The 60,948-nt window shown below is 40.8% G+C and overlaps 1 protein-coding gene and 1 long non-coding RNA gene across 2 annotated transcripts; one reads left to right on the forward strand and one right to left on the reverse strand.

Annotated features, from left to right (window-relative positions):
* Positions 1-15,448: 15,448 nt before the first annotated feature.
* On the forward strand, positions 15,449-17,242 carry LOC112871912 (cornifin-A). Its single transcript, XM_025935007.2, has 2 exons — positions 15,449-15,581; positions 16,650-17,242. Exon 2 carries the CDS (start codon positions 16,669-16,671, stop codon positions 16,936-16,938), a length of 270 nt encoding a protein of 89 aa, XP_025790792.1. The 5' UTR covers positions 15,449-15,581; positions 16,650-16,668; the 3' UTR covers positions 16,939-17,242.
* A 31,815-nt stretch (positions 17,243-49,057) lies between these two features.
* On the reverse strand, positions 49,058-50,463 carry LOC147578371 (uncharacterized). The gene is made up of 2 exons (XR_015255132.1): positions 50,403-50,463; positions 49,058-49,676 (listed from the first exon to the last, which is right to left on the reverse strand). It is a non-coding gene; the product is annotated as an uncharacterized LOC147578371 (long non-coding RNA).
* Positions 50,464-60,948: the final 10,485 nt, after the last annotated feature.

Here is a 60,948-nt window from a genome sequence, read left to right on the forward strand (position 1 = left end):
ATTTGTACAAACTCCTGAGGAGAGAGGCCCTGGAGAAGATACCATATTGGCACTTAGAACTGTTAAGACCAGGAGCAAATATAATCTGTTATAGAAGTCAGAATAGTGGTTATCCTTGGTGAACACACTCACCAGAAGGCACATGATGTAGCTTTCCGGATTTCTGGAAATGTTCTGTCCCATGCATAGTAGTAACATGGGTGCATAGGTATATAAAAAATTCACCGATCTGTACTTAAGATTTTTGCTTTTTCTTGACTTCAATAAAAACAGGGACAAACATTTCACAATATGTACATGTATTAAATCACCACATTGTGCACCTTAAACTTACACAATGTTATATGACAATTGTATCTCAATAAAACTAGGGGAACAAAGAAATCAAAAGAATAGCACCAATTACCTTAACTAAATTTAGTGAACAATATATGAAACCTTTATACTAAAAGTATAAAACATTACAGAAACTAAAGAAGAGCTAACAAATGAAGATGTATGTCATGTTCACGTATTGAAAGATTCTGTTAGACTCTAATACAGTCACACAGACACAATTATCTGACTCATTACCCCATCCTCCCCCCCCCAAATGGCATTACAAACAAATGCAAAAAGACCGTTTTTTCAATAATGGCAATGAGTCAAATGGGCTTTCATAAGAAACAGATACATCTTAACTCTCACCTTGGGCATCCACAAAAATAATTCCTGACAAATTATAGATCTGAATTTAAAAAGTAAAACAACATAAAATTTTAGAAGAAAGCACAAAAGTAAGTCTTACTGACCTTGGAGCAGGCAAAGATTTCCTAAATAGCACAAAAGTGCTATGTACAAAAAAAATTAATACGTTTGACTACATAAAAGTAATAATTCTGTTCAACAAAAGATACTATTAAAATACACAAAGACACAGGCTGGGAGAATTTTACACAAACACACACACATGTATGTATATGCGTGTGTGAATATGTATATAAATACATATGTGTGATATGTACACGCTAGAGATAAAGTATTTTATTCAGAATACATAAAGGACTCCTAAAATTGATAAAAACTACAGACAACATACTGGGAAAATGGGCAAAGGTTTGCACAGGTGCTTCATGAAAGAGAATGTCAACATAAACAATAAACATAAAAAGTTGCTGAGATATTCAGATTAGAATGAAAGTGTGATGCCACTGTGCAAGCCAAAATCCTGGCAAAAATTAAGGACACAGAAAATTCCAGGTGTAGAAGAGGGGGCAGATAAATAGGATCTCTCCTGCACTGCTGATGGTGGAAGAAGTTGGACAGCCACTCTGGAAAACTATCAGATAGTATTTGCATCAGAGTTGCACCTCTATCCCAGAAAGTTCACTCTTTAATGTATATACAAAACAAATATATACATATATTGTAAAACACATAGATGAAGATGTTCATTATAGCAGGACTTATGATAACCTCAAGCTGAAACTATCCTAAATATTCATTAACATAAGTATGGATAAGTTAACCATGGTATGTTCATACAATGAGACACTACATAGCAATGAAATTGGACACGCTACACTACAGAACATGGATAAACTTTATAAATACATCCCTGAGGGAAAGGAAGCAGATAGTATGAAAACATATCGAATGACCCCATTTATGTGGACACACATGCATACAGACATGCATGCACAGAGCAGAAAAAAGGAAACACACACTCCACAGGAGGAAGTTTCATCTGATTTCTGGTGAAAGAAGAGGAATTAGCAGGAATTAGTATGCACAGTTTTAGTCCATACATCCTAAGAATCTTTGAGGCATCATTTCATTTCATCTTAGGCTTTTCTGATACCTGAGGACACATCCTGATAAAGGATGCACAAGCTAAGTGGAAACAAACCACAGATGTTCAGACACAGTTGTGAAAGAATTTCAATTTCCTACAAGAATTTACCTCAAGAAAATTATGGAATGTTCTGAGTCACTGAAGATGAGTTTCCAATAATCGATGTACTTCTGACCCTGGCTGCTGGCTCCTTCGATGCTAAGTGATGTTCCCGGGGAACGAGCTTGGTGGGGATGCTCTTACTGTTAAGAGTGTATGCTGCCTCTATAGGGGCTCACTGCAAAACAGCTTAGCACTATTTCCACAAGAGTATGACAATACTTTTTCGGTTAGCAAAAAATGGAGACTAATGTAAGTCTTTGGTTTAAAAAAATAAGGGGGGCGCCTGGGTGGCACAGTCGGTTAAGCGTCCGACTTCAGCCAGGTCACGATCTCGCGGTCCATGAGTTCGAGCCCCGCGTCGGGCTCTGGGCTGATGGCTCAGAGCCTGGAGCCTGTTTCCGATTCTGTGTCTCCCTCTCTCTGCCCCTCCCCCATTCATGCTCTGTCTCTCTCTGTCCCAAAAATAAATAAACGTTGAAAAAAAATAAATAAAAAAATAAGGTATAATGTGAACTTTTCAAAAATGGGGGATACCTGTAAAGTTCTGCCTCCCCCTCTCCACCTGCCTACACCAGCAAAACATCTCCATACCATGTGCATGATGTTGTCCAGGCAGGTGACACAGGACAATCTACTGGCTCCAAGCCATTGGCTCCAGGACATGCCTGGCCAAGACAACCAGAGCCTGTCTTTTGATGATTCTTTGCAGGGAGGGCTGGATTCAAGGGTGTGTGGAAGTATTTAGCCTTCCTTGGAGGAGACATCATTGCTTCCCAAGGCTCCCAGTGTCCTCAGGTTAAATACTTACATCCACCAGCATCTTGTTGCATCAACATCAATATGTGTCCAGCACCCACCTCACCTCCTTTCCACAGGGAGGAGTTCAGGGCACTGGGGCTGTCTGAGTTCAGGGAATAGGAGTTTAGCCATTCTGTTAGAGCAGTGATTTTCAACCATGATGGTAGCTGAGGACTTGTTAAAAATTAACTGGTTAGAACTAAAGTGTAACCCAGGGGTGCCTGGGTGGCTCAGTCGGTTAAGCATCCAACTTTAGCTCAGGTCATGATCTCATGGTTTGTGAGTTCAGGCCCGCATTGGACTCTGTGCTGACAGCTCGGGGCCTGGAGCCTGCTTCTGATTCTGTGTCTCCTTCCCCTCAGTTCTCCCCTGCTCACACTCTGTCTCTCTCAAAAATAAATAAAGATTTAAAAAATTTTAAAGAAAAGAAGTGTAACCCAGATAGGGATATTTTTTAAAAGATACCAGATGATGTCCATTGCAATCAAGAAAGAAAAGCCATTGGGTTTAGAACCTAATGTTTACTTATTTTATCATAAGAACCACCTGATAAACACTTTAGAAATACAGACTCCCAGGCCTCCCCTAGCTATTTCTATGTCATTAGGATAAAGAAGTTGTAGCTGTACTTTTATTTTAACAAGCATCCCAAGTGATTCTTACGCTTAAGACAGTTGGGGAAACACCCTTCACCAGTGGGTATTGGGTCCCAGAAGCTCACAGAAGGCTGACTATTCTTCCACCAGACTTCATTAAGGCTGGAACTTCATGCTTGACATTTGGTTGTTATTCAGCAAATATGTGTTAAATAAATGATTAATTGACTATTTCACAAATCAAGAACATTATACAATGTTCTGAGTCACTGAAGATGAGTTTCCAATAACTCCAATAACCCTAAGGAGAAAAAAGTCATGTGATATCCAGTATCCATTACTATGCTCTAGTCACTATAGTAGTTGCTTTGCGTATGTAATCTCATTTAATAATAGCCCTGGAAGCAAATATTATCATTCCTAACTTATAGATAAGATCAACTGAGATTCCTACGCCTCAGTGCTGGATTTGTATCTTGTCCCTGCCACTTATTCGCCATGTAAACTTGTGCAGGTGAGGGGCTCCTGTGTGGGTCGGTTAAGTGTCTGACTTCAGCTCAGTTCATGATCTCATGGTCTATGAGTTCGAGCCCTGCATCGGGCTCTGTGCTCTCAGTTCAGAGCCTGGAGCTTGCTTCAGATTCCATCTCCCTCTCTTTCTGCCCCTGCCCCGCTCACTCTCAGTCTCTATCAAAAAATGAATAAATGGTAAAAAAAAAAAATATATTAAACTTGTGCAGGTAACTATTCTTTGTGCTTTGGCTTCTATATCTATAGAATGGGTTAAATGACCTGTTTGGAGCAATACTGTCATGAGTATTAGTGTCAAGTGCCCAAAACAAAATTTTGTAGGTGCCAATCAAATGGCAGATATTATTATTAAGAAATCTTCTGAATATCATCCACGCACAACTAGTAAGGAGCAGGGTAGGAATTTGAACCTAGAACTTTATGTTTTCAAACTTGTAATCTGTAGGTATAATTTTTTTTTTTTTATGTATACTTTGCACACTGAGGGTACCTGCTTTCACAAATGGATAGGGGACAATGCAGACACAGCTGAAGAAACAAAAGAAGGGAGAGGCAACTACAAACAGTGGTCAGGGGCCTTCCCGGCTGGTCGGCTGGAGAAGCCTGTGCTGGGACTGCAGCGACCACCCCCAACAGCCCGAGCTTCTGTGGGTTTCCCCAAGAGCTTTCCGCCATGGGTCGGGCTTTGAAAGCGCTGTAGGAAGCGGTAAAGCATTAATATGAACTTAAAGTGATATCACACTCGCTTCACTGAAATTTTAAGTGGAAACTGAGCTCAGCGTGTTTGTGGTGAAAAAAAGGACTTTGGAATCAGATCCAAAATTTAATAAGCATCGCATTTCCTGAGCCCTCATTAAGTGCTAGGGACTGAGCTTCCAGCTAAGATCGAACACGGCTATCATTCATCACATAGAAAAACCAACTACAGATAAAAGGAAGCAAATAATTTTTGACCTACTACTTGTCAGGAAGATGGCGGCGTAGGAAGAGGCTGGGCTCACTGAGCGTCCTGCTGATCACTTAAATTCGACCTACACCTGCCTAAATAACCCAGAAAACCGCCAGAGGATTAGCAGAACGGAGTCGCCGGAGCCAAGCGCAGACGAGAGGCCCACGGAAGAGGGTAGGAAGGGCAGCGAGGCGGTGCGTGCTCCACAGACTGGCGGGAGGGAGCCGGGGCGGAGGGGCGGCTCGCGGGCCAAGCAGAGCCCCGGAGTCTGGCTTGCAAAAAGCGGAGGGGCCTGACGGACTGTGTTCCGACAGCAAGCGCGACTTAGCGTCTGGGAGGTCATAAGTTAACAGCTCTGCTCAGAAAGCGGGAAGGCTGGAGGACAAAGGGAAGGAGAGCTGCTGAGCCCCCAGACGACAGAGCTCAGTTTGGTGGGGAACAAAGGCGCTCGCAGCGCCATCTCCCCCGCCCATCCCCCAGCCAAAATCCCAAAGAGAACCAGTTCCTGCCAGGGAACTTGCTCGCTCCGCGCAAACACCCAACTCTGCGCTTCTGCGGAGCCAAACCTCCGGCAGCGGATCTGACTCCCTCCTGCTGCCACAGGGCCCCTCCTGAAGTGGATCACCTAAGGAGAAGCAAGCTAAGCCTGCCCCTCCTGCCCCCGTGCACCTTGCCTACCCACCCCAGCTAAGACGCCAGATCCCCAGCATCACAAGCCTGGCAGTGTGCAAGTAGCCCAGACAGGCCACCCCACCCCACAGTGAATCCCGCCCCTAGGAGAGGGGAAGAGAAGGCACGCACCAGTCTGACTGTGGACACAGCGGTGGGCTGGGGGCAGACATCAGGTCTGACTGCGGCTCCGCCTACCAACTCCAGTTATACACCACAGCACAGGGGAAGTGCCCTGCAGGTCCTCACCATGCCAGGGACTATCCAAAATGACCAAGCGGAAGAATTCCCCTCAGAAGAATCTCCAGGAAATAACAACAGCTAATGAGCTGATCAAAAAGGATTTAAATAATATAACAGAAAGTGAATTTAGAATAATAGTCATAAAATTAATCGCTGGGCTTGAAAACAGTATAGCTGACAGCAGAGAATCTCTTGCTACAGAGATCAAGGGACTAAGGAACAGTCAAGAGGAGCTGAAAAACGCTTTAAACGAAATGCATAACAAAATGGAAACCACCACGGCTCGGATTGAAGAGGCAGAGGAGAGAATAGGTGAACTAGAAGATAAAGTTATGGAAAAAGAGGAAGCTGAGAAAAAGAGAGATAAAAAAATCCAGGAGTATGAGGGGAAAATTAGAGAACTAACTGATACACTAAAAAGAAATAATATACGCATCATTGGTATCCCAGAGGAGGAAGAGAGAGGGAAAGGTGCTGAAGGGGTACTTGAAGAAATAATAACTGAGAACTTCCCTGAACTGGGGAAGGAAAAAGGCATTGAAATCCAAGAGGCACAGAGAACTCCCTTCAGACGTAACTTGAATCGATCTTCTGCACGACATATCATAGTGAAACTGGCAAAATACAAGGATAAAGAGAAAATTCTGAAAGCAGCAAGGGGTAAACGTGCCCTCACATATAAAGGGAGACCTATAAGACTCGTGACTGATCTCTCTTTTGAAACTTGGCAGGCCAGAAAGAATTGGCACGAGATTTTCAGTGTGCTAGACAGAAAAAATATGCAGCCGAGAATCCTTTATCCAGCAAGTCTGTCATTTAGAATAGAAGGAGAGATAAAGGTCTTCCCAAACAAACAAAAACTGAAGGAATTTGTCACCACTAAACCAGCCCTACAAGAGATCCTAAGGGGGACCCTGTGAGACAAAGTACCAGAGACATCACTACAAGCATAAAACATACAGACATCACAATGACTCTAAACCCATATCTTTCTATAATAACACTGAATGTAAATGGATTAAATGCGCCAACCAAAAGACATAGGGTATCAGAATGGATAAAAAAACAAGACCCATCTATTTGCTGTCTACAAGAGACTCATTTTAGACCTGAGGACACCTTTAGATTGAGAGTGAGGGGATGGAGAACTATTTATCATGCTACTGGAAGCCAAAAGAAAGCTGGAGTAGCCATCCTTATATCAGACAAACTAGACTTTAAATTAAAGGCTGTAACAAGAGATGAAGAAGGACATTATATAATAGTGACAGGGTCTATCCATCAGGAAGAGCTAACAATTATAAATGTCTATGCGCCGAATACCGGAGCGCCCAAATATATAAAACAATTACTCATAAACATAAGCAACCTTATTGATAAGAATGTGGTAATTGCAGGGGACTTTAACACCCCACTTACAGAAATGGATAGATCATCTAGACACACGGTCAATAAAGAAACAAGGGCCCTGAATGATACATTGGATCAGATGGACTTGACAGATATATTTAGAACTCTGCATCCCAAAGCAACAGAATATACTTTCTTCTCGAGTGCACATGGAACATTCTCCAAGATAGATCATATACTCGGTCACAAAACAGCCCTTCATAAGTTTACAAGAATTGAAATCATACCATGCATACTTTCAGACCACAATGCTCTGAAGCTTGAAATCAACCACAGAAAAAAGTCTGGAAAACCTCCAAAAGCATGGAGGTTAAAGAATACCCTACTAACGAATGAGTGGGTCAACCAGGCAATTAGAGAAGAAATTTAAAAATATATGGAAACAAACGAAAATGAAAATACAACAATCCAAACGCTTTGGGACGCAGCGAAGGCAGTCCTGAGAGGAAAATACATCGCAATCCAGGCCTATCTCAAGAAACAAGAAAAATCCCAAATACAAAATCTAACAGCACACCTAAAGGAAATAGAAGCAGAACAGCAAAGGCAGCCTAAACCCAGCAGAAGAAGAGAAATAATAAAGAGCAGAGCAGAAATAAACAACATAGAATCTAAAAAAACTGTAGAGCAGATAAACGAAACCAAGAGTTGGTTTTTTGAAAAAATAAAATTGACAAACCTCTAGCCAGGCCTCTCAAAAAGAAAAGGGAGATGACCCAAATAGATAAAATCATGAATGAAAATGGAATTATCACAACCAATCCCTCAGAGATACAAACAATTATCAGGGAATACTATGAAAAATTATATGCCAACACATTGGACAACCTGGAAGAAATGGACAAATTCCTGAACACCCACACTCTTCCAAAACTCAATCAGGAGGAAATAGAAAGCTTGAACAGACCCATCACCAGAGAAGAAATTGAATCAGTCATCAAAAATCTCCCAACAAATAAGAGTCCAGGACCAGATGGCTTCCCAGGGGAGTTCTACCAGACGTTTAAAGCAGAGATAATACCTATCCTTCTCAAGCTATTCCAAGAAATAGAAAGGGAAGGAAAACTTCCAGACTCATTCTATGAAGCCAGTATTACTTTGATTCCTAAGCCAGACAGAGACCCAGTAAAAAAAGAGAACTACAGGCCAATATCCCTGATGAATATGGATTCAAAAATTCTCAATAAGATACTAGCGAATCGAATTCAACGGCATATAAAAAGAATTATTCACCATGATCAAGTGGGATTCATTCCTGGGATGCAGGGCTCGTTCAACATTTGCAAATCAATCAACGTGATACATCACATTAACAAAAAAAAAGAGAAAAACCATATGATCCTGTCAATCGATGCAGAAAAGGCCTTTGACAAAATCCAGCACCCTTTCTTAATAAAAACCCTTGAGAAAGTCGGGATAGAAGGAACATACTTAAAGATCATAAAAGCCATTTATGAAAAGCCCACAGCTAACATCATCCTCAACGGGGAAAAACTGAGAGCTTTTTCCCTGAGATCAGGAACACGACAGGGATGCCCACTCTCACCGCTGTTGTTTAACATAGTGCTGGAAGTTCTAGCATCAGCAATCAGACAACAAAAGGAAATCAAAGGCATCAAAATTGGCAAAGATGAAGTCAAGCTTTCGCTTTTTGCAGATGACATGATATTATACTTGGAAAATCCGATAGACTCCACCAAAAGTCTGCTAGAACTGATACATGAATTCAGCAAAGTTGCAAGATACAAAATCAATGTACAGAAATCAGTTGCATTCTTATACACTAACAACGAAGCAACAGAAAGACAAATAAAGAAACTGATCCCATTCACAATTGCACCAAGAAGCATAAAATACCTAGGAATAAATCTAACCAAAGATGTAAAGGATCTGTATGCTGAAAACTATAGAAAGCTTATGAAGGTAATTGAAGAAGATTTAAAGAAATGGAAAGACATTCCCTGCTCATGGATTGGAAGAATAAATATTGTCAAAATGTCAATACTACCCAAAGCTATCTGCACATTCAATGCAATCCCAATCAAAATTGCACCAGCATTCTTCTCGAAACTAGAACAAGCAATCCTAAAATTCATATGGAACCACAAAAGGCCCCGAATAACCAAAGTAATTTTGAAGAAGAAGACCAAAGCAGGAGGCATCACAATCCCAGACTTTAGCCTCTACTACAAAGCTGTCATCATCAAGACAGCATGGTATTGGCACAAAAACAGACACATAGACCAATGGAATAGAATAGAAACCCCAGAACTAGACCCACAAACGTATGGCCAACTCATCTTTGACAAAGCAGGAAAGAACATCCAATGGAAAAAAGACAGTCTCTTTAACAAATGGTGCTGGGAGAACTGGACAGCAACATGCAGAAGGTTGAAACTAGACCACTTTCTCACACCATTCACAAAAAGAAACTCAAAATGGATAAAGGACCTGAATGTGAGACAGGAAACCATCAAAACCTTAGAGGAGAAAGCAGGAAAAGACCTCTCTGACCTCAGCCGTAGCAATCTCTTACTCGACACATCCCCAAAGGCAAGGGAATTAAAAGCAAAAGTGAATTACTGGGACCTTATGAAGATAAAAAGCTTCTGCACTGCAAAGGAAACAACCAACAAAACTAAAAGGCAACCAACGGAATGGGAAAAGATATTTGCAAATGACATATCGGACAAAGGGCTAGTATCCAAAATCTATAAAGAGCTCACCAAACTCCACACCCAAAAAGCAAATAACCCAGTGAAGAAATGGGCATAAAACATGAATAGACACTTCTCTAAAGAAGACATCCGGATGGCCAACAGGCACATGAAAAGATGTTCAGAGTCGCTCCTCATCAGGGAAATACAAATCAAAACCACACTCAGGTATCACCTCACGCCAGTCAGAGTGGCCAAAATGAACAAATCAGGAGACTATAGATGCTGGAGAGGATGTGGAGAAACGGGAACCCTCTTGCACTGTTGGTGGGAATGCAAATTGGTGCAAACGCTCTGGAAAGTAGTGTGGAGGTTCCTCAGAAAATTAAAAATAGACCTACCCTATGACCCAGCAATAGCACTGCTAAGAATTTATCCAAGGGACACAGGAGTACTGATGCATAGGGGCACTTGTACCCCAATGTTCATAGCAGCACTCTCAACAATAGCCAAATTATGGAAAGAACCTAAATGTCCATCAACTGATGAATGGATAAAGAAATTGTGGTTTATATACACAATGGAATACTAAGTGGCAATGAGAAAAAATGAAATATGGCCTTTTGTAGCAACGTGGATGGAACTGGAGAGTGTGATGCTAAGTGAAATAAGCCATACAGAGAAAGACAGATACCATATGGTTTCACTCTTATGTGGATCCTGAGAAACTTAACAGGAACCCATGGGGGAGGGGAAGGAAAAAAAAAAAAAAGAGGTTAGAGTGGGAGAGAGCCAAAGCATAAGAGACTGTTGAGAACTGAGAACAAACTCAGTTTTGTTGGGTTGATGGGGGGTGGGAGGGAGAAGAGGGTGGGTGATGGGTATTGAGGAGGGCACCTTTTGGGATGAGCACTGGGTGTTGTATGGAAACCAATTTGACAATAAATTTCATATATAAATAAAAAAAAACAAACAGTGGTCACTTCCAATGGGGTTTTGGACTGTGTGTGGAAAATGTTTAGCCATGAGGCTGTCACTCTGCCCTTCGACAACCCAAGGGGCAATGAGTGGTGGGTGGGCAGCACACCTAAGACATTCATCTGAACCACCTGAGATTTCATTTTAAAACTCGATACCCTCAACAAGAAAATATCTGTGTCTTTGATCATCCATACCCAGAGAAACTCTATCTTAAATAGACAATAGAGAGGAATTGATAAGTTTAGCTGTGGGAGAATATCAGGACCCAGCCAGTGTTTGTCCTGAGCATAGCCCTCCAGCTAGTGTTGAGAAACAATATGGCAGTGTTGTTAAGGGACTGTATCCTGGAACCTCCTACCTTTTGACTTCTGGGAGTGTTCCTTAATGTTTTTCTGCCAACTTTCCTTACCTAGGGCATGCCTAGGTCATTGCAAGATCTCCAACCCTTTTATCCACCCCCTGCACCCCAGCTCATATAATGTCTGAATTGGGCAATCTGACAAAATGTCTACCTAAAAGTTTAGTGGAAAAAAACAGCAGAGATAAAGCAATTGGAAAGCCCAAGCATTGTGCTCCATGGGTAAGAGGTTCCTGGAGCCTGGGTCCTCACACACACATAGAGACACACATGCACACACACATGCATGCACAGAGCAGAAAAAGGAAACACACACTCCACAGGAGGAAGTTTCATCTGATTTCTAGTGGAAGAAGAGGAATTAGCAGGAATTAGTATGCACATTTTTAGTTCATTCATCCTAAGAATGTTTGAAGCATCATTTAATTTAATCTTTACAACACTCTTGTGAAATACACCTTAATGTCCCCATTTTAAAGATGGCAACATCAAAGGGCAGAAAGTTTAGGTAACATGCTTAAGCTCATAACTGCTACGAAGGGGTAACAAGGCCTTGGAACATCTGGACCAGTACTAAGCCTGGATCCTTACTTTTCTATCTGCCTCAAGGAAGAGAATCCAGAATTAACTTTTTTATCTTTCCCTTGAGGGACTGAGAGTGGAAGAGAGGGAGGCTGGGAGAGGGGGTTGTGCTCTGTTTTCAGAGCAACAGTGAGGTAGAGAGACAATCAGGCATCCCAGGTTCTGGTCTGATTCTCCTACTAAACCAGCTGCGAGGCCTGGAATGGGTCCCCTCCCTCCCCATTCATCTCTTCCCCTCTCCTGGACCAGGACTAGGACCAGGGTGGAGGCTCTCCAGGGCTAGGACTCCTGTCCCTCTCTACTTGGCATCATCCCTGCAAACTTCATGTCTTCTACCTGCTGGACCAAGGTGTTTAAGAGGTTTCTAAATGCCTGGGACATGGTGTCTCTTCCTCTGTTTCCTTCTTTTTTTCCAAATGGAGGACTCCGTAGGCTATGGAGACTTCTTTAAAACCATCATGGCCTGAAATGGTGTCCCTAGCTCTTCAAGGTGACAGGGGGAAGGTTTCTTACTACCGCTTTTTTCCAGATGTTAGCGTGTCTTAAATATGGCACCCATGGTAAAATGACTAGAATTGGAATTCTGCATGACATTCTCTGCATGCTCTGGGTCTTGGGGAAGCACAGGAGAAGGGAGTGACATAAGCAGAAAAAGGCCTGATCACTGACAAGGCTCAGCACTACCACCTTCCCTGCTCTGCAAATGCATGATGAAACTGAGGCATGCTCAGAGCTAAAGGACCTTCTGGCAGCTGGTCCAGATGGGAGCCAGGTTTTGATGTGTGAACAGCAGCAGCCTTCGGTGTCCTCAGGATGGTGTCCTGTGAAATAATGGGAGATGTACTTCTCATTGGAAGCCACTGTTATCCCCCTTTAATTATGTGGGACATTTGTGGGGCCAGATTCACCCGCTAACCCCACACCGGTAGTAAAATGGAGCTTCTCTGAAAGGGAGAACAGACTCAGCACCAACTGCTGAGTGAGCCTCAGATAGGCAAACAGGAAGAATACTGTTGGGGGTCACAGGAAGTTCCAGAGGCCAGAGCCAGAGCAGTGTTGGATGGAGTGAAGGGAACACAAGCCAAGGTAGGTAGGAGAGTCCAGCCAGGGCAGGGTATTGGGTGACAGCAAAATTCCTTGGCATCCAGGGCCAAGGCCCAGGGAGGGTACATGGTATTCCAGCTGCAGAGCTCTATTCAGATCCTCCAGAGCCTGGGACAAGCTGGGTGACCCTACAGGACTGAGGAGTAGGAAACAGAACCCTCTGGCTAAGGATACTACCAGGTAGAGCAGCAGGTTCTGCCTGGAGCTCCTCCTGTTAGGGTCTCCCTAGAGTGGGTTTGGGTGAAGGGAGGGACCTAGTCCAAGCCTGGAAGAGAGCGAGAGTCAGATGAGAGGCTTGGAGCTCAGCTGTGGTCATGGTGCCAGCACCAGCTCAGAGGGAGGTGAGGAGCTGACAATGAGCAGCTACCTGAGGAAGGCAGTGGCAGTGCTGTCTGTCCTTTGCTGAGCCCTTCCTCCTCCCAGCTCACCCCCCAAAGACAAGGAACTTCCCAGTAGTCTCTGGGCCTTTCTTCATAAATAATGCTATTTGTTAGTCAGTCAGTCAGTCTTTCTATAATCGCCAGCTTGCTGAGCAGCTACTACATAACAGGCACCTTGTGAGGAGGGAGGTGCACTAATGGCCATGAAGAGACAGTGAGAGGCTGACCCAGGACTCAAGTTCACCCAGCTGGAACCAGCAGATGCTCCACAAACATTTAGGTGTCTGGGGGCAGGGAAGGGGAATGAGGAAGAGGAGCTGTCCACACACCTGGGTTCTAAGGGTGATTTGGATTTTCCAAAGGCCACGCCTAGTAACAGATGTGTTTTGAGGACAGAGCTGAACCAGTGACTTCAGTTTCATGTTATGTTGATCACAGGAAGTTGCTGGTGTATAGACGTTGGGAATCCCTGTTCTTATGTTCCCAGAAAAGAGAAGCCCTGTGGCAAGGAGACTCGAGGATCTGACTATCATGGAGGGAAGGCATACCTTCCTCAGGAGCTCAGAAGCTACTCACGTACTGCCAACCTCAGTCTCATTACTAGTTAGGGTACTTGGATTCTGTCACTACACCCTCCTGGTGTCTTCTCCAAAGTGAAAGCAATTCTGGGTCAAAACAGGCATTTTAGCTTTTCCCTTCCTCTTTCAGACCCTGGTCCACTGAGTGATATGTTGAAGGAGTCCCTTACTTCCACCTATGCTAATTCACACCCCTTCTATTTTCAGCAGAGATAGAAATACTACTGTTAATCCCAGGGGCACTTCAAACATTAAGCAGCCTTATTTCTACCTAAGAGTATTCATTTTAGCAAATATTAAAGATTTACCCCAAAAGGCAAGGCTCTTTTTTCTTATTACGTTGCCTGTCACATAAAGCTCTCCCAGGACTGAGTGGATCCAGCTGCAAGCCAGGAAATCTGAGTTCTCCTTCCCACCTGTACTCATTTTCCTGCTTGGGTTTAATTTCCTGTATAGGCATTAGGAGTAGGGAGGGGCTCAAACAAAGAAGAACATAGGATTTCAATGTAGAATTAATTTTCTCATGGGGCTTGTTATTTGACTTTGGGAGAGTTATTTAACCTCTTGTAATGTCAAATACCCCAAACATCACTTAAAGAGTATAGACTGAAGCTCTCTGAGATCCATTAAATTAGTGGCTCTGAAGTAGGATGTGTTTCTGGTGCTAGGAATTTCCCAGTCTGTTGAGAGGAAGTGGCCTTCACACTTGGATAGTTCCCAGAATGAGACATGCTTGGCATATACTAGCATCTCCATTAATATTTGTTAAATGATTGTGGAAACAAATATCACCATGGGAGAGCTGTTGTTTGAAGCAGGCACAGCTTTGATGCTGGGAGAGCCCCCAGGTGATACAGAGCCATGAGAAGGAAAGCATTGCAGCCAGCAAGACCTCCAGGTGTCAAAGCTGGGACTGAAAGTGGCAAAGAAGGAGTGGGAATGGGCTCTTAGGAGCTAAGGTAGTTAGAAGAGGCTTCCAGGTTTTTGGTGGGCGGTGGGTGGTTTGCAGCTGGGTTAGAAAGGAAGGACCAGGGCCAGAAGGCTGGGTGGAGTGGAGGGAAAAGGTTATCCCAGAAGAGGAATTAGCCCTTGAAAATCTCTGAAGTAGGAGAGGGGTGAAGGTGTGGTTGGTGAAGGCAAAGCAGGTTCACCCAGATTAGCAACCAGTCAGGAAGGGGTGGGGTTGGGGGTAATAATTAAGTAATCTGAATGTGGGTGATTCAATGGGGTTAGGGGAAAGATGGGAAAACGTTCTGGACCCCAGACAAGAAGTCTGTCCTAAGTCAGTCGATGACCTCTAGCATCTACCTTTACAAGACAGACAATTGGTGCCCACCTCAGCTCCTCCACACCCCTCTCCCACTTTTTCATGTGCCCAAATGTATTCTGTCCCACAGAATAGAAGAGACAGCAAGAAGGTAGCAAGGCCACAAAAAGGACTCAGATCTTCCTCCAGGGTTAACTCATGAAACCCTCTAGGAAGTCTGTGGCTCCCCCCTCCCCCCACACAAACCCTGTGCCTGGGTCTAAGGGAGAGGGTGGCACTGGGAATCAGGCACCAGTGACATCATTGTCACATAGCCAGTGCCAAAAAAATATCAAGTGGGTGGTTTTCATCACAAAAGCTGAGCCAATTGGTAATTGAGGGGAGTAGGGTGAATCATATTTGACAGGTAAGGAATGAAAACACAGGGGGCCTGGGGTGATTCTGTTTCCTTGAGGCAGGGCACATTATCCTATAAAAGGCCAGCTGGCCGCTGACTTCACATCAGACCAGAGCAACCAGACAACCTGTTTGCTGCGTACCAGGTGAGTCTCTGTTTGGGACCAATTTGAAATTCATGTTTATTTTTTTATTATTGGAAACTGGACAAAGGCAAATATGTTTAAGAGAGCTGATGGGGGTATTAATTAGAGAGAGTACTGGGGTATCTGTATTTTAGAGTAAGGCATAGTTTGGGTGTGAAGGGAATTTAGGGGCAGGTAAGACTTCTACTTCAATGGATCACTATGGGACTGGGGGCCAGGGAAGGGACAGGTCTGTGTAAGTACCCATAGTAAGTTAACACCAGGATGTGACTAGAACTCAGACCCAGGTACTCTCAGCAACACCACTATTTTCTCTGTTTATGACTCATAAAAATGTTAATTCATGAGATGGACCTCTACTGTGTGTTTGCTATATTTCAGGCACCATGCCTGTTACACTTTGTGTAAATCAGGCTGTTATGCAACTTAGCAAGCTCACAGCCTAGCAAGGAAGATAGTGCATGCATGTACAAAGATGAAATGCAAAGCAGATAGTGATTGGTAGGGGAACAGAGGGACAGGGAAGGGCTTTGGCAGTTTGGGAGAGCCTATTCAAGATCTCCTGGTGATGGCACATGAGGGCTACAATGGAGGTGTATTTGGACGAACAGAGATGGGAAGAACATTTCAGAGCAGACTATATAAGCAAAGGCAAAGCGAGGTCACAGGAGCTAAGACCCACAGAGGCATTCTGTAAGTCACAGGTGTGCTACATGTTTGTAGGGGTGGGTAGACTGCAGTTGTTTCTACAATGTCACTTTCAAAAAGACTTCAGTGTGGTCCTGGGCACTTGTCAATGAGGGATTCGACATGTCTGGGGAAGAAATGTTGCTGGGGAATGAACCCACTGAAATGGAGCAGAACAAATTGTCTTTTAGCTCCTTCTCTTGAAATGGCCCAGAAATTATCAAAGCATACTTTACTTTCAAGTGTTCGGGGAGACAGCCAGGGGAAATGAAGGCTGTTTGATTTAAAGGAGACTGAAAAGAAACCTATTTGACATTGAACATGGTTTCTAACCTAGTTAATCCCTGTTTAAATCATCTGACCTGTCTGTTCTGTCTGTAGGGTCAGCCTCCTGTGAAGCATGAGTTCTCATCAGCAGAAGCAGCCTTGCACCCCTCCCCCTCAGCCTCAGCAGCAGCAGGTGAAACAGCCCTGCCAGCCACCACCCCAGGAATCATGTGTCCCCAAAACCAATGAGCCATGCCACCCCAAGGCTCCAGAGCCCTGCCACCCCAAGGCTCCAGAGCCTTGCCATCCCAAAGCACCAGAATCCTGCCACCCCAAGGTTCCTGAGCCATGTCCCTCAACAGTCACTCCAGCACCAGCTCAGCAGAAGACCAAGCAGAAGTAATGGGGTCTACAGCCAAGCAAGCCCTTGGGGAGCTGACCACCGGATGCTGAATCCCCTCTCACATTCTGCTTCTATGCCTTCCTTACAATTAGCATGCTGCCACTCTGAGTCATAACCCTCCCTCTTTGCACCCTCTACGAAGATTTCCCTCACACTGCTCTGGAGGGCTCCGAGCCTCTAAATGACGCTGAGAGTCTCACTGGCTGAGCTACTTTTCTAACTTCTCAGGGCTCATCTAAAGAGAGGTTTGGGGGATCAAGTGGATCTTTCCTGCCCTGCCCCCATTAAATCACTTTTAACTCCACAGTTGGCTGTGGGTGTCATTTGCTGACTCCACTTTCTTAATTGTTTTTTCAACATAAAGCAGCAAAGGGTCTGGCACAGGCACTGAGTGTGTGTGTGTGTGTGTGTGTGTGTGTGTGTGCGCGCGCGCGCATGTGTGTGTGTGTGTCAGGTCGTTCGTGGGCTGGCAATGGGTCAAGACCACCCAGAGTCTGTTACTTTGGACACCTTTACCTAGAGCAGGGCTTCTTCTGCACCTGAGTGAGTCCCACCTGAGTGTAGATGGTGCCTGTTTCAAGCTGTCTGTGACTTAGTCCTGGTTCCCAAGTTGCCCTTTTTCTGTTTGGTTTATTCCTTTATTGTTCTTCTTCTTTGAAAGAAGTAGTGCTTATATGGATTTCATCATGATTCTTTATACATCCTCCCTTGCTTGATGCCCCAATACATGGAGCCAAGCCCTGAAACACTCCTCCAGACCCACACACAGATGAATTCCTACACACACTGACTCCCCCCCCCAAATCACACACACACACACACACACACACACGCTGACTTGATCACTGAGACCTCTATGCTGTAACAGGATGGAGAGTAGAATCCACAGTGCCTGCCTAGGAGAAGCCTAAGAGGGTAATATCCACCCCTTTCCCATGTAAATATACACTCATGCAAATACTCACTGATACCAGAGCACACATGCACCTTCCTCTGCTCACAGGTACATGCTCTCTCTCCCCCTGCCCTCCCCACTCCATATACACATCTATTCTCTATGAAGAGAATAAAAGCAAATGCACCGAAGAAGAAAATGGAAGTTTAGGCAGGCTTCAGAAGGAAGACTGGTTAATGCAGATAAGACAAAACCTCAGCCTGGAATTGAGGGAGAGCAGGTCACCATGGGCAAATATTAGGGTGAAAAGATACCTGAAAGCCACCAGCGAGCCTATTCAGCTTCCAGATAAACAAACTGATGTCCTTCCCCAGAAAGGGGAAGATAATTCATCAAGACCACCAAGAAGTCATGTTTTTGAATCATACCTAGAGCCCAGCTCTTCAGATTCCGACCCTTTGCTCTCTTCCTGAAGCCGTGTCTTCTTGACTTTGCTGGTGACAAGCAAAACATCTAGGGACTGAGAGACCAGCAGAATTTCTAGACAGGCTGCAGTGGTCACTGGGGAATGAACCCCATTTTTAAAATAACATCAAGCAGGTATGAAGCAGACAACAGATGTCAGATGACAGGTGTGTTGCTTATCACCTGCCTCACACCTGCATGATGCAAAAGCGCTCCAGATATGTTTGAAAAGAACTCCAGAGAAATTTGGAGACTGTAAGGCAAAAATTATCCAGCAAAGCTTTGCAAGTTGGCAAGTAATCATCAGATTGGGAGGAGACAATGATGTCACCTGAGTCTGCAAGGTTTGTGCATGTTCAGGGGATTTAAAATTGCTGCTTGTTGGCATGATAATGTCCTTGACTCTCCACCAAGCTGCTTCTCCTCCTGTCTTTTTTCTACTGTGTGCTCAACACTCCCACCCCAGACATGCCACATTTCTGCAAAACCAGGTGTCCACCAAGTAGTAGGAGCTTATATGATGTCTGCTGGGATGTTGAGTAGTCTGTACCTTCTTCAGAAGATGCTGTTGATTTGAGGGTAATTCTGAACCTCTCTCTGTAAATGTTCAGAGCCTCTGTCATTCAAACTGCCAGGGGAAAAGGGCCTCCAGTCTGTCCCATCCTGTTAGGACTTTCACAGGGCTTATGTATTACCCCAGCGGCTCCACTGCTCACTCCACTTCTCGATGACAGGGGCTGCCTGACCCTAAAACTGGCCCTTCCTCATAATTGCCACTCTTTTAAAATTTTATTCTTAACCTGTAGTAGAGAATTGGGTGAGTTGGAATTCTTGATATTCACGAATTTTTTTTCAAGAAAAAACGTGACAGAAATCAGGGTATGATATCTTGCAAAAATATGGGCATGGTTTTCTAAAAACCCTTAGTTTCATGGTATATAACAATGCTAATTTATTCTGAATACAATTTAGAATTTGAACCCTGGAGTTATTTGATGAATTCAACCAATATTTGCTATTTCGGAAAAAAGTTTTTTTCTTTGACTTATGACATAAGAATGGAAGATCTTTATAATATAGAACAAATTTCTAAAAAGGAAAAAAATGCTAAATAGTAAGGCAGCTACTCATTATAATCATAGATTTAGGTGATTAAAGAATACCCTCACAGATTAGACGTGGAATTTCCCAGCTCATTATATGAGCATTGGTTTCTCTCACCTTCGCTAATACCTTCACTTGCTTCCTTTGAACTTCCCTGAGTTCAAAGAAAAGCAGATGCTGTGCAGACTTATCCCAACCATGTGTCCTTGCCATGCCCCCTCTACTACATAGAAACAGGGACCTCAAAATACCCAGTACCTTACCTACACCCACAGAGTTCATCTTGCCATAGTTGCCATTTATTTTTTCAGTGTCTACTTATCCAGCGCTCAACACCTCCCCAGTGTCCACCCACACAGTGCCCACCTTAGCATTAGCCATGTCCACAATGTCAGCCAACGTGTTTTTCTCTGAATCTGCCTCCATCCATCTAGCTACAGTGCCCCCCCCCCCAGCCCCCACAAAAACAGAAAAGCATGAAGGCTTGCAGGACTAAAACACAACAAACATAAATGGTTCTTTTTTTGGGAGGATTTCCATCACATTTGTTGCAAACCCTCTTCTTTTTCGTGAGATGGCATGGTCAATAGGTTTCACTCATAATCTCCTTGGAGTGATGAGAAATGACTTTTTTCTTGAATTTGTTATCATGTACCATTCCAGGAACTAGCTGAGAAAGCATCATTCTTAGCCCTGCCATACCTGCAGATTCCAGTGCCATCCTATAAAACTTTCTGTAGACACGGAAACATTCTCTATCTGTGTGGTCCAGTACAGTGGCCACCAGCCACATATGATTATTGAGAACATGAAATGTAGTTGGCATGACTGAAGAGCTAAACTTTTAATCAGATTTAAGTTTAATTAAATTTATGTGTTAAGTCTTCAAATATTTATTAATTCATTAAAAACAGCAAATGTAAATCCACAGCATGTTCATATAAAAACAACTATATTTTCCCAAACAAAATAATTAGTTATAAGAGTAGCTCTGTTTAAAAAATACCTTTAATGTCTTTGTGAGTGGAATGTAGTTGGTTTCTCACATCCACTTCTGCATTCAGTCTGTTGTGATATGCTGTTTTGGTTGAAGGATACAAAAAAATCCAGCTTCACAGAGATATGTAGTTGGGAAATAGAGGAGTGTTTTAGTAACTTTAATATAAGTATGGATATCCTTTGACACTACACCCAACTCAGCAAATAGTAGCTTCCTAAAGATTAGTTGTGGAGAGAAGGAAAAACTCTTCTTTACTCTCAAGGTCTTCCAACTAGACTAAAAATTAAATTTAGATGAAACAGATTAACAGGAGAAAAAGTCAAAAGTTTTATTACATGTGCATGGAAGTCCAGTAATGAAATTGAGACCCAAGGAAGTAACCAAGGCAGGAAATTGTTATACATTTTAGACAGAGACAATAAATCTGTGAGGAATTGGCAGGACAAAGAAAACTTAACTTTGGGAGCTTCAATTAGTAAGGGATTCTAAACAGATTTTGGACTGGGGTAGTACATTAGTAAAAAGTAACAAAGGTTGTTATACCACCTCCTCTGCTCTAAATTTCCCACTTCTGGTGATAAGGGTGTCTTTTTACCTCCTTCTACAGGGAGGGTACCTTTCACATGGGAGGTTTTCCTCCCTTGCTTTTAGGGGGGTGGAGGAGGGCCTGAGTATCCTTTTTTTCTCTCTCTTAAGTAACTTTTATTTAAAATAGCTGGGGTGCCTGGGTGACAGGTTGGTTAAGTGTCTGACTTTGGCTCAGGTCATGATTTTACAGTTGGCAAGTTTGAGCCCTGCATCAGGCTCTGTGCTGACAGCTCAGAGCCTGGAGTCTGCTTCGGATTCTATGTCTCCCTCTCTCTCTGCCCATCCCTTGCTCATGCTCTCTCACTCTCTCTCAAAAAATAAATAAACATTTTTAAAATTTTTAAAAATTAAAAAAAACTAATATGTCAAAGTGGGATCTTAAACCATGTTAACTAATTGTGTTTTGTTACAATAAAACCATTGGTCTGGAAAGAAGAAATAAAATGGTCCTTATTTGCAGACAACATTATTGTCTATGTAGAAAATATCAAAGAATTTTCTTTAGAATACTAGAACTAATAAGTGAGTTTAGTATGCTTACAGGATACAAGATCAACACAAAAAAACTCAACTGCATTTCTACATACTAACAATGAAAAAGTAAAAAGTGAAATAAAAAATGTGATACATTTAAAATTGCTCTAAAGAGAGGAGCCAAAATGGCAGAACAGCATGGAAGCTTTTTGTGTGTCTTGCATCCATGAAATATAGCCAGACCAACACTAAACCATCCTACACACCTAGAAAACTTATTGGAGGATTAACACAACCTACACAACCTGAACCACAGAATTCAGCAGATACTTGGTGCAGAGAGCTGAACTTGGGGAATGAGAAGCCACGAAAAGTAGGAACCCCTTTTGCAGGTGGAAAGAGGACAGAGACTGGGGAAGGGAGGAGCATAAGGGAAAAGCACCCATCCCCAAAAGCAGCTGGAGAGAAAGTTGAAAATTGGAAACAGCCACAGGGACTAAACTAAAAAAGGGAGAAAGGAGAAAGGAGAAAAGAGGGTTTAAATTCCATTAAGGCTGTAAATAAGGGGAGCACAAAGTCTTCAAATCCACAGCTCAATACCTGGCGGTGTTCTGTGGGAAAGGTGAATCCTCAGGAACAGAGTTGGGTCTGAGAGGTTCTTGGGCCACATGGGGAAAAGCTGTTCCACTGATGGAAGGGCATTTGGTAGAGACTGTTGAAGCCACCTGGTCCCAGCAGACCCTGGAAGGTAACCACATTCACTGGTGCTTGGGCAAGGTCATTGAGAGTGAAGCCTGGTGCCAGATGTGTGTTGTGATTTTCCATAATCCCTGAAACGCTGCTGCTCCACTGTCTCATGAACTTTTTTGGGGGGTGGGCTGGCACCTGGCCACGGTCTCAGGGCACTGGCAACAGCAAGGTCCAGTGGGCGTTCCTGGTTGCAGCTGACATTCGGTCATTGCTTGGTGAGACCCTCCCACAGGGGGCAGAACAGGTCAAAACCACAGTCCTTCGGAAGGGGCTGGGGAAAACAGCTGCATCTGAGACAAAACTTGGGAGAGAGGTACTGCCTGGGGCCTGGTCATGGGGAATGGAAAAGTGGGGAGTGGATGAGAGCTGAAGATGGAGGACCAGTGCGTGATTGCTGATCTGGGAGAACAGACTGGGTGGTTGAGTGGCACCATTTTCACTGCTCCCGCGCATGTGCATACGCGCCTACTAGCTCTGCAAGAATCCATCCGAGAAGGCTAGCAGCGCCCTCTAGTGGAGAGCAGAACTGTTACACTGAGCCCTGCCCAACTGGACCAATTTTGCTCTTCAAGAACGCAAGCCTCACTGCCTGCTTAATTTATGGACTATAAAGACCTAAATAGACTGATCTGTAGGGGAAAATGAAGCAATTTCAGTCCTACTTCAATCTGTTAGCAGGTTCATCGATTCAATTTCTTTTCTTTTTTTTGTTTTTTTTTCTTTTTACTTTTTCTCTTTTACAATTCTTTTCTTTTTCTTGAATAAAAAAATTCATTTTTATTTTCAATTTTTATTAAAAATACCTGTCTTTAATTTTTATTACTATATTTTTTACTTTTGTGTAAATTTGTCAAATTCTACTTTGCTTCTATCATTTTATTTTAGTCTACTTCAGTGTACTCACCTTTTCAAATTTTCAAACAATTTCCTTTTCTCTTTCTTTTTCATTATTTCTCTTTTTCATTTCTTTTCTTTTTCTTGAAGAGAAAAACTTCATTTTTACTTTCAGTTTCTTTTAAAAATATTTTAATTTAATTTTTATTACTATATTTTTTGCTTTTATGTAAAATTTTTTCAAATTCGATCTTACTTCCATCATTTTATGTTAGTCTACTACAGTGTATTCACTTTTTCAAATTTTCAAACAATTTCTTTTTTCTTTTCTCTTTTTTTATCTTTTTTCTTTTCTTTTCTTTTCTTTTTACTGCAATACAGATAAAGAAAAAATCATTTATTTTTAATTTTTATTAAAAATATTTTTCTTTAATTTTTTTCTACCATATTGTTTACTTTTGTGTATGTATTTTTTCAAATTCTATTTTACCCACATCATCTCATTTTAGTCTACTTTAGTGTATTCATTTTTTTCAAATTCTCAAATGATTTCCTTTTTTTCTCCCCCCTCCCTTTTTTTCCCATCTAATCGGGGAAACCACTTGCAACACCCAGACAAAAACACACATAGGATCTAGTACCATCTGTTCGAATTGTGTGTGTGTTTGTGTGTTTAATTTTTAATTTTAATATTTTTTTTAATTTTAATTTTTTTATTTCAAAATTTCTACCTCATTAATTCCTTTTCTCCCTTCAAAATGACAAAACGAAGGAATTCACCCCAAAAGAAAGAGCACGAAGTAACGACAGCCAGGGATTTAACCAACACAGATACAAGCAAGATGTCTGAACCAGAATTTAGAATCACGATAATAAGAATACTAGCTGGAGTGAAAAATAGATTAGAATCCCTTTCTGCAGAGATAAAAGAAGTAAAAATAGCCAGAATGAAATTACAAATGCTATAACTGAGCTGTAATCACAGATGGATGCAGCGGCGGCAAGGATGGATGAGGCAGAACAGAGAATCAGCGATATAGGGGACAAACTTATAGAGAATAATGAAACAGGAAAAAAGAGGGAGATTAAGGCAAAAGAGCACCATTTAAGGATTAGAGAAATCAGTGACTCATTAAAAACGAACATCAGAATCATAGGGGTCCCAGAGGAGGAAGAGAAATAGGAGTAGAAGGATTATGTGAGCAAATCATAGCAGAAAAATTTCCTAGCCTGGGGAAAGACACAGACATCAAAATCCAGGAAGCACAGAGGACTCCCACTAGATTCAACAAAAACCGACCATCAACAAGGCATATCATAGTCAAATTCACAAAATAGTCAAGGAGAGAATCATGAAAGCAGCAAGGGAAAAAAAAGTCCCTAACCTACAAGGGAAGACAGATCAGGTTTGCATCAGACCTATCCGCAGAAACTTGGCAGGCCAGAAAGGAGTGGTGGGATATATTCAGTGTGCCGAATCAGAAAAAAAAAAATGCAGCCAAGAATTCTTTATTCAGCAAGGCTGTCATTCAAAACAGAAGGAGAGATGAAAAGTTTCCAAGACAAACAAAAATTAAAGGATTTTGTGACCACTAAACCAGCCCTGCAAGAAATTTTAAGGGGGACTCTTTGAGGGGAGAAAAGATGAAAATACATATATATTTTATATATATATATATATATATATCAAAGCAACAAAAGATTAGAAAGGACCAGAGAACACCACCAGAAACTCCAACTCTACAAGCATCATGATAATAAATGCATATCTTTCAGCACTCACTCTAAATGTCAATGGACTCAATGCTCCAATCAAAAGACATAGGGTAAGAGAATGGATAAGAAAACAAGACCCATCTATATGCTGTTTACAAGAGACCCACTTTAGACCTAAAGACACCTACAGATTGAAAATAAGGGGATGGAGAACCATCTATCATGCTAATAGTCAACAAAAGAAAGCCGGAGTAGCCATACTTAGACAATCTAGACTTTAAAATAAAGACTGTATCAAGAGATGCAGAAGGGCATTATATCATAATCAAGGGGTCTATCCGCCAAGAAGACCTAACAATTGTAAACATTTATGCACCAAATGTGGAGTGCCCAAATACATAAATCAATTAATCACAAACATAAAGAAACTCATCGATAGTAATACCATAGTAGTAGGAGACTTCAACACCCCTCTCACAGCAATGGACAGATCACCTAATCAAAAAATCAACAAGGAAACAATGGCCTTGAATGACACATTGGATAGATGGACTTAACAGATATATTTAGAACATTTCACCCCGAGGCAGCAGAATATACATTCTTCTTCAGTGCACATGGAACGTTCTCCAGAATAGATCATGTACTGGGACACAAATCAGCCCAAAGTAAGTACAAAAAGATCGAGATCATACCATGCATATTTTCAGGTCACAATGCTATGAAACTTGAAATCAACCGCAAGAAAAAATTTGGAAATGTAACAAATACTTGGAGACTGAAGAACATCCTACTAAAGAATGAATGGGCTAACCAAGCAGTTAAAGAGGAAATCAAAAAGTATATGGAAGTCAATGAAAATGATAGCACCACAACCCAAAACCTCTGGGATGCAGCAAAGGAGGTCATAAAAGGAAAGTTTATAGCAATCCAGGGCTTCCTAAAGAAGGAAGAAAGATCTCAGATACACAACCTAACCTTACGCCTTAAGGAGCTGGAAAAAGAACACCAAATAAAACCCCAAACCAGTGGAAGACAAGGAATAATAAAGATTAGAATAAGAATTAATGCTATCGAAAAAAAAAAAAAACACAATAGAAGAGATCAGTGAAACCAGAAGCTGGTTCTTTGAAAGAATTAACCAAATTGATAAACCACTAGCCAGTTTGATCAAGAAGAGAAAGGAAAGGACCCAAATAAGTAAACTCAAGAATGAAAGAGGAGAGATCACAACCAACGCAACAGAAATAAAAACAATAATAAGAGACTATTATGAGCAATTATATGCCAATAAATTGGGCAATCTGGAAGAAATGGAAAAATTCCTAGAAACATATACACTACTAAAACTGAAACTGGAAGAAATAGAAAATTTGAACAGACCCATAACCAGTAAGGAAATCGAATTAGTAATCAAAAATCTGCCAAAAAAAACAGAGTCCAGGGCCAGATGGCTTTCCAGGGGAATTCTACCAAACATTTAAGGAAGAGTTAACACCTGCTCTCTTGAATGTGTTCCAAAAAATAGAAATGGAAGGAAACTTTCCAAACTCTTTCTACGAAGCCAGCATTACCTTGATTCCAAAACCAGACAGAGACCCCACTAAAAAGGAGAACTATAGACCAATTTCCCTGATGAACATGGATGAAAAAATCCTCAATGAGATATTAGCCAACTGGATCCAACAATACATTAAAAAAATTATTCACCACGACCAAGTGGGATTTATACCTGGGATGGAGGGCTGGTTCAATATCCGCAAAAAAAAATTAACATGATTCATCACATCAATAAAAGAAAAGGACAAGAACCATATGATCCTCTCAATAGATGCAGAGAAAGCATTTGACAAAATACAGCATCCTTTCTTGACAAAAACCCTGAAGAAAGTAGGGATAGAAGGAGCATACTTCAAGATCATAAAAGCCGTATATGAACGACCCAATGCTAATATCATCCTCAATGGGGAAAAACTGAGAGCTTTCCCCCTAAGGTCAGGAACAAGACAGGGATGTCCACTCTCGCCACTGTTATTCAACATAGTATTGGAAGTCTTAGCCTCTGCAATCAGACAACACAAAGAAATAAAAGGCATCCAAATCAGCCAGGAGGAGGCCAAAATTTCACTCTTCGCAGATAACATGATACTCCACATGGAAAACCCAAAAGATTCCACCAAAAAAGTGCTAGAACTGATTCATGAATTCAGCAATGTTGCAGGATATAAAATCAATGTACAGAAATCGGTTGCATTCCTATACACCAACAATGAAGCAACAGAAAGAGAAATCAAGGAATTGATCCTATTTACAGTTGCACCAAAAACCATAAAATGCCTAGGAATAAATCCAACCAAAGAGGTGAAAAATCTATACACTGAAAACTGTAGAAAGCTTATGAAAGAAATTGAAGAAGACAGAGAAATGGAAAAAGATTCCTTGCTCCTGGATAAGAAGAACAAATATTGTTAAAATGTCAATACTACCCAAAGCAATCTACATATTCAACGCAAACCCTATCAAAGTAACACCAGCATTCTTCACAGAGCTAGAACAAATAATTCTAAAATTTGTATGGAACCAGAAAAGACCCCAAATAGCCAAAGCAATCTTCAAAAAGGAAACCAAAGCAGGAGGCGTCACAATCCCAGACTTCAAGCTATACTACAAAGCTGTAATCATCAAGACAGTATGGTACTGGCACAAGAACAGACACTCAGATCAATGGAATAGAATAGAGAACCCAGAAATGGACCCACAAACGTATGGCCAACTAATCTTTGGCAAAGCAGGAAAGAATATCCAATGGAACAAAAACAGTCTCTTCAGCAAGTGGTGCTGGGAAAACTGGACAGCGACATGCAGAAGAATGAACCTGGACCACTTTCTTACACCATACACAAAAATAAACTCAAAATGGATGAAAGACCTCAATGTAAGACAGGAAGCCTTACATCAAAATCCTTGAGGAGAAGCAGGCAAAAACCTCTTTGATCTTGGCCACAGCAACTTCTTACTCAACACGTCTTGGGAGGCAAGGGAAACAAAAGCAAAGATGAACTACTGGGACCTCATCAAAATAAAAAGTTTCTGCACAGTGAAGGAAACAATCAGCAAAACTAAAAGGCAACCGACAGAATGGGAGAAGATATTTGCAAATGACATTTTAGATAAAGGGTTAGTATCCAAAATCTATAAAGAACTTATCAAACTCCACACCTAAAAACCAAGAATCCAGTGAAGAAATGGGTGAAAGACATGCATAGACACTTCTCTAAGGAAGACATCTAGATGGCCAACCGACACATGAAAAAGTGATCAACATCACTCATCATCAGGGAAATACAAATCAAAACCACAATGAGATACCACCTTACCCCTGTCAGAATGGCTAACATTAACAACTCAGGCAACAACAGATGTTGGCGAGGATGTGGAGAAAGAGGATCTCTTTTGCATTGTTTGTGGCAATGCAAGCTGGTGCAGCCACTCTGGAAAACAGTATGGAGGTTCCTCAAAAAAACTAAAAATAGAACTACCCTATGACCCAGCAATTGCACTACTAGGCATTTATCCATGGGATACAAGTGTGCTGTTTCAAAGGGACACATGCACCCCCATGTTTATAGCAGCACTACCAACAATAGCCAAAGTACGGAAAGAGCCCAAATGTCCATCGATGGATGAACGGATAAAGAAGATGTGGTATGTATATATAATGGAGTATTACTTGGCAATCAAAAATAATGAAATCTTGCCATTTGCAACTACGTGGATGGAACTGGAGGGTATTATGCTAAGTGAAATTAGTCAGTCAGAGAAAGACACAAATCATATGACTTCACTCATATGAGGACTTCAAGAGACAAACAGATGAACATAAGGGAAGGGAAACAAAAATAATATAAAAACAGGGAAGGGGACAAAACAGAAGAGACTCACAAATATGGAGAACAAACTGAGGGTTGCCGGAGGGGTTGTGGGAGGGGGGATGGGCTAAATGGGTAAGGGACATTAAAGAATCTACTCCTAAAATCATTGCTTCACTATATGCTAACTAATTTGGATGTAAATTTTAAGAAAAAAAAATAAAGTTAAAAAAATAAATAAAGGATCTAACAATCCCATATTGTCCGTGTGCTGCCCCTGTGCTGCCCCAGGAAGGGATCCCCATTACATGCATGGTCTTCAGGGCCTGCTGTTACATCAACAGAATAAGTGGATGGGCTGACAGTACTGCATTACTTGAGGCTGTTGAACCTGATTGCTTTCCCCCCTGTTTTCACTAATCAGGGTTTTCATGCCCTGTTGGCTATTGACTCTGAGAGTTTTCTTGGAGTTAAGCATTTTTATGACCCAAAGAATCATTTTAGCCTTTTCTCTCCTCCCGCCACCCCCTGCAACCCCAAGCCTGACTACACTGAGTGATGGATAAACAGAATTACTTTTTTCCACCGGGGGAAATTCATTTCACCATGCCCTTGGCCTCCCAGAAGAACCAGAAAGATCTTGTTGACCTCCATCTACATCCCGTTCATGTATTAAGCAGCCCAACAAGACTGGTCTGTGCTAAGAATTAAGATCTTCTAGAATACAGGGCCGTTTCTAGTTCCAGCAGCCCTAGAATTTCTTTCTCTCTCCTTTCAAGCCATACCACTCTCACCATCAACACTACATCTGGGTTAAAAGGATGTTCAGTGGGGTTTCAGCCAAGGTGACATCATTATCAGACAGCAAGTGCCAAAAAATAAATTGTCAAGTGGGTGGTTTCATCACAAAAGCTGAGCCAACAGGTAAATCAGGGCTTTGAGGTGAATCATGTTTAGCAGGCAAATAATGAAGACACAGCAGCCCAAAAAAGATCCCATTTCCTTGAGACAGGTCTCTATCACTGTATAAAAAGCCAGTTGGCTGGGGACACCACATAAGATCCAAGTGACCACACAGCCTGCTCTTCTCTGCATACCAGGTGAGCCTCTTTTCTTGCAACTCTTTACCTTTCACTCAGGGTATTTGACATTTATTGGAACCTCCTTGGTTATCTTGGTATCTTTCCCCCATTACTGGAGTTCAGTCATCAGAGTTATAGCCTCTAGAAATATCTTTATTTTAAAGGTAATTATAGTTTGGGCTTAAAGGGACTTAAGATATTACCAATTCTGTCCCACAGGTTCCTGCTGGGTTAGTAAGAGAGGGCTGGGTTGTGCAAAAACCCAAAATCAGCAGGATAAAGATGAGAACTGAGCTCCACAGCACTTTTAGTGACGTTATAATTACTGCTTAATGCATAATTTAAATACAGAGAATTTTATTCTTTCAATAAATAATTTTGTGAGAATTTATTATGTTTGATACTTTGTCTGCTAAAACACATTTAGACAACCGGGAATACACTCCATGAAACTACAGTTTGTTAAGAAAAAAAAAAAAAAAAAGACATGGGCACAAAGATCTAAAATTCAATGTAGAAAGTCATCAGCCTGAGGTGAGAGGGGCAAGTGAAATACTGTGATATTTGGGAGAGGAATGATTTCTGGAACTCTTGCTCTTGAAAAGCATCATACAAGTGTCACATGAGGTGGTCTATGATCCATGGTGGCTGGGTCGGTCGTACTCGAATAAGTAGGAATGAGGAAAATATTTGAGGTAGGGTGGGTAGGAGCAAAGCCAGAGGCAAGATGGTGTGGGTTCTAGAGAAGTCAGAAATTATCTTACAGATGATAACGCATTCTATTTATCAGAAATGTGTGGGCATGCTGAAGTTACTCAGTTGTTGTTGTATATTTTTTTAATAATATCACATCTCCATATGATCCAATCTTGGGATTTCACATCCCTGCCAGGAGCCTGCTGTTGTATTGTGTTATTAATTGGGTTTTAAGATGTACCAGGAAGAAAGAGGCCCTACTCAAATAAGACAAACCAAATTGCCTTTATATTCCTCCTCAAAGGCTCAGAAATCATCAAAGTGTCCTTTGTGGTCGAAAGAGAAAAAAGAGAACTGAAGCAGCATGGAACGTGGCTTCTACCCTAGTTAATCCTTGTTTAAGTCATTTGTTCTGTCTATAGATCCAGCTTGCTGGGGAGCATGAGTTCTCATTAGCAGAAGCAGCCCTGCACCCCTCTCCCCACACCTCAGCAGCAGCAGGTGAAACAGCCCTGCCAGCCTTGAACCCAGGGACCATGTGTTCCCAAAACAAAGGAGCCGTGCTACACCAAGGTGCCAGAGCCAGGTCACCCCAAGACTCCAGAACCCTGTCCCTCAGTGGTCACTCTGGTGACAGCTCAGCAGAAATCCCAGGGGAAGCAATGGTATCCACAGCCTAGCAACCCCCTGGGGAACCAACCACTGGGTGCTAAGCCTCTTTCTATTCTGATTATGAATCCAATTTGCCTTGCAGCATGCTGTCACCCATAGTCATAACTCCTCCTTCATTTGCACCAAAAACACGTTCTACCAAGTTTTCTTTCCAAACACTCTGGGCTCCTGAGCCTCTGATTTTGGCTGTGGGTCTTGGTACCATAGAACGTGAGTTCCAGCTGTGCAGGTTTCATCTGAAGAAGGACTTATGGTGAAAACAAGTGGATCAGCTCTGTTCTTCCCCCTTTAAATGTACTTTCAATTCCACTCCTGACCGTGTGCTATGGTCTGACTCAATGCTTTTCTTTCCCTTGTGAAGTAGGACCTATACACAGATAGATTTGTAATGAGGAAGGCCTCGTCCAGAGGCATCTGGTCCTGGTACTAGGTGGGTGGGGGGCTGCCCCCATGGAGTCTTCCTGGGATGGCAATGGGAGGTTGTGCAATGCCACCCAGAGGCTGTTGCTTTGGGAATCCAGGACTAGAGTAGGGCTCCTCTTGCAACTCAGTAACACCAGAGTCTAGTTAGTGCTGTCCAAGCTGACTCTGATTCTTTGCCCTCAAATCTGACTTCCAGATTGTTGAGTTATCCAGCCGATCCCTGATTATTTCAGAGTATGAAGTCTACATATGTGACTCTTCTCCTCATTTCTTCCTGATACCCATAATTCAGATTCTCAAATATACCCAAACTCAGAGCCTTCACCTGTATTATCTCCATCAATCCTCTTCCTTTCACTGGGTACCCCCTCTGTGCCAGAAAGGAAGTGAGGACTCATGGTGCTTGTCTTGGACATTTACAGTCTTCTGTAGAGGCGTAATTCACTCCCTGCTCCATGCCTCACACAAACACATGCACACACCCTTCCACACTAGATTGGGAGTCTCCCAGAATAACACAAGAGCTGAGCCTCTGGAGACTGTTTACTTCACACATGGTGTGGTAGGAGCCACAGGAAGTGAAGATGTGAAGCCCATCATCGCATCTTTCTAGAGTATAGAAATGTTTACAGTGACAAAATAGAATTGTCAACTGTACATTCATATATGTGGGTAAATATTTATATAAAACGTATGTTTCTTTTTTATGTTGCTGAAAATTTTATGTTTAAAAGCAAATTTTCCTGCAGCAGTATAAAAAGACATATTTTTTCTAAGCTTAGAAAATGAAACAATGAGCAAACCATGAACATTTGGTAGAACTCAAGGAATTGTGAATCTTTTGTTCCTAATGTTTTTACTTGATTACATTCTTTAAGATTATGACATCTATTTGAAAATATTCATCGTAAAAATATTATGATCCTAAATGTCTTCGTGTTTAATGAGTATATAAAGTCTACTATCATATCCAAGTAAATCTTGCCTCCTAACACCATAACCAACTAACCAAAAAAACAGGAAAAAAAAGTGTTCTGATCATGCTATGTTTATTCTCCAGCATACGCTAGCTACTATAACAAACACCCCCACCCCACAATTGTTGTTTCTTAGCCTAATAGAAGTTATTTCTTACTTATGTCCATATCCAGTATGGGTTGACAAGATCTTTGCTCCATGTAGTCATAAAGGAAGCCAGATTTCTCCCCTCACATGGTATCACCATCTTTGAGTGTTTTGCCCTTCTCTGAATTCAGGTATAGGAGCATGGAAATCAAGGGAGTATGGGAAAGATACCTCTGCACTTATCCACCTGTAATCAGAGATAACACACACCCCTTCGGTTCTTGTTGGCATTCCTACTGGCAGTGCAAGAGGGTTCCCAATTCTCTGTATCCATGCCAATATCTGCTGTTTCCTGAGTTGTTAATTTTAGCCATTCTGACAAGTGTGAGGTGGTATCTCAATTTGTTTTGATTTGTATTTCCCTGAAGATGAGTGATGTTGAGCATTTTTTTTTCATGTGTCTGTTAGGCATCTGGATGTCTTCTTTGGAAAAGTATCTATTCATGTCTTTTGCATTTCTTTACTAGATTATTTGCTTTTTGGATGTTGAGTTTGATAAGTTCTTTATAGATTTTGGATACTAACTCTGATACGTCATTTACAAATGTCTTCTCACATTCTGTCAGTTGCCTTTTATTTTTGTTGATCGTTTCCTCACTGTGCAGAAGCTTTTTGTCTTGATGAGGTCCTAATAGTTCATTTTTGCTTTTGTTTCCCTTGCCTCTGGAGACATGTCAAATAAGAAGTTGCTGTGGCCAAGATCAAAAAGGTTGTTGCCTGTTTTCTCCTCTAGGATTTTGATGGTTTCCTGTATTACATTTAGGTCTTTCACCCATTTTGAGTTTATTTTCAGGTATGCTATAGGAAAGTGGTCCACGTTCATTCTTCTTCATGTTGCTCTCCAGTTTTCCCAACACCAGTTGCTGAAGAGACTGTCTTTTTTCCATTGAGTATTCTTTCCAGCTTTGTCAGAGTTTAGTTGGCCATACGTTTGTGGATCCACTTCTGGGTTCTCTATTCTGTTTCATTGATCTATGTGTCTGTTTTTTGTGTGAGTGCCATACTCTCTTGGTGATTACAGTTTTGTAATCAGCTTGAAGTCCAGAATTATGATGCCTCCAGCTTTGGTTTTCTTTTTCAACAACACTTTGGCTATTTGGAGTTCTTTCTGGTTCCATACAAATTTTATAATTGTTTATTCTAGCTCTGTGAAGAATGTTGGTGTTATTTCAATAGGGATTGCATTGAATATGTACATTGTTTTGGGTAGTATCGGCATTTTAAAAATATTTGTTCTTCCAATCCATGAATATGGAATGTTTTCCCATTTCTTTGTGTCTTCTTCAATTTTTTCATGTTTCTATAGTTTTCAGTGTATACATTTTTCAGTTCTTGGGTTAGGTTTATTCCTAGGTATTTTATGGCTTTCGGTGCAATTATAAATGGGATGGATTCCTTGATTTCTCTTTCTGCTGCTTCATTATTTGTGTATAGAAATGCAACCAATTTCTGTACATTGATTTTATATCCTGTGACTTTGCTGAATTCATGTATCAGTTCTAGTAGTTTTTTGGTGGAGTCTTTTGGGTTTTCCAAGTACCGAATCATGACATCTGCAAAGAGTGAAAGTTCGACCTCCTCTTTGCTCTTTTGGATGCCTTTTATTTCTTTTTGCTGTCTGATTGTGAGACTGGGACTCCCAATACTATGTTGAATAACAGTGTTGAGAGTCGACATCCCTGTCATGTTCCTAACCTTAGGGGGAGAGCTCTGTTTTTCCCTATTGAGGATGATATTAGCTGTGGGTCTTTTGTACATGGCCTTTATGATCGTTAGGTATGTTCTTTCTAGCCCTATTTTCTTGAGGGTTTTTCTCAAGAAACGATGCTATATTTTGTCAAATGCTTTCTCTCCCTCTATTTAGAGGATCATGTGGTTCTTATCCTTTCTTTTATTAATGTGATGTATCACATTGATTGATTTGCAGATATTGAACCAGCCGTACATCCCTGGAATAAATCCCACTTGATCGTGATGGATAATTCTTTTAATGTATTTTTGGATCCAGCTTGCTAGCATCTTGTTGAGAATTTTTGCATCCATGTTCATCATGGAAATTGGTCTGTAGTTCTCCTTTTTAGTGAGATCTTTTTCTGGTTTTGGAATCAAGGTAATGCCGGTCTCGCAGATGAGTTTGGAAATTTTCCTTCCATTTCTATTTTTTGGAACAGCTTCAAAAGAATAGGTGTTAACTCTTCTATAACTGTTTGGCAGAATTTTCCTGGAAAGCCATCTTGCCCCGGACTCTTGTTTGTTGGGAGATTTTTGATTACTGATTCAATTTCTTTACTGCTTATCTGTGTGTTCAAATTTTCTATTGCCCCCTGTTTCAGTTTTTGTGGTTTATATGTTTTTAGGAATTGGTCCATTTCTTCCAGGTTGCCCAATTTGTTGGCATATAGTGGTTTATAATATTCTTTTATTATTGTTTTTATTTCTGTTGTGTTGGTTGTGATCTCTCCTCTTTCATTCTTGATTTTACTTATTTGGGTCCTTTCCTTTTTCTTTTTGATCAACCTTGCTGGGCATTTATCAATTTTGTTAATTCTTTCAAAGAACCAGCTCCTGGTTTCATTGATCTGTCCTGTTTTTTTTTTGTTGTTTTTTTTTTTTAACTTTGATAGCATTGATTTCTGCTCTAATATTTATTCTTTCCATCTTCTGCTGGTTCTGGCCTTTATTTTCTGTTCTTTTCCTAGCTCCGTTAGGTGCAAGGATTGGTGTGCATTTGAAACCTTTCTTCCTTCTTTAGGAAGGCCTGGATTGCTATATACTTCTCTCTTCTCACTGCCTTTGCTTCATCCCAGAGGTTTTGGGCTGCATGTTTTCATTTTCACTGGCTTCCATGTACTTTTCAATTTCCTCCTTAATTCCTTGGTTAACCTATTCATTCTTAATAGGATGTTCTTTAATCTCCAAGTATTCATGGTCTTGTCAAGTTTTGTCTTGTGGTTGATTTAAAGTTTCATAGCGTTGTGGTCAGAAAATATGTATGGTATGATCCCAGTCTTTTTGTGCTTGTTGAGGGCTGATTTGTAATCTGTGTGATCTATTCTGGAGAATGTTCCATGTGCACTTGAGAAGAATATGTATTCTGGTCCTTTAGGATGAAATGTCCTGAGTGTATCTGTTAAATCCATCTGGTCCAGTGTGTCATTCAAAGTCATTGTTTCCTTGTCGCTTTTCTGCTCAGATGATCTGTCCATTGTTGTAAGTGGGATATTAAAGTCCCCTACTATTATTGCTTTACCAATGAGTCTTTATGTTTGTTAATTGGTTTGTTAATGGTTTATATATTTGGATGCTTTTGAGTTGAGGCCATATATATTTAAAATTGTTAAATCTTCTTGATGGATAGATCCCTTAATTATGATATAGTGTCCTACTTCATCTTTGGTTTAAAATCTAGTTCATCAGATATAAGTGTGGTTACTCTGGCTTTCTTTTGATGTCCATTAGCATGATAGATGGTTCTCTAATGCTTCACTTTTAATCTGCAGTTGCCATTAGGTCTAAGATGAGTCTCTTATAAGTAGCATATAGATGGGTCTTGTTTTTGTTTTTGTTTTGTTTTGTTTTGTTTTGTTTTTGCCATCTTGATACCCTATGCCTTTTGATTGCCGCATTGAGTCCACTTACATTCAGAGTGATTATTGATGATATGAATTTAGTGCCATTGTATTGCCTACAAAGTGGGAGTTTCTAGAGATTTTCTCTGTTCATTTCTGATATTTGTTACTTTTGGTTTTTCTTTCCCATTCAAAGCATTCTCCTTAATATGTCTTGCGGGGCTGCTTTAGTGGTCACAGATTCCTTTAGTTTTTGTGTCTGCGAAACTCCTTATTTCTCTTTCTATCCTGAATTAAAGCCTGTTGAATAAAGTATTTTTGGCTGAATATTTTTCCCATTTAGCTGATTGAATACATCATGCCATTCCCTTCTGGCCTGCCATGTTTCTGTGGAGAGATATGCTGTGAACTTGATTTGTCTTCCCTTGTAGGTCAAGGACTTTTTTCTTTTTGCTGTTTCAGGATTCTTTCCTAGTCTGTGTATTTTGCAAATTTTACTGTGATATTTCTTGGCATTGACTGGCTCTTGTTGATTTTGATTGGAGTTCTCTGTGTCTCCTGGATTTTAATGTCTGTTTTCCTCCCCAGGTTATGGAAGTTTTGAGCTATAATACATTCAAATACACTGTCTGCCCCTTTTTCCCTGAGCTTTTTCTTCTGGAACTCCTATGACACAAATGATGCTACATTTTATGGAGTTACTGAGTTCTTTAAGTCTACATTTGTGATCCAATGTTTTGCTTTCCCTCTTTTTTTAATGTCTATTTATTTTTGAGAGACAGCAAACTCGAGCGCAGGAGGGGCAAAGAGAGGTGGGGAACAGAGGATCCAAACACAGCCTCTGTGCTGACAACAGGGAACCTAATGTGGGGCTTGGTCTCACAAACTGTGAGATCATGACCTGAGTGAAGTTGAACGCTTAACCGACTGAGGCACCCAAGCACCTGTTCCCTCTTTTTATCAGCTTCATTATTTTCTTTAAAAATAGTTTTTAAATGTTTATTTATTTTTAGAGAGAGAGAGAGAGAGAGCACACAAGCAGGGGAGGGACAGAGAGAGGAGAAGACAGACAATGCCAAGCAGGCCCTGCACTGTCAGCACTGAGCCCGACTCAGGGCTCAAACTCACTATGAGATCACCACTTGAGCCAAAATCAAGAGTCAGACACTCAACCAACTGAGCCACCTGGGTGCCCCCAGCTTCATTATTTTCCATAACTTTGTCTTCTATATCACTGACTCATTCTGCAGCTTCTCCATCTTTGTTGTCAATATATCCAGTCAGTTTTGTATCTCAGTTATAGCATTTTTTTATTTTGGCCTGACTAGTTTTTTATTTCCTTTGTCTCTGCAGTAAGGGATTCCTTAGTGTCTTCTATGCTTTTGTCATACATAACTAGCAACTTTATGATTCTTGTTTAAAATTCTGGTTCCGGCATATTACTATATCTGTTTTGATTAGATCCCTGGCTATGCCCTCTTCTTGTTATCTCTTCTGTGATGAATTTCTCCATCTTGGCATTTTGCCTAGACCTCTGTCTTCTGTGTGTTAGGAAAATCTGTTATGTTTCCTGTTCCTGAGAGTAATGATTATGTTAACAAGAGGTCATATAGTGTACAGGTCCTGCCGCTTCAGGAAGTTTTTTTTTTGTGTATGCTGTGTGCACTCTGCTGTTGATTTCTGCCTGCTCTTTTCCTCAGATTAGTCCTCTGCAGGGTTTCTCCTTGCCTGCAGTGGGGTTATTTGGACCTTGTCCACTTTGTGATAAGTTTTAACTAGGTAGGTTTTGGTCTGCTTGTTAAATGAAGGTAGATCTTATCTCCCCTAGAGCAGAAGCTTTGCAGCACTGTATAATCAGTAGATTTGGTGCATGTGAGGGGTTTGTGCTTGTCTTCTGGAGGAGGGCCCTGCTGCACTGGTTCTCAGGCAGACTTACCCTAGTAAAGATGCACCTGCAGGGTGCAGTGGGGCAGGGCTTGGTGTAATGACGGCAGCCTCCCCTGGGGACACTGTGTTGCTCACTGAAGTCTGTCTGTGCTGATGTGTGGGGAAAAAAGGGCATCAGCCAGCTCTCTCATCCCCAGAGCAGGAAGTTCACACCCACCACTGATCAGGAAGCCCTCACAGAAGAGCAAACTATCTCCTCTCATGCCCCAGGCTTCCACCGGATCCCTTCCTTCACCCTGTCTGTGTCCAAGTCATTTTTCTGCCTGGTGGCTCAGTATTCTTATGTTTTATCTCAGGCATGCAACTGGGTTTCAAAAGTCTACATCTTAGGGCCATGGAAAGGACCTGCACTGATATTCTGGGGGAGGGTCTCACTGCACTGTGGCTGGTGCTGGTCTGTCCCAGAAAAGCAGTGGCATGACTGCACAGGGGCTCGTAGTTTATGGTATAGCATGGCCAAAGGCTGACTTTTAGGTTAGCTGCCTTCAGCATGTGCCTCTGCTGCTATGCTCATCAACGAGGCTGGTCGATGGTGCCTGCTGTCTCTTTTGGCACCCGCTATCTCATTTATCCCCTGAGAGGCGGTGCCACCTCTCCCAAATGTACTCAAAGAGCAGAACTGTTTCTCCCAGAGTGATCCACGGGATCCTCAGACCATACTGTCTGCTCTGGGCCTCAGCCCTCCTTTCCCACAGGAGCACCGCTACACCCACCAGGCTCCACCCAGTGGTGGTGGTGGGGACTTATAAAACTTCAGACTTTGAGTTCCACTGCTTATAAAAACTTGCAATAATCACCCCCCTCCTTTTCACAATCAATGGTTTTGGGGGAAAGTTTTTCTTGTGTAATCCCCTGTACATGCTTTCTCTCTCTCTTGCTCTCTCACTCTCACTCTCTTTCTGTGATCAGAGCTCCCTCCCTTCCACAGCACCCACAGTTCTTTTCTTCCCCAAATCAACTCTCCACAGCACCTATCTCCATGCTGTGTGGCTGGCTGTTTTTCTCCCTCTAGATGTGCAGTTTGTCCTTTCAGTCCTCAGATCAATCTCTTGGGTGTTCAGAATGATTTTATATTTATCTAGCTGTTTTCAAGGGATGAGGCAAGCATAGGGTCCTCCTACTACTCTGCCATCTTAACTCCTCTCTTGAATTTCATACTTTGAAAACGTATATTTCAATATGGACAGTCCCCAACTTACAATGATTTGACACTTTTTTTTTTTAATTTTACAGTCGTGCAAAATCCATATGTATTCAGTAGAAACCACACTTCAAATTTTGAAGTTAGATCTTTCACTGGGCTAGTGAAATGCAGTACACGCTCTCTCATGATGCTGGACACAGCAGCCACAGCTCCCAGTAAGCCATATAATCATGATGGCCAACACCCATACACTGCCAACATTCTGTACCAACATTCTGTATGACCATTCTGTTCTACATTTTCAGTACAGTATTCAATAAATTACAATATATGCAAGAATTTATAATAAAATAGGTTTTGTGTTAGATAGATGAGTTTGTCTGCTTAAGTGAGGCTATCTAAGCTATGTGTTCAGTAGATTAGGTGTATTACATACATTTTCAAGTTATCTTTTCAGTTTACAAAAGGTTTATTGAAATGTTACCCCATCATAAGTTGAGAAAGCTTTGTAGTTTTTAGTAGAGTCACAGACTTGCACAATCATCATCACTATCTAACTTTGAAATACTTTAATTACTCCAAAAAGAAACTCCATATGGATGAGTTTTGCCAGCCCTTGGCAAACACGAGTCTACCTTTATACCTTTGTCTATTCTGGACACTGCATGTAAATGGTGTCATACCATATGTGGCCTCTTGTGTGTGATTCTTTAACTTAGCATAGTATTTTAAAGGTTGATCCATGTTGTAGCATATATTAGTATTTCAAATAATATTATATTGCCAAATAATATTATAGCACGTGGACATCCCACATTCATCAGCTGATGTGTATTTTGGTTGTTTCCATCTTTGGCTATTATGAATAATGCTGTTATGAACATTCACATACAAATTTTATGTGCACACACGTTTTTAATTCACTTAGGTACATAGGTGGGAATGGAACTGCTGTGTCATATGTTAACTCTATATTTCACTTTTGAGGAACTGCCAAAATGTTTTCCAAAGTAAATGCACCATTTTACATTCTCACCAGCAATGTATGAGGGTTCCAACATCTCTGTAACCTCAGTGAGACTTTTTATTGCCTGTCTTTTTTTATAGCCCTCTCAGTTGTAATGAAGTGGTATTTGTTATGGTTTTAATTAGTTTACATTTCCATAACAAGTACTGACGGTAAACATCTTTTCATGTGCTTATTGTCCAATTGTATAGTTTCTTCAGAGTGCTATCTAGAGTACTAGTCTTTGCCCATTTTTAATTAGGTTATTTTTCATTTTATTGTTGAATTGTGTTCTTTATATACTCTGGATAAAAATTCTCAATCAGATATATAATTTACAAATACTTTCCTATTCTGTGGGTTATCTTTTCACTCTTTCAATGGGTGTCCTTTAAAGTACAAAAGTTTTCAATTTTTCTAACGTCTCATTTGTCTATTTTTTTTTTTTTTCCTTTTGTCAATTGAGGCTTTGGAGTCATAGCTAAGAAACTATTGTCTAATTTGAAGTAATAGAGTTCATACTAACATTTTTGAGAGTTTCATAGTTGTTGCACTTACATTTAGGTCTATGATCCATTTTGAGTTAATTTTTCTGTATAGTATGAGGTAGTGGTCCAACTTTATTATTTACGTTATGGATATCCAGTTGTCTTGCCACTTTTGTCAAAAATCAATTGACCATAAACGTAAAGATTTGTTTCAGCAATTTCTCCTTATGTAATATCAGACTGTCTTTGAGTAGTGTAACTTTGTAGCAAGCTTTAAAATTTGGGGAAGTGTGAATCCTCCAACTCAATGTTACTTTTTCCAGACTGTTTGGCTAGTTGGGTCCCTCACATTTCCTTTTGAATTTTAGGATTCACATATCAACTTCTGCAAAAAAGGCAGCTAGGATTTTGACAGGGATTGTGTTGAGTCTGTTGATCAATTTGGGGAGCATTGCCATGTTAATATTAATCTTCTAGTCCATGAGCACAGAATATTTTTTCATTTATTTATGTCTTCTTTTAATTTACTTCAGTGACATTTGTAGTTTTCAGTGTACAAGTGTAGCACTTCTTTTGTTAGTTTTATTCCTGAGTGTTTCATTCTTTTTGATGCTGTTGTGAAAGTAATTGTTCTATTTTCACATTCAGGTTGCTCACTGTGTATAGAATATAATTAATTTTTGTGTATTGATCTTATATCCTGCAATCTTGGTAAACTTGTTCATTAGTCCTGATAGGTGTGTGTGTGTGTGTGTGAATTCCTTAGAATTTTCTATATACAAAATCATACTATCTGGGAATAGAAATAGAGTTACCTTGGGGCACCTAGGTGGCCTAGTTGGTTGTGTCCAACTTCAGCTCAGGTCATGATCTCATGGTCCATGAGTTCAAGCCCCGCGTTGGGCTCTGGTGCTGACAGCTCAGAGCCCGGATCCTGCTTCAGATTCTGTGTCTCCCTCTCTCTCTGCCCCTCCCACACTCACACTCTATCTCTGTCTCTCAAAAGTAAATAAACATTAACAAAAAAATTAAAAATAAAGAAATAGTGTTACCTTTCCAACCTGGATGCCTTTTTGCCAGTTGCCTAATTCCCCCCTTGTCTAATTACTCTAGCAATACCTCCAGTACAATGTTCAGTAGTTCAATAGAATGTCAAGAATGCACAGCTTTGTCTTATGGCTGATCTTTGTGGGAATGAATCCAGTCTTTCACCTTAAGCATGATGTTACCTATGAGTTTTTCATGGATGGTCTTTATCAGGTTGAGGATATTCCAAGGCTGTTGAGTTTTTTTTTTTTTTCCTTATCATGAAAAGTTGTTGCATTTTGTTGAATGTTTTTTCTAAGTTTATTGAGATGAATATGTGTTGCTTGTCCTTATCCTATGAATATGGTATATTATACTGATTAATTTTTATGGTAAGCTAATCTTTCATTCCTAAGGTAAATCCCTCTCATGGTGTATAGTCTTTCTTTTAAGTTAATGGATTTGATTTGCCAGCATTTATTAAGAATTTTTTATATGAAATTTAAGAATTTTTTATCTATATCCTTAAGAGATATTCATGTGTACTTTTATTCCCTGGTTTTGGTAGTGGCATAGTACTGGCTTCATAGAAATGAGTTGATAAATATCTCCTTCTCTTCTACTTTTTAAAATTATTAAAATACACACAATGTAAAATTAATTATCTTAACTATTTTTAAGTGTACAGTTCAGTGGTATTAAAACCTTTTTTTCTATCTTCTTATTTCAAGATTTTGTGAAGGATATGTGTTAATTCTTCTTCCAGTGTTTGGTAGAATTTGGCTGTGAAGCTATATAGGCCTGGTTAGGGACACAGAAGGTTTTAGGAAGGCAACTTGCACAGTCCTGCTAATGAAAGATCCTTCCTGTGTCTTGGAAAATCTGAAAAACCTTTCATTGAAAACATTAACAGGGAGAACTTTTCTGCACTTGGAGCAAGTCAAAGTCCATCTGATAAGGTGGGCCTTTATTGCTTCAATCCCAAGAATATTATTTGATCTCAAAATACTATCATTAGGAAATTGGATAGCTCCCCTCCCTTCCTTTTTAGCATCTTATCATCAATTTGTCCTTCATTGGCAAAACTCCCTTTTTCATGACACTTACCACAGAAAACTCCAATCTACTGTAGGAGCAACAAATGTTGGATGGTCAAAAAGGATCCTCAGAAAAGCAGACTCACTTCATGATATTCTGATCAATGCTTTAAAAACATTTTTTCAACATTGTGTCCTTTGAAGCACCATTGAGGATCTAAGTTTCTTGGGAAAGGACCCAAGTGATACTCCAAGATAGATAATTGCTGAGACCCAGATCCTTTGAGGATTTGTGATTTAATATACAAGCCTTTGAGATTCAATGGGATACTGTGTCTTAAATGTCATAGAGAATAAAAGAATCCTTTCTTCTCATTCAAATTGTATCCATAATTCCCCCTTTTAACTCTTTATTCTTTTTTCTCATGTGGATTTTAATAAAATACACTATAAAATAAGCCATGTAATATGTAGCACTCCCCATTTGGCAGCTTCCATATATTAGATAAGAATAAGTTCCAAATCATTATTAACAATAGTCTTTTTCTGCCTCCAGAATGATTCTAAATAACATCAACCTGCCTCAAATAAGAATGATCCCAAGAAATCATTCACCTTATTTTCTAGAGCAGATGGGGATTGAGTACTCACATAATGTTATTTTTGAGGCACAATCCCTCCACACTGCCTCATTCATGGAGGTGCAAGGTAATCAAGAGGAACTGATCTAATTATTTTCAAACAAAATGTAATCTATTTGATCTTCTAAAAATGGCATATCACATTGATATTATTTATAGGAAATGTTCTGTTCATTGAGTAGGTCCAGGAAAGTCAAGATACTTGAAGGTCTAAGATTCTATAAAACGAATTGCAAGGAGGTGAATTCAATACTCTATATCACCCTTCCTCTTGAGGTATGGTCCGATATATAAGTACCACAAGATGAACAGAAAGAGGCTTTTAGTAGACCTAGAAGCTAATCTTCTAGCTTAATCAGTTTTTAATCAGAAAATTGGAATGTATTTATTAAAATAATGAACAAAAATTATAAAAATAAGAACTTAAATAAGGACCCAGTCGATATATTTAATAGCAAATTAGAACAGCTAAAGGAAGGATTAAGAAGGTAGAAAGTTTAATAAAAGCTGGTATACTGAAGTTCTGAAGAAAGAAAAGATGGAAAATGAAGACAGGAGTGTAACAAATTTATGGGACAAAGTGAAATATTTAACAAGTAATTAGAGTTCCAGAAAGAGAGGACAGAGAAAGAATGGTGTAAAAATGATACATGAAGAGACAATAGCTGATAATTTCCTAACGTGAAAAAAGAAAGCTGGATATTTAAGAAGCACTCTAGGGGTGCCTGGGTGGCTCAGTCGGTTAGGGGTCCGACTTTGGCTCAGGTCATGTTCTCACGGCTCGTGGTTCGAGTCCCACATCGGGCTCTGTGCTGACAGCTCAGAGCCTGGAGCCTGCTTCACATTTTGTGTCTCCCTCTCTCTGGCCCTCCCCCACTCACGCTCTGTCTCACTCCTCTCAAAAATAAAGAAACATTAAAAAAAATTTTTTTTTAAAAAGAAGCACTATAAACTCTGAAAAAAATACAAATAAAGAAAAACAAATCCATGCGAGCGATCAGCTTGCAGAAAACCAAAGACAAAATTACAGTTATAAGATGAATAATTTTGGTGATCCAGAATGATGACTATAGTTAACAAACTGCTGTATATTTGAAAGTCACTGAGAAAGAGTAGATCTTAAAAGTTTTCACCACGCACGCACACACACTCTCTCTCACACACACACACACACACACACATAATTGTAATTATGTGAAGTGATGGATGTGTTAACTAACTTTATTGTTTTGATCACTTCAAGAAATTAGTTTCAGTATTAAGTCAAATAACACTAGCTGTAGGAGAAACAACTCCCATCAAACCTCCATCAGTCGATGGACGTTTGGGCTCTCTCCATAGTTCAGTTATTGTTGATAATGCTGCTATAAATATTGAGGTGCATGTATCCCTTTGAATCTGTATTTTTGTATCATTTGGGTAAATACAGATAAATGTATTGGGTAAATCATTTGGATTGTAGGGTAGTTCTATTTTTAGTTTTTTGAGGAAGCTCCATACTGTTCTCCAGCGTGGCTGCATCAGTTTGCATTCCCACCAGCTGTGCAAGAGGGTTCGCCTCTCTCTGCATCCTCGCTAACACCTGTTGTTTCATGAGTTTTTAATTTTAGCCATTCTGACAGGTGTGAGTTGGTATCTCATCATGGTTTTGACGTATTTCTCTGATGAAGAGTGATGTTGAGCATCTTTTCATGTGTCTGTTAGCCATGTGGATGTCTTTTGGAAAAGTGTCTATTTATGTCTTCTCCCCATTAATTAACTGGATTATTTGTTTTTTGGGGTGCTGGGTCTGATGAGTTCTTTATAGATTTTGGATACTAACCCTTTACCTGATATGTCATTGCAAATATCTTCTCCCACTATGTCTGTTGCCATTTAGTTTTATTGATTGTTTCCTTTGCTGTGCAGGAGCATTTTATCTTGTTGAAGTCCCAATAAATCATGTTTGCTTTCATTTCCCTTGACATTGGTGATGTGTCTAGAAAGACGTTTCTGTAGCCTAAGTCAAAGAGGCTGCTACCTGTGTTCTCCTGGAGGACTTTGATGGTTTCCTGTCTCACATTTAGGTCTTTCACCCATTTTGGATTTATTTTGGTGTATGGTGTAAGAAAGTGGTCCAGTTTCATTCTTCTGCATGTTGCTGTCCGGTTTTCCCAACACTATTTGTTGAAGAGATGGTCTTTTACCCATTAGATATTCTTTCCTGCTTTGTCAAAGATGAGGTAAATATATAGCTGTGGGTCCATTTCTGGGTTTTCTGTTCTGTTCCATTGCTCTATGTGTTTGTTTTGTGCTAGTACCATACTGTCTTGATCACTACAGCTTTGTAATATAGCTTGAAACCTGGGTTTGCGATACGTTCAGTTTTGTTTTTCTTTTTCAGGATTGCTTTGGCTATTCAGGGTCTTTGGTGGCTCCATGTAATTTTAGGATTTTTTTTTTTTTACCTAGCTCTGTGAAGAAGGCTGGTGGTATTTTGATAGGGATTGCATTAAATGTGTAGATTGCTTGGGGGTAGTATAGACATTTTAACAACGTTTGTTCTTCCATCCATGAGCATGGAATGCTTCTCCATTTCTTTGTGTCCTCTTCAATTTATTTCCTAAGTGTTCTATAGTTTTCAGAGTACAGATATTTTACGTCCTTACTTAGGCTTATTCCTGAGCATTTTATTGTTTTGGGTGCAATTGCAAATGGGTCATATACAGTCCACGGCCTGGGGCTTCAGGAAGTGTTTCTGTTGTATGCGGTGTGCACTCTACCCTTGCGTTTTGGCTGCTCTTTTCCATTGGTCAGTCCTTTGCAGAGATCCTCCTTGCTTGAAGTGGTGGAGTGTTTGGACCTTTAACTAAGAGTGCTGAGATTTGTTTGTTGAAGTAACCCTGAGAAAAGTGGGGTAAAAAGCCTGATCCCCCCCCCAAAAAAAAAAGCGAAAAGGAAAGGGAACAAAAGAGGCCAAACAGTGAATCAAAAAACTATAAGGCTGATTCCAAAGAAAAAGAAAGGGAAAAAAAGGAAAGAAAGAAAAAGAAAAGAAACAATGAAGCCTGATTCCAAAAAAAAAAAAAAAAAAAAAAAAAAAAAAAAAAAAAAAGGAGGTAGAGAGAGAGAGAAAAGGAAATGAAAATACAGGTGTCATTTTGAAGCACTCAGTTTTCTGCACACTTGGCTACCTGTGCTGGTCTTCTGGAGGAGAGGCCCACTCTTTGGCTCTGTCAGTCTTGCCCCAGTAAATAAGTAGTAGCCAGGCACAGAGGGGAGGGTTTTAGGGTAAGTGATCCAGTCTTCCCTGGTGGCCACTATGCTGGTCTTTGAAGTCTCGCAGTGTTGATGTTCATGGGGAAAATGGCACCACCCCAGCCTCTTGTTCTCGGACAGGAGATATCACACCCCTTGCTGCTCAGGCAGTCTTCTCAGAATAGTGAGGGCAATCAGCATGCCCTGTACCACAGCTCTCCTGTGTTTTTCTGTTGGCGCTTGGCTAGGATTCAAAACTCTTAAAGGACCCAGCACCGGATACCTCTCCATGCTGTGTCTTAAGTCCATTGTCACAAGAAAACAGTTCCACGTCTATATAGTGCATGGAATCTATGGTGTAGCACTGCTAAAAGCAGGAACGTTGTTACATTCCTTCTGGATTTGCTTCTGTCTCCTGTTGATGAAAGGCTTTTTCCTGGCTCCAGCAGTCTTTTATCCTTGGGGAGGCAACATGCTCTCTTCCAAAAGTACTCCAGGAAGGGGAATATTTTCTCTCAGTGTGCCCAGTGATCCCTACACCGCACTGTGCACTACGGGCCCAGCTCCCTCCTTCTCCCCAGAAGCAGGTGCCACAGATCTGCTCTGGAGAAAGTCGTGCACTTCCAAAACCTCAGAGTTTGAGCTCTAAATGCTGTTTGCAAAAAACAAAAACAAAAACAAAAACAAAAACAAACCTGTGACACTCAGTACTTCCAGTTCCCCAGTCCGTGGTCCAGAGAGGTTTTCCTCTTGTGCAAACCTGATGTTGCACTTTCTAAACCCTTCTCTATTTCTCTCGCTTTCGTCTCTCCACAGAAAAGATTCCCTCCCTTCCTCAGGATTTTTCTCTCCACTAATTCACTTCCACACACCTCACACCTAACATATTGTCTGCCTCCAACCATGGAGATCCTTCTGCAACCCACAGATCAATTTTCTGGGTGTTCCAAGTGATCTGACCTCAATACAACTGTGTTTGAAGGATGAAGAAAGCCCAGGGTTCCCCTACTTCCCTGCCATCTTAACTACTCCCTTCAGTGGTTATTTTTCTTTTTCTGTCTCACTTTTCTCCCAAGTGTGCATCTCAGCATGTGCAGTGTGTAACTTGAGTGGAAGTCTTCTGTGGGTTACTTTTCACTCTCACCACAGCATGAAAGGGATGAGCAGTAATCTGGAATACCCTTACACCTGTAGTTCTATCATCTTGGGGTCCTTCACTTCTAGTTTTGTTACTGGAGGATATAGAAAAGGAAGAGCCTCTTAAATATGTGCAGTGTAGTTGATTTAATATGAAGACTTTGTTGCTTTAAAAAATAATGTTCTCTCTCTCTCTCTCTCTCTCTCTCTCTCTGTGTGTGTGTGTGTGTGTGTGTGTGTGTGTGTGTGTGTGATATCTCAGTTAAGTATTCTGTTTGTGAACACTTAGCACCACAAGAAATGATACACTTAAAGAACATAACCCTCTTTTTTCAGCTTACTTGACTAGTTGGCTAAATAAGCTACAGAGCAGCAATAACTTTGCAAATCTAAATAGACATGTAAACCCAAATATTTCTCCAATGTAGGGTTACAACACTCCAAAAAGCAATTTCAGAGGTGAACAAACATGACAGGACCCTGAATTTTGGTGGGTTGCCAGAGTAAGAAAAACATGTGGTATGCATGGAGAGGAGAGAACACTTTGCCTTGTAAGGAGCCTTATTATTTCCCTTTCTGTTGTTTCCCCATGTTTTAAGAACAGCTATAATTTTATGCAGAATACTCCACTAATACAAAAGTTTCTCTGAAATATCACATAAAAAATAAAGTGAATTAGAAAGGAAAGAGAACAATGGAATATAAAAGGGTAATAAAATTCAAGAATCTTCATGTTTCCTACACTAGTTATGTCTGAGCCACTTTCAGGTTGGAGCAAACCTGGTGGTGGTGGCGATGGAAATGGTGGTGGTGATGGTGATGGTGATGAGACAATGACAGTCTGCTGCTTCATTGAGTGCTTATTATGTGCCAGGCTTTGTGCCAATTAAATTAGACACATTCATTCAATTTTATGCCTGACAAGTTTGTAATGTAAATATTATTTTCTCCACTTTGTACTAAAGGAATTAAAATCCTGAGACGTTAAATAATTTGTTCTCCAAATCAATCAATAGTAATTAAGGAAAATAACAGATTCTAAATTACATAGAAGTAATCTTTGATGTGATCCAAAATTCAGATAACACTGATTATGAGACCTTAGGCCTTGGGATGAAAGGACAGAAATAAACCACAATGATGGTATGATATTGCTAAAAACCAGGTGTAAAAAGAAAGAAAATATTTATCCCATCACAACAAAAATGCACTTTATTCAGAAATTAAAGAAAAGTGACAGTGGCCCAGGAAGTAGAAAGTCCTGGTCTGGGCACAGACAGTCGCAGGAGACATCCAGAGAATCCTTTGCTGACACCCCACAGAGAGCTGCTGCCCTTCCTTCTGAGGCCCTGGGGTCTGGCACAGCTGAGGACCACCCTTTTGCAGCTGCCTCTGGGAGAGTAATGGTATCACAGCCTTGGGAGGAAACCTTTCCCTCTGTGATGCAGTAGTTGTCACAGATATGGTAGAGGCTACAGAGAGAAGCTTCCTCTGTACCCAGGTTAGGCTTTGAAAAGAAGGTAAGTGGAGCTGTGGAATTAGGTGAGCCAGTGTCTTTATCCTTCCTGGTCCTGGTGAGTCCTGAAGCTGCTACTTGTTCTTGAATGGGCACTTCTGCTGGCACTTTGGAGGTGGGCATGGCTCAGGACACCTTGGTGGTAGGCAAGGCTCTGGGCACTTTGGAGGTGGGCAAGGCTCTGGACACTTTGGAGGTGGGCCAGGCTCAGGGCACTTAGGTGGGCACATGGGAGGTGGCTGGCAGGGTTGCTTGCACTGCTGCTGTTGATAAGACATCTTTCTGGGATTTTAGAATCTGAAAGAAAACATGTGACAGTGTTCAAAAGAAGGGACTTTCCCAGAGCGAAAAAGCAAAGCTTATGTAAAACTTTGACATATTCTCTCTCCAATCTCTAAGAATATCCTTTAACCTTGTAACTCCCTTTTTATGACTTTCTGGCTTCTCTCTTCCTCTTTAGCGAATTGCTTCATCAGCCCACAGAAAGTGCTCTATTTTCTCATATCATTTTTCCAAAGAAAATATCTCTGTTTGAAAGAACTAAGTAGTAATGTTATTTGCATGACAGAAACATCTTTGAGAAAGGCAGTCACATGTTCTGAAATCCTGGGCAGCCTCACAATCTCCACCGTCATTATCTCTTGTGAGGTCCCAATAAACTGGCATAGGTACAGAACAAAGGGCCACTCAATAAGAATACAATGGCTTCATACCTTCTAAGACATAAACCTTTGAAATCACAGTAGGAGGGACACCAAAAATATATAGAAAAGAGAAAAGTACTTTGTTATTTTTTCCTCTTATCAAAGCTTTACTATTAATTTCTTTTTCCATAGGGGATGTCAAACTATCTACCAAAAAACAAATGAAAACAGTATATCATTGTGCCCAGATACCAAGTTTCCATCACCTATGGAGCGTTGAACCAATGATCCTAACTTTGGAGCAACTGAACTTGCTGGCCACAGATTAAATTCAACATTTGAGAGCACCAAAAAACAGAACTCAAGAAATCAGACTCACCAAGCTCTCCGAAATAGATCAGGACTCGAGTACCAAAAGGATGGTAGTAGTCCCATGGCAGGGGATCTCTTTATAGGGCTTGCTGCCCCACCCAGGAGGAAGTAGGATTGCCTAAAACTGGCCTGGTCCAATAATTTCCCAACTAAAATGCAAATCCACCCATAACTTGCTAGACAGGGACTCTGCAAATAGGAAATATCCTGCTCTAAGATTTCTTCACTGGGTTACGTGTTCATGACACAGAAACCCTAAGCTCTTAGTTTAAGTGACTTGTTATAGCAGAGGAATTTCAGGGATTCTCTAACTGGTGGTCAAAGGCTCTTTTTGATTGGGGAAGATGATTCTCTCTTGTATCTTTCGTGTTCCCTGAATCATAATACTGCCTACCATGTTCCACTTTCGCTGGCTGGTATTCTGTTGTGCATGCTGGGTTGAAAAGAGCCTTGCTACCTGATGACACCAGCATTCTTTGTCCCAAATGCTTCTTTTAATAAATTTCCTTTCGATGCTATAGCTTGCTAATCCAAGTATTCTTTTCTTTTTTCTAACATGGACTGAGGTGAGGTTGCAGACCATCTCATAGGTCTTCCGCTCATGATACTTAGAAACATTCAGTAAAATATTGACCTCCAGACTCCTAGTTTCATTGCTTTATTTGTTCCAATAGAGGACATCAAACTGATTCCTGTCGCCTTTAGAAATCTGTACCATCTTGGATCAGATGGAATCCCTGTTGTAATTCACATCTTCTGGCAGCTCAAGGCCTAGAATTACAACAGAAAGTAAACTTTTGCTCATGACTCCCCAGCATGACATACAACCTGCTGCTCCTACATAATATCTCCTAACTCTTTCCATTTCTTCAACTACTGAGGATAATTTAGAGGATTGTTAAAAATCTTCTGAAAAAAAAAAAAAAGAAATCTTCTGGCTTCCTGCCCCTTTGAAATCACTGGGAAACCCAATCTAATAAGCAATGCCATTCAAACAACCAATTTTATATGTACATATTTTATACTTAATAATTATTTAAGGGACACCTGGGTGGCTTAGTTGGTTAAGCGTCCGACTTCGGCTCAGGTCATGATCTCACGGTTCGTGGGTTTGGGCCCCTCAATGGGCTCTGTGCTGACAGCTCAAAGCCTGGAGCCTGCTTCAGATTCTGTCTCTCTCTCTCTCTCTCTCTCTCTCTGCCCCTCCCCTGCTTGTTCTCTCTCTCTCTCTTTCTCAAAAATAAATGAACATTGAGAAAAAAATAATTGTTTAAACACATTTTATTTGACATAGAATCTATTGGTAAATTCAAGACACAACTTAAATAACTTTATTAATAATTCACTCACTGAAGTTAATTGCCATTTGCTTACAACTTCTTTTTTTAAATTTTTTTAAAAATGTTTATTTATTTTGAGAGGGAGACAGAGCACAAGTGGAGAAGGGACAGAGAGACAGAGGTGCAGAATCTGAAGCAGGCTCCAGGCTCTGAGCTGTCAGTACACACCCCAACGCTGGGCTCGAACTCATGGACCACAGATCATGACCTGAGCCAAAGCCAAACAATTAACTGAGCCACCCAGGTGCCCCTGCTTACAACTTCTTAATCATTAATAATGATTACATAATAATTTTTACTTATTTTTAAAGATTTTTTCCATATTGATCACAGTGGAATAGATGTCAAATATATCTATCTCCACCTCTGCTTTCTTCATACAATTTGTCATTGTGGTAGAAAGAAGGTGGTTGGTTTGTGTCAACTTGACTGGCCACCAGGTCAAACATTATTCTGAATGTTTCTGAGAGGGTGGTTTTGGATGTGATTAACATTTAAATCAGTAGGCTGAGTAAAGCAGATTACCTTCTGTAATGTGTGTAGGGGTCTCATCCAATCCGTTGAAGGTCTGAAGAGAACAAAAGGCTGACCCTCCCCCAAGTAAGAGATAATCCCCCTGAATTCTCCTGCCCAATGAAACATTGCCTCTGCAGAGCTTGGACTTGCTAGCTTTCATAATCACATGAGCTAATTCTTATAATAAATTTCTCTCTCTCTTTCTCTATAGATAGACAAATAGATAAAGGTAGATCTAGATATAAGAGAGAGCAATGATAGACACAGATACAAATATATAGAAAAGTAAAGCTATAGATATGAGATAGATAGAGAGGTCATATATCTTATTAGTTCTGTGTCTTTGGAGAGCCCTAATACAGAAGGTGAGGTGAAAGGAGGTCTTGTCCCAGTTCTATCTGTGGCAAACCAAGTGACCACAGGCAGTCTTCCCCTATAAACAAGGGAGAATGACACCTGCTTCTTGGAGTGCAGGCTGATAGCATCTCTTGACCCTGTTCATGCCTGAAGTTCTCTCCTTCTCTTTCTTCCATTCCATAGAACCAAAGATATGACCAATATTTCCTGCCACTTTGAAGCTGTCTTCTCCACCCCATTCCCAGAGATGTTTCTCTCCAAGGAGAGATTTCAGAGTGGGATCTAGTTTCCTTAGCATTTTTCCTCCTTGCTGCCCACAAGGATACACACTTGAGCCCTTTTATTTTTCATAAATGTACTCCTAGTCACCACTTAACAGAAATGGAGTGAAGTAAACAAAAAATCGCAAACATTTATTCAACATTTATTGATACATACCTATATGGTTTCCAGTGATGTTCCCCACAATAGAGAACAAGATGAGGCCCATGCCTTGTTTGTAAGTTAATGGGGAACACAGACAAATACACAAGCTACAGGGTACACTGTTCTGGGATCTACCCAGAGATGGCAACTGAACTCCTAGGAAATGTGCTCTCTGCTTTTATCTTTCCATTGGCTCCAAATGGAGTTTTCCTCAACCCTGGACCCTCCTTCAGCATCTAGGCCAGCAAATACCATCAGGGAAGAGCATTACATACTAGCTAATGTCTCTCGGGAACACACACTCCCTGTTCTGAGGCCTGCTGTCCCATAAATGAGAGATGACCTCACGAAGATGCATTAATTTATGAAAAGCCTTTTGAACATGGTTACCAGCCCACAATGAAAATGTTCTAAAAGGAACTACTAGTTTCTTTTTTTAAATTGAGGTGTAAATTGGCATATAACATATTAGTTTCAGGTGTACAGCATAATTATTTGATATTTGTATGTATTGCAAAGGAATCACCACAATATGTCTTGTTGACATTCATCACCATACATAGCCACAATTTTTTTCTTGTGATGAGAACTTGTGAGATCTACTCTCTTAGCAACTTTCAAAGATGTAGAACAGTATTATTTTTGTTTGTTTGTTTCAGGTTTTTATTTAAATTCTAGTTAGTTAACATATAGCATAATACTGGTTTCAGGAGTAGAATTTAGTGATTCATCACTTACATAAAACACCCAGTGCTCATCACAAGTGCCTCCTTAGTGCCCATCATCCATGTAGCCCATCCCCCTGGCCACCTCCCTTTCATCAACCTTCAGTTTGCTTTCTATCATTAAGAGTCTCATATGGTTTGTAGTACAGTATTATTAACTGCATTACCATGCTGTGCACTACATTTCCATTACTTATTTAGTTTAAAACAGAAAGCTTGTACCTTTAGACCCCCTTTACCCATCTTATCCACTCCTCACACCTCACCTTTAGCAACCACAAATCTGTTTTCTATACCTATAGTCCTGATGGTTTTTTTCCTTTTGTTTTTGTTTTAGATTCTACATATAACTGAGATCATATGCTATTTGTCTTTCATTGTCTGACTTATTCCACAAACATAATGCCTTCAAGGTCCACCTATGTTTTCACAAACAGCAGGATTTCCCTCTTTTTAGGGCTATATTTTTATATATATATATATATATATATATATATATATATATATATATATATAACATTTTCTTTTTTCCATGTCTTAGCTATTGTAAATAACGCTGCAGTGAACATGGTGGTGAAACCATGGTTTAGGTTTTGTTTTGTTTTGTTTTGTTTTCTGTCTCCTTGGGCACTGAAGCTCTTCTTTTTGGGCCATGGCTGGTGAAGGGGCCCCATCTCATTTAGGAATGAAGTTACAACACTGGCTTTATGTTACTGTAGACTGTGGGAACACATTTGTTCATGGGACCTGGATGTCCCCATCTCATCTGACCCTAACCCCCCTTGGACTGCAGGTATGGCCTCTAAACTTCTTCATCAGGAAATAAACCCTTTTCATTCCATAAGTAAATACCAGGTTTCAATTTCAGAAAACCCAAAATAAATATAAGATACCATTTTAGATTCACAACATTGCATGTAAATGATTTAGAGTAGATTTTGGGGAGAGAAAAAGGAATCACAGCCCTAGAAGTCTGAAATCCAGAGGAAATAGACACTTAGGCTAACCCCATATATTTTTCTCCCACTCTCTTTCCAAACAAATTACAGGTCTTTGAAAGACAATAATTTAAAAAATGTATCTGCGTGTTTATTCTGTCTTTTCCTTAAGCCCCTACCCCTCAACCTGCCACATTATCTTCTCCTTCTCCTGCATGTATCTCTTATCTGTGCAATCTGGTACATATCAGTTACTCCAGACACATCAATGCATTTAGTGATTATGATCATGATGATTATTTATATGAATAGTCCTATCATATCTTTTTTACCTCTTTTTGCAATTGGTGGGGCTGACTAAATGTTATATGCAGTAAACATTTAAAGTGATGCTGCTAGAGCTTCTTTGTCCTAGCCAAATAACCAGGAAGCTTTCCAAGAATGTGGGTTATAATTGGAAATGGAGGAAGAGGAGGAGAAGGAGGAGGAAATGGAAGAGGAAGAGGAGACACTGAAACCTCTGAGCCAGTCCCTGGCTATGCTACGGTGGATAAAGGAGCGCTGGGTCAACCCAACATCACATCCATTTGGTTACAAAGTTTCAGTTTCCAGAACTGTCATCACTCTTGCTGGTCAGGAAGAACTTTTGGCCAACACCCCCACTGGCTGTGACTACACAGGGATGGCACCAGCATGACAGCACCTTGAGGCCAAGTGTCTGCAAACAGTGTCATCACCAAAAGTTTCATATAGACTATTTCAGAGGGCAAAGAGAAGACACTTTACTCAGTAAGTCACTTACTACTCCCATGGCCTCACATCACATCTAAAACATAAATCCTTAGAGAAATGTCTGATTTCTGTCATCCCAAATTTGATAATTACCTGCTCAAATGGGATTGCAATGCCAGAAACCCCAGTTTTGGTCACATTTTGAGACTCTCTGAGGACACCCCTCTCATAAAGGTTGCAAACCATGCTAATGCAGGTAGCTAAGTCATAGCAGCTCCAGTACTCCCAACGTGTCAGGCAGAAGTCACTTTATAGACTGCAATAGTAAACCTCAACTCTCAGACCACCTCAAGATCACAACTACATAAAGAGCTGCCGTAAGATGAAGAATGGCACATAACAATCAAAATTCCTCCCGTGTGGACATCTGTGACCTGAGACATGGAACCAGGAATACTTCACACACACACACACACACACACACACACACACACACACACACAAACATACCCCTCATGTCCTATCTCTATCTCTGTCAACTATATCTATATCTATATTTATCTCTAACTCTATATCTATAATCTATATCATCTATCTATCTATCATCTAGCTAGCTAGCTATCATCATCATTTGTAGCTAGCTAGCTATCATCTAGCTATCTAGCTATCATCTATCTATTATCTATTTATCATCTATCTGTCTATCTATCATCTATCTACATACCTAAAGAGCTTGGTTTTATGGACTTTAAAAGTCAGATAGCCCTAGGGTTCAATCCTAGGATTTCCACTCCCTAATTTGTTAAGGATTTTACCACGTATCATCATTATGGGACAAATAACAGGAAAGAACAAAATTTTGCCCAGATCTTGATTCAATATTTCATTTCACATTGTGCTACTATATGTTATACAGCATTGAACAAAATGGTCCCTGCAAATCAAGATTGTACAACAAATTAATGAAGAAATAAAGACAAAGAAATAAGAATTATGGCAAAATATTCCTGATATACTTAGATACATGATAATTGCAAATCCCCTTGAATTTCTGCCTTTGGTCTTTATTTCTGAGTGAAAGGTTCAGTCTACAGCATTCTTTCATAACTTTGCTGAATCGGATAAATTAGAGTAGATTCATATGGTGGAATTCTTAAGATAATTTAAAAGGATGTTTTTGCAAATGGCAAGATTTCGTTCATTTTGATAGCTGAGTAATATTCCATTGTATATGTATACCACATCTTTATCCATTCAACAGCCAATGGACATTGGGATCTGTCTAAAATTTTGCTATTGCTGATAATGCTGCTACCAACGTCAGGGTGCACGAACCCCTTTGAATCAGTAGTTTTGTATCCTTTGGGTCAATGCCTAGTAGTGCAATTGCTGGCAACAACACAGATGGAGCTAGAGTGTATTATGCTAAGCAAAATAAGTCAGTCAGAGAAACACAAATACCATATGATTTCACTCATATTTGGAATTTAATAAACAAAACGTATGAACATTGGAAAAAAGAGAGGCAAACCAGGAAATAGACTTTTAACTACAGAAAATAAACTTAGGATTACCAGAGGGAAGTTGGGACGGAGGATGGGCTACATAGGTGATGGACATTAAGGAGGGCACTTGTTGTGATGAGCACTGGGTGTTACATGTAAGTGATGAATCGCTAAATTGTACACCTGAAATATCATGCTATATATTAACTAACTGTACATTACACTGTATATTAAATAAAAACTTGGGCGGGGAGGATGTTTGGAGGATGTTTTTTAAGTTGATTTAATATTATCAAAGCATTCAAATCACAATTTTAAAAAAACATATGTAGAGCATAATGAGATTTTCATATATATTCAAGAAAAGATAGAACACACACATAAGCATTTGTTAATAGTAATATTACCTCTGGATAGAGTAATTACAGAGGAGTTTTACTTTTTTGTTTTTCTTTTCAAAAGATTCTCCAAAGACTGTTATTGAATAAAGTATCTTAAAATGTTACTGTAAAAAAAGTGACAAAAAAACATGTCTCTCCATTGCTCAGGGAGAAGATGCTCTTTTCCTTTTCTGCATCTGAGGTTCTGCACCAGCATTTCTGGCCTGGCACCAAATCTGGGGCTGTTGTTTTATTGTTACTCCCCCACATTTGATTGCATTCCAATTATAATCTATCCTGAAGAAAAATCCCAGTGAGATTCTCATTCCAGAATTGACATACACACAAGAGCCACAGTTCAACCAAACGTGGGGAATCGTACTCACTTATTTAAAATATAAGGGATGAGTCTGCCCAATATCCAAGAGTCAGATAAAAAGAAATGCTAAAATGGTCCAGTCTACGGTTAACCAGGAAAAAGTGAATGGTAGTGAGAGAGATAACAAGGATAATAGAACCTGGCAATAATAACAATACCCTCCCCTGGAGGTGCCTGGGTGGTCCAGTCAGTTAAGCATCTGACTCTTGATCTTGGCTCAGATCGTGATCTCATGGTTCATGAGTTCAAGCCCCTCATTGGGCTCTGTGCTGATGGCACAGAGCCTGCTTGGGATTCTATCTCTCCTTCTCTCTGCCCCGCCCCCACTTGTGTGCACGATCTCTCTCTCTCTCTCCCCCCCAAAAAAAAAAAAACTGAAAAAATGTAAAAGTAATAATACCTTCCTGTAACTGATGAGAAAAAAAGTGCAGTGGAATAAGTCAGACACCTCTCACAAAAGTCTCTCCAAGTACATGGGTTGTTGGATCCCTCCACAAAGGTGATAAAAGAGCACCAGGAAATCTGGGTAAACACTGTGAAAACTCAGAGATAAAGCTGTGTGAACGTCAGCATGATGGACAGGGAGGAGGAGGAGGTGACTGTTGCCTGGGCAGAAAGAGCTGGCAGAATTTTAAGAGGATAAGTTTGAGAAAGTCAAATGACGTATAAAACTCTTAGAAAACTCTGACCTACCAAAACTCAAGATTTTCTAGAGCTAAATATCGTATATAGTCAATTGGTTTTGACAAAGCCGTCAAGACCATTCAGTAGGGAAAATGATGGTGTTCTCAACAATGGTGCTGGAAGAGGGGGACACCCACATGCAACAGAATGAAGTGCCCCACATCCTATATGGAAATTAACTCAAAATGCAGAGACCTAAATGGGAGAGATACAACTATAAATCTCTTAGAACAAAGCACAGGGGGAAAGCTTCATGACACTGGGTTTGGCAATGATTATTTGGAGACAATGCTAAATACACAGGCAACAAAAGAAAAAATAGATACCTTGAACTTCATTGAAATGAAAAACTTTTATGCATCAAAGGACACTGCAGAGGAAGTGAAAAAACAACCCACGGAATGAGAGAAAATATTTGCGAAACATATGCTATAAGAGATTAATATCCAGAATATATAAAAACTCCTAAAACAAACCAAACACCCAATTAATAAATAGGCAAAGGACTTAAACAGGTATGTCTCCAAAGAAGATGTACAAATGGCCAATAAACACATGAAAAAATGTTCATCATCACTAATCATCAGAGAAATGCCACTCAAGACCCCAGTGAGGAATCCTGGGAAGATGGCGGCGTAGGAGGACGCTGGGCTCACCGAGCGTCCTGCTGATCACTTAGACTCCACCTACACCTGCCTAAATAACCCAGAAAACCGCCAGAAGACTAGCAGAATGGAGTCTCCGGAGCCAAGCGCAGACGAGAGGCCCACGGAAGCCGGTAGGAAGGGCGGAGAGGCGGTGTGCGCTCCACGGACTGGCGGGAGGGAGCCGGGGCGGAGGGGCGGCCCGCCCGCCAAGCAGAGCCCTGAGTCTGGCTGGCAAAAGCGGAGGGGCCTGAGGGAGTGTGTTCCGACAGCAAGTGGGACTTGACATCTGGAAGGTTATAAGCTAACAGCTCTGCTCGGAGAACGGGAGGGCTGGAGGACAAAGGGAGGGAGAGTTGTTGAGCCCCGGACGACAGAGCTCAGCTTGGCGGGGAACAAAGGCGCTCGCCAGCGCCATCTCCCTCACCCATCCCCCAGCCAAAATCCCAAAGGGAACCAGTTCCTGCCAGGGAACTTCCTTGCACCGCGCAAACACCCAACGCTGTGCTTCTGCAGATCTGTCCCTCTGGCGGGTCTGACTCCTGCCCGGTGCCGCAGGGCCTCTCCCGAAGCGGATCTCCGAAGGAAAAGCGAGCTGAGCCTGCTCCGCCCGCCCCTGTGCACCTTGCCGATCCGCCCCAGCTAATACGCCAGATCCCCAGCACCACAAGCCTGGCAGTGTGCAAGTAGCCCAGACGGGCCAGGCCACCCCACAGTGAATCCCGCCCCTAGGAGAGGGGAAGAGAAGGCACACACCAGTCTGACTGTGGCCCCAGTGGTGGGCTGGGGGCAGACATCAGGTCTGACTGCGGCCCGCCCAGCAACGCAAGCTATTCACGACAGCACAGGGGAAGTGCCACACAGTCCCGCACCACTCCAGGGACTATCCAAAATGACAAAACGGAAGAATTCCCCTTAGAAAAACGTCCAGGAAATAACAACAGCTAACGAACTGATCAAAAATGATTTAAACAATATAACAGAAAGTGAATTTAGAATAATAGTCATAAAATTAATCACTGGGCCTGAAAACAGTATAAAGGAAAGCAGAGAATCTCTTGCTACAGAGATCAAGGGACTAAGGAACAGCCAGGAGGAGCTAAAAAATGCGATCAATGAACTGCAAACTAAAATGGAGACAACTACAGCTCGGATTGAAGAGGCAGAGGAGAGAATAGGTGAACTAGATGATAAAATTACAGAAAAAGAAGAAGCTGAGAAAAAGAGAGATAAAAAAATCCAGGAGTACGAGGGGAAAATTAGAGAACTAAGTGATGCACTAAAGAGAAATAATATACGCATAATTGGTATTCCAGAGGAGGAAGAGAGAGGGAAAGGTGCTGAAGGTGTACTTGAAGAAATAATAGCTGAGAACTTCCCGGATCTGGGGAAGGAAAAAGGCATTGAAATCCAAGAGGCACAGAGAACTCCCTTCAGACAGAACTTGAATCGATCTTCTGCATGACATATCATAGTGAAAGTGGCAAAATACAAGGATAAAGAGAAAATTCTGAAAGCAGCTAGAGATAAACGTGTTGTACCATATAAAGGGAGACCTATAAGACTCGTGACTGATCTCTCTACTGTAACGTTGGCAGGCCAGAAAGGAATGGCAGGAGATCTTCCATGTGATGAACAGAAAAAATATGTAGCTGAGAATCCTTTATCCAGCAGGTCTGTCATGTAGAATAGAAGGAGAGATAAAGGTCTTCCCAAACACACAAAAACTGAAGGAATTCGTCACCACTAAACCAGCCCTACAAGACATCCTAAGGGGGATCCTGTGAGACAAAGTACCAGAGACATCGCTACAAGCATGAAACCTACGGACGTCACAATGACTCTAAACCCATATCTTTCTATAATAACACTGAATGTAAATGGACTAAATGCACCAACCAAAAGATATAGGGTATCAGAATGGACA

Source organism: Puma concolor, chromosome C1 (genome assembly GCF_028749965.1).
Source record: "Puma concolor isolate L17-30 chromosome C1, mPumCon1.1.hap2, whole genome shotgun sequence".
Classification (NCBI taxonomy): Eukaryota; Metazoa; Chordata; class Mammalia; order Carnivora; family Felidae; genus Puma; species Puma concolor.

Excerpts from the sequence above, each read along its gene's own strand:
- LOC112871912 (XM_025935007.2), top strand. The coding sequence starts at position 16,669 with ATGAGTTCTCATCAGCAGAAGCAGCCTTGCACCCCTCCCCCTCAGCCT.